This window comes from Haliotis rubra, unplaced genomic scaffold (genome assembly GCF_003918875.1).
Source record: "Haliotis rubra isolate DU_JTF1 unplaced genomic scaffold, ASM391887v1 Scf342, whole genome shotgun sequence".
In the NCBI taxonomy this organism is placed as follows: domain Eukaryota; kingdom Metazoa; phylum Mollusca; class Gastropoda; order Lepetellida; family Haliotidae; genus Haliotis; species Haliotis rubra.
In genome coordinates, this window is record NW_025767016.1 from 99363 (window position 1) to 160310 (window position 60948).

A 60948-nucleotide genomic window follows, 5' to 3' on the forward strand; every position below is an offset into this window, starting at 1 on the left:
AATGAGCATTTTGATGAAACCTTGTGTGAATAAGAAACGTTGATTTATTGTCCGACAATGTCGATTCTTACGAGCATGGTAAGCAGGGGAGAATATAGAATGTTGTTTCACTCGGGCGCTTAATTAATGCTCACGTGTATAGTTCAATATATTTTGTTATTTTTCATATATAACTACCCGTTTCATAATTGCAAGTATGGTGCCACGTCGAGATGGATATGTTGCTGTACAGGCGAGGTAAAGGTTGTGAGTATTGTCAGATTAATGGAGAATGCAATGGACGCCAATCACAGACGCTTTCTGTGTTTTTATGGTGCTGAAAAGCATAAATGAGGGTACCGATTGGAATTATTATGAGAATGGCGTTCCTGTGATGTCACGCACTGACATCTGATGTTTGACTTGGATACTTACCTTTCTGTTTCTAGAACATTTGTAGACTATCTCAAGAGATGTGCAACACACGAAAGTTCACTAGAACTCTCATCTCACATCATGATTTCCGATGATCTTGCTAATAGAGTTAATGATACCGTGAACAGTTTCAAGTTCATAAAAACTGAACATGTTGAAGTTATTGATGATGTACATGTGTCGTCCAAAACTGAAGAAGCTTCCGTTTGTTCTTGAAGGAGCAGACACTCACGAAGTTCAAGTCGTTGTTCAACCAGCTCAAGTGTTCTTCTCGCTAAGAGTAAGGCTAAGGCAGAAGGTGCTCGAACTCGTTTACAGTTTGCTGAAAGGGAATTTCAGTTGAAATTGAAACAAGCAGAATGTGTGGCAGACTTAGAGTTACTTACACACAAGAAAGACCTTGCTGTAGCAGAGGCAGAGCTTTCAGTGGTGCAAGAGGAGATTGGGGAGCAAACGTTTGTCAAAGATCGTAACGTCACTACGGTTACGGAGAAATTAATTCCTACTGAGCCAAGCCATACAATTCTAGCTGAAAACCAACAGTCATTAAGTGGAAATCATATTCCTCCAGGACATGTGAACCATGAAACAGTTAGATCTAGGAGCTTGGACGATGACCTCTCATTCAATGTAAATGCTCCGGAATTCGTCCCAGTTCGACAACATCCGATGCCAACACAAGCTTCAGATCTCACAAGTTACCTTTTAAAAAGGGATCTTCTCAATCTCAGGCTTACTAAATTCAGCGAAAATCCTGCTGAATACCAAATGTGGAAAACAGGGTTTAGGAACATAGGAAGTGAACTGAACTTGTCTCAAGAAGAAATGGAACTTCTCGTTAGGTGGTTAGGTGTAGAATCTGGAAGGTATGCAAGTAGTATACGATCGTCCAACCCTCATGATCAAGTCACAGGACTCAAGCGAATATGGGCACGACTGGATGAACGCTACGGCAGTCCTGAAGCCGTGGAAGCCACGGTCAAGAAGAAATTGTTCAAGTTTGAAAGGGTCACAAGCAAAGACTATCAGAAACTGTATGATTTGTGTGACATCTTATGTGAAATAGAGTCCCTAAAAGAAGATGAACACTTCAAGAATGTATTTGCTTATTTCGATTCAACCCATATTGCAAAAGTTACCACCCTTCATTCAAGGCAAATGGACTGACAGGGCCTCACACCACAAGAGACAGAACAAGGTTACGTTTCAAGTTTCAAGTTTGAGGTTCAGGATAAAGTTTTTCCCCAGAAAGATTTCAGGTTCAGAACTCCAGTGTCAGTGAAAAAGACAGATGTTGAACAAAATGGAAATCCCTCTCTCCAACAAGCACGGCCACAAGCCAAGGATGTACCATATTGTCCCATTCATAAGGCGCATCACACACTGGGAAAGTGTCGCACCTTCAGGGCTTTTCCGTATGATGAAAAGAAACAGTTTCTTAGCAAGCACCGCCTGTGCTTCAGGTGTTGTGAATCTGACAAACTTTTTAGCAAACAGCTGTACCCAGTTTATAAGGTGTGATGAATGTAACAGTGATAAACATTGCACTGCGATGCATGTTTCCTGCTCCTTGTGTGAAAAGACCTCTCAAGGTACGGATTCTCACGGCGGGGAGACACAGGTGAAGGTTGCCTCCAAATGCTCACAAGTTTGTGGTGGCAGATTTCAGGGGAAATCTTGCGCAAAAACAATATTGGCTAAAATCTTCCCTCAAGGGCATAAGATGAATCCCATCCATGCCTATGTGATCATTGATGACCAAAGTAATAGAACTCTAGCAAAGCCCAAGTTATTGGACAGGTTAGATGTGACATCTCAGACTCTAGCATATCTTTCATCTTCGTGCAATGGAAGCACTACAACTTATGGAAGACAAGCTTCAGGATTGGTGATGGATTGGATGACAAGCTTTCAACTTCCTCCTGTTCTGGAATGTAAGCATATTCCAGACATGAAAGACGAGATACCGTCACCAGATGTCGTCGCACATCATTCTCATCTTGAACATCTCACAGGCTTCTTCCTTCCAGTAAACAAGGATGTTCCCATTCTCCTCCTCATAGGAAGAGACCTCCCAGAAGCACATCATGTCCTTGAACAGTGCACAGGACCATGGGGCTCACCTTTTGCTCAGCGTCTTCCTTTGGGATGGGTTGTTATAGGCGATGTCTGTTTGGGACAGACACATTCGCCTCAGACCGTAACTGTGAATAAGACATCGGTACTGACCAATGGACGTCCGTCATATTTGGAATCATGTCCAAATAACTTCAAAGTAGAGAAAGAGATAATTGAAGATGATATCTTCACTCAAGACACTATTGGTGACGAAGTGTTTGAAAGAACTAAGGATGACAATAAGATTGGACAGTCAATAGAAGACCGTCTGTTCCTTGAAATGATGGATGCTGAAATGAAAAAGGGTAACAATGGAAACTGGACAGCTCCATTACCGTTCAAACCTGGCAGAACCAGATTGCCAAACAACAGGTCTCAAGCCGAAAAGAGAGCATTTCTTTTGGATAAGAATCTGAAGAAAAATCCTCAGAAATTAAAAGATTTCGTGGAATTCATGGGAGACATATTGGATAAAGGCCATGCAGAGAAGGCACCGCACCTTCGACCTGATGAAGAATGTTGGTATCTTCCACTTTTCGGGGTGTACCACCCAAAGAATCTGACCCAACTCAGAGGGGTCTTCGATTCCTCAGCTACATTTGATGGAGTATCACTAAACAATGTCCTGATGACTGGACCAGACTTTACTAACAGTCTGTTAGGTGTGTTATTACGATTCAGGAAAGATTAAGTTGCAGTTACAGCAGACATTCAGAAAATGTTTTACAGTTTCTTCGTGAATATGGACTATCGCAACTTTTTGAGGTTCTTCTGGTATGAAGACAACAACCCTGATGCCGAAATCATTGAGTATCGAATGTGTGTACATGTGTTTGGCAACAGTACATCACCCGCAGTCGCTACATATGGTCTTCGCAAAACTGTCAGTGACTATGTGGTTCAGTGTGATGAAGATGTCAGGAGCTTCGTTGAAAAGGATTTCTATGTCGATGACGCTCTCACCTCTGTAGAAACCTGTAGAAAGGCTGTAAGTCTCTTGAAAAGAACACAAAATGTCCTCCAGTCTGAAGGTCAACTACGCCTCCACAAAATTGCTTCCAACAGAACAGAGGTCATGAAAGCTTTCCCCAAGGAAGATCTCGCCAAACATCTAAAGACCGTGGATCTCAGCAAGGAACTCCTCCCTTTATGTCACAGTCTTGGATTAGCATGGGATTTAAACAGAGATGTCTTTAGGTTTCTCATTCAAGAAGATCAACTAGACAAGCCATACACCAGAAGAGGTCTTCTATCGGTTATAAACAGCCTATTTGACCCTCTCGGCTTCCTAGCGCCATTCACAGTTAAGGGCAAAATTCTTCTTCGGGAACTTGCACGTAAAGGCACAGACTGGGACGAAATACTTCCTCCTGATCGTCAGTGTGAGTGGAACCTGTGGAGACAGTCTCTTAAGGCTGTAGAAGAGTTGAGTGTTTCATGTGCCTTTGTACCCATATCACCATCTGAGTCAGATTCAAGACAAGTTCACATTTATTGTGATGCCTCTGAAAAGGCAATTGCTTCAGTTGCCTATCTAATGGCTATGAAGGATGGACAAACTCATGTAGGTTTTGTGCTGGGTAAGGCTAAAGTAGCCCCTCTGCACTGCAACACCATTCCCAGATTAGAGTTGTGTGCTGCCGTGTTGTCCGCTGAAATTGCAGAGTTCATCAGTGAACACCTGAACATATCACTCAAGAATATGAAATTCTACACAGACAGCAAGGTAGTGCTCGGGTATATTGGCAATGATACAAGGCGCTTCTTCATTTACGTGAGCAACCGTGTTCACAAGATCAGACAAGTATCTACTCCAAGCCAGTGGAGTTACGTTCACACTTCATCAAACCCTGCAGATGCTGCTACGCGATGTGTACAAGATATGAACTTTACAGCCAACAAGTGGTTGTCTGGACCGCAACAGTCACACAGGGACAATCCTGAATCAAAAGAAGTTGTGTATCCACTTGTGAATCCTCAATCGGACAAAGAAGTGAAGCCTAAAGTAGTTACAGTCAAGACAGAAGTCAACAGATCTCTTGGTGTTAAGAATTTCGAGAAATTCTCTTCATGGACCAGACTAGTAAATGCCATCGCATTACTTAAGGATCTCGTTCAAAGGAAAAAAGGGAAGGTCGTCTCTCGGCAACAAGACTCTGTTCAGAACTTTCTATCTTCACAGATATTTATTCTCCTAGAACTTCAACGAGAAGTGTATGGTGCTGAAATCTCTTGTCTTTACAATGGTAAACCTGTTCAAAGACAAAGCCCCATCCGCGACTTATGTCCATTCCTTGATCAACATAGCCTACTCAGAGTAGGTGGACGACTCTCTAGGTCTAATCTCTCATCAGAGGAAAAGCATCCTATCATCATACCTGGTGGCAGTCATATAGCACAGTTGCTTGCTAAACACTTTCATGAACATGTCCAACATCAAGGAAGGCATCTCACAGAGGGCGCAATCAGAAATGGTGGATTCTGGATTGTTGGCGCCAAAAGACTGATTTCGTCTCTTTTACACAAGTGTGTTCTGTGTCGAAAGCTGCGTAGACCTCTGGAACATCAGAAAATGGCAGACCTGCCATCAGATCGGCTCACACCAGGAGTTCCATTTTCATCAGTAGGTGTTGACACTTTCGGTCCATGGCAAGTTGTGACAAGAAGAACCAGAGGAGGCAGCGCCAATAGTAAGCGTTGGGCAGTTCTGTTTACTTGCTTAACCATCAGGGCAATACACATTGAAGTTATAGAGGATCTAAGCAGCTCATCCTTTATCAACGCTCTCAAAAGGTTCCAATCCATCAGAGGTAAAGTGACATTATTCCGCTCCGATAGAGGCACTAATTTTGTCGGAGCCACAGATGATCTCAAGATTGATACTATTAATATGGAAGAAGGCCCAGTCCAGCGATACTTGTACAAGTCAGGATGTCAGTGGATCTTCAACGCCCCACACTCTTCTCCCATGGGTGGAGTGTGGGAGAGAATGATCGGTGTGGTGAGGAGGATTTTGGACTCTCTTCTCGCCCAGAACCCAAATCATCTTACGCACGAAGTGCTTGTAACATTTATGGCAGAAACATGTGCTATTGTGAATTCAAGACCCATCACCCCTGTTTCATCGGATCCGGATTGTGCAACAGTGTTATCTCCATCAATGATTCTGACACAGAAATCTGATTCTGTAGCTATCCCATCAGGTGAATTCACTCTGCCAATCATGTATAAACACCAACGGGCACGTGTCCAGCAGTTGGCTGATATGTTCTGGGAACGTTGGAAGAGAATATCTTCAGTTGCTACAGTTCCGCAGGAAGTGGACTGATGTGAAACAAAACTTGAAGGTCAATGACATTGTTTTGCTCAGGGACAAATCGACACACAGAAATGAGTGGCCAATGGGACGTGTTGTAAACGTGTACCCAAGTGATGATGACATTGTTCGGAAGATTGGAGTTAAAGTGTTCAAAGACAATAAGTTTGTTGTGTTCACAAGACCAGTGGCAGAAGTAGTTTTGCTAATTTCTGAGTGACTTTTTGACATTGTTTAATGTAGTAGTTCAGATCTGATACCAGTGAATTTTAGATAACTATGTGTTATATTAGTGTTAATTGGTTATGTTAGAGTAGTCGGTAGTGATATTTCATTAAATATCAGACGGGGAGTGTGATGTCACGCACTGACATCTGAGGTTTGATGTAAGCTTCACTAGAGTTGCTTCCCTTAGTTTGAGGTTGATTACCTCCCTTGGCCAGCCATGTTGTACCATGCGCTCATCAGCGACAAGTGTCGTTCTCAAGTTTGGAAGTGTTTTCTTTGCATTAAGCCTCGCACCAAGACGTAAGTTGATTTACAGTGTTATAGGATTCATTCCTCGTGTTCTTGTGATAATTATTCCATGGTATCTTCTGTATTTTATGCATTTAGAAGAAACATGCATCTCCGTAATTTGTGAGGCTCTACATAGGTAGGGTAATGCTACGCAGTAAAAACGTACATCTCTGTACTTTCGTGAGGCTCTATACAAGTGGGCTTGACATTCGTATTATATATTTTATGAAACAACTTAGAACTGTCATGGCATTTTGATATCGCAAAAATGTTTTAATTGAACCAGTAAATTAGGCTCAATGTCTGGTATTGGTGTTGTTTACACAATTAAGTATAATTTAGCTAAAGGTGTGATTACACTCATCCAATGTACAGGAATATCACACTTATAGTTCCTTTGTTATTTTACAGCTTTTACCACGTCACACGTGATTGACCTCATCATGCATAGTCTTCATGATCGTACTTTTGGTACAAATAAAGGCAGTCAAGGTTAAACTAGCTGTTGAAGACTCTTCTTTATAGTTGGAGAACAGCATAGTGATGGTCCTGCGGCAACTGGGGATCTGCACGATGAGCTAGCAAGCGATGATGACTGAACGTTCTCTGGTGGTACATAAAAGTGGCCCACCCTTATAGCTGAGGCTGCGTTTTGGTTGTAGATCCCATGACTCTCTTGGAGTGAGTGAGTATAGTGTTACGCCGCGTTTAGCAGTATTCCAGCAATATCCCGGCGGGGACACCAGAAATGGGCTTCACACATTGTACCGTGTGGGGAATCGAACCCGAGTCTTCGGCGTGACGAGAGAACGCTTTAACCACTACGCTACCCCACCGCCCCAGGATCTCATGGAGAACGAGCAGAAACGTGGATCATCTAACTCGTGTGTTTCTGCTAACTGTAGTTCATTTGTTGTTTATAGTCATATTCCAGCTATTTGGCCTGCGGTCCATAATCGGACGATATGATGACTAGAACCCCGAGTATTAATCTACGCCAAAGAGATATGATAACTTGCAACAACCAAGTCCGCGACCCTGACAGATAGAACCTGTGTCCCATCTCTTATGACAGAAATGGGTCTCTACAGATCAGTTCTAACCAGGATCTACACTTACTTTTGTTAATCCCAAGCGGTTTGTGAAAATTGTTTTATCCTCCGAAACAATTTGAACTTCAAATCCTATATAAAGAAACGTGTGCTTACCTGTTGTGTTACAATCGCGGATTGAAGAGATTAAGTAGAAGTTACTCAAATAAGCTCATTCAGGACATAAATCGTTACCTCGAAAACATGACTCAGGTACGCGTGACATGCTTCTCAAACATGTAGTGTTATTCTATATGTGTATGCTGTAGATCGTATCCATAGTAAAGCATCGCTTTTGTGCATTGCAACATTTCATGTCACGACCACGAGCACAAAAATAAGTAAATCACACATGTTGAATGTTTTCTGATGGAGCCCCAATCTTTGCTAGGGAAACAGAAGTAGTCTATAATCTTACGGCTTGAAGGAACGTCTCATGTAGATGTTTATGAAATATAAGAAAACTCGTCTGGTCGGTTTTTCAAAGGGAAATTTCCAATTGAAAATGTTTGAAATTGTTTTAAATGTAGACAGTAAATGTTATCCTGGTACATATAAAACGATGTAGATCTCGGAACTGACGTTATCTTGAGAACGCCACAATTGGTGTGAGAGTGGTAATATAGCAGGCATAATGCTGACTGCTCCGTTTAACACATCTCTCGATCTGTGCAGTGCCCACAGGAACGAGTTGAACTATTCAAGTTGACTTTTAAGAAAGATAATCGTCCGGCAATATCACTTTTAATTTCAAACGTCGAAATTGACAGTTGCAATCGATTCGAAATCGAATACTTTGTAATAAGTGACCAACCACATATACAAGGTGCCAGAGGGATTTGTTTTGTTTAACTTTTTATCTTGGGCAGTCATTTTAAGACATAGGCGGGGGATAGTGTGATGGCTAAATCGTTCGATTCCCAACAAGTGTAAAATGTGTGAAGCCCATTTCTGGGGTTCCACTGCCAGCATTTTGCTGGAATATTGTAAAAACAGCCTGCAAACATGCTCTGACACTCACGTATGCAAGGGGAGTACGTGTCACTCAGGTTGTGTTAATTTCAGGTAGTCCACTGGTTCTCTCGGCGCACCAAAGCTTCGGGTTCGCTTTTTATCATGGTTGAAATGTACGAGTGAGTGAGTTTAGTTTTACGCCGCTTTTAGCAATATTCCAGCAATATCACGACGGGGGACACTGAAATGTACGAGTCCGTTTCGGATATCCATCGGCGTGATGTCGTCGGAGTTTTGCTTAAGGCAGTGTAACACCATTCTCACTCACTCTTGTTAGATTTGTATCAGTAAATACGCAAGTTCATGTATATACTGAGGGAAACAAATAAGGGAACATCACTTCATGGCAGTGTACCTTTATTTATTCTCAGATTTCTTCCCACAGCGCTATTCAAAGCCTGTGTTGAAACCTGGAAAATATTAAAGGCACGCTTGAATTTTCCTGTGTTCCTTTATTTGCTACTCTCAGTATATTTTCAATCGGTAAATTTGAACAAGTTTGGACAAATCTTGCCGCCAAATTTAAGGAAGTAAAGTTTTGACATCAACGTATTCTGTGACACAAACACACCTGAACTATGTTGTACTTACTGTACTGGATACAGAATGTACCTGGTGTTTCAAGTAAAGGATTACTTGTCACCACGTTAAAAAAACAAAATCTTTTGTAATTCTTCTTTATTGTCGAATTACCATGATGTGTCAAAGTTTTAACGAATGAAAATTTCTCATTTACATGTGATTACGATATGTGATTGAATAAAAAGCAGTAAATAATCTGGCATCACTGAAACGGCTAGGATTTCTATATTCTAAACAAAGCATAAATGAAACAGAATTTGACAATATAACCATGAAATAAAACTGTTGAAACATTTTTTTCACTTCAGTCAAATTGACGAAGAAGGTAAGTTAACATAATCAATGTACCATTGTTTGGGCAAAAGGGGTTCTTGCACATATACAGTCCAATATTTACAGCAAGCCTTGGCAGCAGGAAGAATTACCCAAGGAGCATGAGTAGCCGTAAGCTTACAATGCACGATGTATTCCAAAGTAAATATTGCACCATCACATCTACAGGTAACATAACGTTCCGTTATAAATGCTTACAGTTACGACTGCTTTGGGTGTTTCGTTTTGTCCATAGCTACTATGATAATCTTGACAAGGAAAAAGCTTATCTCCATCCCCAGGGGAATTAAAGTTAAGATTGTGTTCAGGTTAGTCCGTCCGATGTTTTCGTCTACTATTGAAACAATAATTATAAGCTTTGCTATATATGTACTAAACGTATACTCAGTAAACTTCCTGATTACAAAAATATCGGTACTGTCAAGCGTTGTTACGAGTCCGATAAGAAACGCCAGTGCTACACTTCCACCTACGACTGGACCTAGTGGCGTGCTGGATCGGGCGCTCATCACCATAGCCAGGGTTAACAGTGTATTGCCAAGGATCCAGGTCGCAAAGGCAGCAATAGCATTCTCAACGAATAGTATGAACAGCAAGTTGTCAACGTTACGGCCTTGCTTCTGCAGCTCTATCTTATTTTCGAACCTGGTTCAGTAGCTGAGGGTAAGGCATACAAAGTAACAGATCGTCGACCCAAGAAGGGATACGAAGGCCAGTTCCAGGGCTTCTCTGTCGAGGAGGAAGAGCCAGCTGATGTAGAGAAGATCACCCAGGATGTGTACCCAGAAGAATGCGGGTTTGAAGAGGACGGGATGGAGGTAGAGAGGACCATCCGGTCCCTTCCTACAGAACAGGGTCAGCGAAAAGATGAGCCAGAGAGGTTGAAGAGCATATATGCTGATGAAGCCATAGATAGACCATCGGGCCTTCCTCAAAACGTTGTTATAAAGGTTAAACACATCGACTGTTGTAGTCAGGAATATATCTGAAATTTGATATCAAATATTTCAGTTTTGTTAATCAAAAATGCAAATCATGTATGGGGATCTGAAACATAGTCATAACAATTCCTAACAGAGATATATTCTGAAACGTGCTTCTCCTTTTGCAAGAGTGCACTCACCTGATCCTCCAAGCTCGGCAAAGAAGGTAAGTATGACTGACAGCACAAACACCAGCAGGGTCGACACGTTGAGTGGTAGAAGCAGGGACTTGCCTGAACACTTCATGTTAAAGAGGGGTCACTGAATAACAGAAAAGAAAATGAGTAGTAATGAAACCCACAGAGTGAGGGATTGGATGTTTTCTAAACGTCTCATCGTCATCATATCAGTTGCTTTGCGATTAGAATACCAACGTCATATAAATACATCAAAATTAGATTTAAAGAGCAATGTATATAAAAAAACACACACGCACACGCACGCACACGCACACGCGCACACGCGCGCACGCACACACGCACACGCACACACACGCACGCACGCACGCACACACACACATACACACACACACACACCAATGTCCACAATCATCTAGAAACGGACTACAAGCCTTCGCAACAGCCCGATAACATTACAGAGAGAAACGTGTACTGCCCTGATCTTTGGAATAAATATGTTATGGTATAAATTGCAAAAACATAACCGATAATCTAATTGGTACTTTTCACGTGTCGACAGCACAATTGTAACTGCAATATGATGTTAAAGCAGTGCCCTCAGCAATAAATACAGTGAAGCAAAAATTCACCTTGCTGAACCAGTTGTCAAGGAACATAACACTATGTTCTTATTGTTTAACATCGGTGCCAAAGGTATTTTCATTAAAGAATGTATGCACTGGTATAAAGATGTGAGCGTGCCACATTGATGGTTGCTGTCAACATGCTCTGTTAGTCAAAGGCTTGAAATTATCCAAACATGACGTGGAGGATCTCAAGGGAAAAAGATTGAACGTGAACTTTATTCAGACTGTGAGTTTTCAGGTATGGATGAATCGGATTAGGGAATTTGATGTATGCAAATTGAAACTGAGAGTTTTTCTTGAGTACTAACATTAAACTGTAATATCCATATGTTTATTCGTTATCCCAGACAATTCAGCACTGGCAACATTTTAATTTGATTTGGTAACTTTGCTAAGTTGTCTGACTGAAGACATTCTGGTTTGTCTGACTGAAGAATTGTCTAAGGGAATTTTTACACTTTCTGTAAGCCAACAGCGGTCCAAACTGGGCCACCTCGCCGTACAGGAATTTCGTCATCTCTTTGGTCACTGTTGGTTGTGTATAATACAAGCCAAAACGTAGTTATATCGTATAAACAGCTTGGAAAAGTTGTAGGATTTAGAGTAGGAACACGCATTTGGAATCCGGAACTATTAAAACATGTGTAAAAGTGCTGATTTCAATCCTTAAATGTTAATATGATAATCTGCCTTGCAATGCATACATTTTGGATATTTTCGATAATTCCAATATTACCTTATGGTTGAGAAATATGGGAAATATTACAGAATATAAAACTTTCATATTTGTGCTGTCCTTTAAGAGTCATGAATATACATGTGTTTACAAATGCACTGTCGCAGTGGCTAGAAACTCCCCAATTACGAATAAAAACAAACAGTATACCCGGTATAACCTTCATTAACATTAACGAAAATGTTTCAACATAATCGTATTAAATGGTAGAAATGTCAGGAACTCACGTGCACTGTGTTCTTGAAGTGGGTGGGCTGAAGAATTTCCATGAAATACGTTCGTGAAGTGAGTGAGCGTGCGAACGTACATTTAACGTGTGCAATGCGGGCGGACTGACAGATGCGTACCAAACACATGTTCACAAAGTGAGTGAAATTAAATACAACGTGTTCATAATGTGTGTACACTGAAGAACCATGTTGGTAAAGTGAGTGGACATATAACTTTCGTAAAGTGTTGTTACAGGCCAGATACCAGCACTGCGCCATGTGTCCGCAACTCACGCAAACGAACAGGTACAATAACACATCTGTAATAATAAACATGCGTCATTTGTGTTTGTACTTTCTTGTATATTATTCAGGAGAACAAATGTGTATTTGTATGTATTTAACACCTTACATCATCACTATTTATATTGAATTATTAACGCATGAATCGTACTTTGGACTTTCGTACTTTCCTTTGACATTTAATCTGATAACAGAAATCATTCTTGTCGAGTAATATAAACTGGGGCTCCAAACCTAAATGGAAAACACCCTATTGCTATTATTCTAATAACTATTATATTTTTTCTGGTTCAGCGTTTCAAGGTCCATCAAAGTATTTCTATCAAGATACCATTGGCTTTTTGTCAGGGTCTGCCTGTAGAGAATGCCATAAACCAGGGCATATTATTTCTGAGTTTCATAAATGAATGTTTTATTGTTGGTCATTAAATGAGGCATTACCTTTTGTAAACCAGTTCTTAAAGTATGTCGTTGTGATAGTGGAGAACCTACCTTTTGTCAGTATAGGTTTTGTCCTAGTTCCAAAGTGTAATCTATAGCCATCTTTGCTTTTCGAGCTCCAGCCTGGATTTGTTTGCTGTCTGTTCAGTCATCAGCTGATTCTGAGGTGTTGTTGGACGGTTTATATGTGGACATATTTCGTGTCATTTGGTTAGTTAAGATGAGGGTTGTCGAAACTGTTAAATGTATATACTCTTTCCATTAGAAATAACTTGGGAAGGAAAAATGTTTGGTTGATTCGGATGGTTGCCTTGAGCCTAGCCCTTTGGAAAACCCCAAGTATTTTCACTTTGTGTGTTGGTACTCATACTATGTCACAGAAAAAGTCTCCGAGAACGATTCCGATTTGGCGCAACTTTGTGCTTCGTTCTGTTGACCTGTCTAAATTTGCAACTCAAACCTCTGACACTTTGGCTGTTATGGAAAAGTTCGAATGAGGAAAGTCAGGCCACCTGATGGAAAGATTTAATAGAAATGTCCTTCCTTGTACTTATTGAGATAACAACAAAACCGAATTCAGACTAGATCAACTCCCAGCTACGTTTATGAATCACTATCAAATAAAAATGATTCTGGGAATCTCCCACGTATCTATGTGAATAATGTTCGAAAGCTTTACTGGGTCCTTGATTGGTCAACTTGATTGGTTGAACCATTTCTGAAGTTGTGAAATATGAACATCAAAGGCTGCAGCTGGATAGTTCTCGCATGAAGGGAAAGTTGAAGTCACCCCTCTTGCTATACAGCCGTACATAATGTCAATGAGGAAGTCCGACTTTTCACATATTGCTTTCTCGGTAAACTTCGAATAAACTTGGCTTTCATTTTTGACAAAATGTCCTGAGAGGTATGTAACTATATATATCCAGGTTGGTTAACAAGTGCCCAAGTTAACAAGTGCCCCATGGATCAACGAATGACGTTTTTCCTTAAGTGCGTCATTTGGGATAGCGATGTATTTAGTTGAAAAGTCAAATGTTTTGACAGAACTGATCTCGGTCCGCTTGGTAATTATAATGATGCAAGCAAGTGCTTTTAGTTCTTGAGAATCCATATAGCAATATTAATAGCAATGGTCTCAGATACTGCTTGTGAATTTCAAGAAAGTCCATCACTCTTTATACGAATTTTATGTAGCTTTGGAATCAAGTACAAAACAGAAATTGACATGTCTTCAGGTTTAAGAGTCAAGCCAAAAGCTGAGAGTACTGGTGGATGGTTTGGGCAGATTTGATTGTGGTCGTCCTTTACCTCAACCTTGGTAAGGCAAACAGTACAACGTCATGCTTACAATGATGGGTGTCCCGCAGATGCTTCTTTACAGAAAAATAGGGCTCAAGTTGCTGACAATTCCTTGGTAAAGTTATTTTGAGAGGCATTTTAAAAGTTGTTTAGAACTTCTTTATTGGAATGAGTGCGATGTTTCGGTGTAGGTACTTGCTTGATAACGGTGTCAGTATCTACACCGATACGTCGACTCATTGCAATAAAGAAGTTGACTATCTATAGACCATGGTTTTCCTTGAAAAAGTCCCTTACCGTGTTTGCTTAGGCTGTGACTATTCGGTCATCAAACTATACATCAGCTAGGTACAACTGTCCTACCAGTGAAGATCCAGGTTAGAATTGATCTTCAGCGCCCCATGCTTGTCGTAAGAGGCAACTAACGGGATCGGGTGGTCGTACCCAATTGTGATGCTCATGATGTCAGTCACTGGATTGTCTGGTCCAGACTCGATTATTTACCGACCGCCGTCATATACCTGGAATATTGCTGGGTGCGGCGTTAAAACAAACAAAAGTGGCTTGGCCAGTTCCCGGTCCACTATAACGTGTAAGGTACCATGGCAATATGTTAATATTGAGAAAATCAGTAATACAATGCTGTTTAAACACTTGCCGATCATGGCAAATGATTAGAAGGTATCATGAATGATACGACAACGTGCCTACTCAGTGTTGCCACTGTTTTTTCCTGTAGATACAGAAGCGAATTAAGGTATTGATCTAGAAATTTTGAATTTGAGTTTCGAATTGAAATTAATAACTGACTTGCATTGCCAATATATAACGGTAACATGTCCAAAATATAATGGCTGAAGACATCAGGATATGATATTTGAATTTGGCGAACTCACCCTTCTGCTTGTCGTCCCACCGTCCGGCGTCAATGTTGTTAGTGCTTGTGAAGGGGGATTATCGTGTGCGGTGTCGTGTGAATAAATAATGATTACTGATCGGATTCAGTTCACCGAACACGTAACGTGTGCTCATTTTTCTTTTCTGATACGCATTGAAGGCGAACTTGAAACAGGGCTGGAAATAGATGAACAAAATCTGTGTGTTTTATATCCATGTCTATAGACCATCCTAGTTAGCTAGTACACCGAAAAAGAACCTGCCCTGCCCTGCCCTGCCCTGCCCTGAACAAAGCGATATTAGCGCTTAGGTGACAGTAACTCCCATACCCCAACAATGACTCATGGCAGTCATAGCGTTAAGGTGTCACACATATACAACGGCACCCTGGATGGCAGCAACGTCTTCAGGAAGGCTACGCAGATAAAACCTGTACAGGTACTTTACAGAGATGTACCAACAAGTGGTAGCTTACAGAAATTTTATATGATCTACAGGTCGTTTACAGATATGAAACATCAATGACATTAATGAATCCATAAAGACTATAAACAAAAAGGAAAAAAAGAAAGAATCATTGCTTACCTCACGCATGGAATACTATACAAGTTGCATCGGTTGAAGTGTTAAAGCATTATGAAGTGATGAACGCGGCTATGGCGTTCTGCACTTGGTTAACAAAACTGTCACGAATATCTTGCTTGAATTTAACCATACTATTATTGATGCAGTTATTAGGGGTCCAAGGATTCAATATCAATTCTGAACATGTATTCTTCAGTCCGTCTGTTTCCAAATGAGAAAAGTGAACTGCAAACCAATTCAAAAATGGGAATAGTCTATGAAAAATGCCAATACGCTTCACGGCAAGGAATACCCTGTACCTAACAATGTCTCTGGTTGTTATTGTTTAATCCACCGCTGAAAACAGATGTTTAAGAAGGTATATTTTGACATCTACAACGGACGGGCAAAACAATAGGAGGAACAGCGCAAAAACGTCCTGAACGTGCTGTTTATCATAAACCGTTGTTGACTGACAAGTTATGCCACTCATCTGATGTAAAACAGTCTATTTAAAGGTGGCTGATTTGTTTCAATGTCAGTTAGAAACAGGATATCATTTTATGCCACAAATAAATACTTGAAACAAACTTCTAAAGCTGTAAGTATGTCTCCAAACAAGGTGTAAGATGTGAACTGAACGTTGATAAATGCCTCTCTCACAGCAGCAGTCAGTGAAAACTAGTGCTGGTTGTAGGGAATCTGCGCCTAGTGGTTGTCTATGCTGACCGTAGGGAGTCTAGGAGACACCTCCTATGGTTGTCAATCCTGACGGAAGTCTGAGAGACAATTACCAGTGGTTGTCCATGCTTACTATAGGGAGCCTGGGAGACACGTACCAGTGGTTAGCCATGCTGACTGTGGTCTGGAGACTATGCTGACTGTAGGGAGTCTGGGAGACACGTACCTTGTTGTCCACCTATGGTTGTCCATGCTGACTGAAGGGAGTCTGGGAGACACTTACCAGTGGTTGTCCATGCTGACTGTAGGGAGTCTGGGAGACACGTACCAGTGGTTGTCCATGCTGACTGTAGGGGAGTCTGGGAGACACTTACCAGTGGTTGTCCACGTTGACTGTCCATGCTGACTGAAGGGAGTCTGGGAGACACTTGCTACCAGTGGTTGTCCAGTGACTGGGGAGTACACACGTACCAGTGGTTGTCCATGCTGACTGTAGGGAGTCTGGGAGACACGTACCAGTGGTTGTCCATGCTGACTGTAGGGAGTCTGGGAGTCTGGTTGTCCATGACACAGTCTACCGGTGGTTGTCCATGCTGACTGTAGGGAGTCTGGGAGACACTTACCAGTGGTTGTCCATGCTGACCGTTGGGGAGACACTCTGGTTGTCCAGACACTGGGAGACCAGTGGTTGTCCATGCTGACAGTAAGGAGTCTGGGAGACACTTACCAGTGGTTGTCCATGCTGACTGTAGGGAGTCTGGGAGACACATACCAGTGGTTGTCCATGCTGACTGTTGGGAGTCTGGGAGACACTTACCAGTGGTTGTCCATGCTGACTGTAGGGAGTCTGGGAGACACTTACCAGTGGTTGTCCATGCTGACTGTAGGGAGTCTGGGAGACACTTACCAGTGGTTGTCCATGCTGACTGTAGGGAGTCTGGGAGACACTTACCAGTGGTTGTCCATGCTGACTGTAGGGAGTCTGGGAGACACCAGTGGTTGTCCAGTGGTTGTCCAGACACTTACTGTAGAGAGTCTGGGAGACACTTACCAGTGGTTGTCCATGCTGACTGTAGGGAGTCTGGGAGACACTTACCAGGTGGTTGTCCATGCTGACTGTAGAGAGTCTGGGAGACACTTACCGGTGGTTGTCCATGCTGACTGTCTGGGAGACACTTACCAGTGACTGTCCATGGACTGTAGGGAGTCTGGGAGACACTTACCAGTGGTTGTCCATGCTGACTGTAGGGAGTCTGGGAGACACTTACCAGTGGTTGTCCATGCTGACTGTAGAGAGTCTGGGAGAGACACCAGTGGTTATCCATGTGGTCTGGGAGACACTTACCAGTGGTTGACTGTTGACTGGGGAGTCTGGGAGACACATACCAGTGGTTGTTCATGCTGATTGGTGGGAGTCTGGGAGACACGTACCGGTGGTTGTCCACGCTCACTGTAGGGAGTCTGGGAGACACTTACCAGTGGTTATCCATGCTGACAGTAAGGAGTCTGGGAGACACTTACCAGTGGTTGCCCATGTTGACTGTGAGGAGTCTAAGAGACACATACCAGTGGTTGTCCATGCTGATTGGTGGGGTCTGGGAGACACGTACCTGTGGTTGTCCACGCTGACTGTAGGGAGTCTGGGAGACACTTCCCAGTGGTTGTCCATGCTGACTGTTGGGAGTCTGGGAGACACGTACCGGTGGTTGTCCATGATGATTGGTGGGAGTCTGGGAGACACTTACCGGTGGTTGTCCATGCTGACCGTAGGGAGTCTAGGAGACACTTACCAGTGGTTGTCCATGCTGACTATAGGGAGTCTGGGAGACACTTACCAGTGGTTTTCCATGCTGACTGTAGGGAGTCTGGGAGACCCTTACCAGTGTTTGTACACGTTGACCGTTAGGAGTCTGGGAGACACTTACCCACATCAGCAGTGACACATTCAATTCCGACGGCTGTGAGGAAATCATATTGCGTTTATATTTATCATGAGACGACCCCTCATATCTAATATTTAGTACAACAGGTGTTTGTTAAGACAATTCCCATGTTTGAATCCCGTTAATCATGTCGTGGGTGTTGTGTATTGCGCGCAAACGCATCCCCAAATGTGTTTGTAAACGTTTGTCATAAAAAATGAAAAAGTGCATGCAGAAAACATATTCCACGTAATGTACTTGCAGTGTGTCGGAAACATGAGTAGAGACAAAGGCAAGTTTATTAAGGCCAAACCAAATTTTACAACGCAAAAAATTTTGCCAAGATTGAATGCTACTGGCCGTAATTTATAAACTGATTTTAGTTTTGTATAAAGTACGAGAAATCACTCATGCGTACTTTGAAATGACATCAAGATACTGAGTCAAGCAGTCAGTGTCCATGGCATCATAAATTCGAGATTTCTGTGGTGAGATTTACAAAAAACAAATTTAATGTCTAAAACAACGATTTAGATATTCACTCCATCATCATTAGTACACGTGATGCAGGGCACGTGGGATATGTATCCAGGTCACGTGATGGCTGGAGATGTGCCTTGCATGCGACACCCATGTGCTTTGTGCTCGGTAAGTTATGTTCGTGCTTGTCATAAACACATATGGACTATTAAGCAATTACGCAAGAGTTTTATTAAAGTTCCATGTTGTAGTGTCATAATGCTGCAAAATGATCGAACACTTGGGTTACCCTGAGCAATAATAGTGCCCCATCTCCCCAAAACCACACCTCTAATAAAACATTCTACATGTCTGATGTATTGAGGATGGTGGTGGTCACATGAAGGTTTGTCATATACAGGGCGATGTTTTATATTGGATACTAACTACAGCATACAAATATACCACAGTTTCGAAACATGTCACGTATACTGACTGCCTGGGTCTGGGTTTCGACGAAGAGGTATCTCAGTCAGGTTAACTGACACTACAGATTCCCTTCAATGCTTGATTGCAACACAATAGGTAAGCATTTGTGAATTTCTGTTGAATATTACAGATTTGTATATAGAACTGAAAGGTAGCGGAATTCGTTCAAGCACACAAACTATCGTATGTATACGGTATGACCTGGTCACGGAGTAGCAATAGACCCTTTGCGTGGATGAAGTAAGCTGGTCTTAAAAGCGAAAGACATTTCTTTCTTTTTGCTATCTAGGACCTGCTATAGCCAAAATGTGATTCGAAGAGATAATGTAAATATGAAATGTTGGCTGTGTAATGAATTCGCTGAGATCGTTCAACACCTTGTCAGTGTATGTCCTTCTTTAGCACAGTCAGCATATCTTAAACGACCCAGTGGCATGATTCGTTGTTTCTATTACTGACTTCACCATGCCTGTGGCTTTGACCCCGAGATCCACCCATGGTACGACCCTGAACATGTCCAGGTTGTCATGGAAAATGGTGCTCTTAAATAGGCCAACATACAGCCAAAGAAACATTCCTGTCAACAAACCTGCAGCTGATCTTGTCCTTTTTGATAATGAATTTATTTAGGTTATTGAATTGTCTGTCCCTTTTGACAACTATGTGATTGGCAGGATTCAGATTCTCGCTTGCATCCAAAGGAACACTGTCGTCACGTTCCCCATTATTCTCGGTGCCCTTGGCTAGGTACCTGCTGATTTCTTGACACAGATCTGTAGTGTGCGCGGGTTCTCCACCGGGAGCAAAGCCCTTATGACTCTCTGCGTAATGCAGCTGGCGTCACAGGGGCATGTAACGCTAAAAACTGCCATCAAGGTATGTACTGTCATTAACGGAGTCTTAGCACTATATAAAAGGAAAGGGGTGTAACGAAGTCAACCGTTTCAGGGCGAATTCAACAATGCTCACTGTATTTATCCCATTAAAAGTATGCACACATTTCAATCCAATAGATTTGCCTACAAAATTAGACATACAGCACAAAATTTGAAGCAGTACTTTGGGACCTAGGGTATTCGGAAGTTGGAATAATCGAGATTTCTTGATACCGAGCCAAAATCCCTGCTCAGAATTTGTAGCGGTAACTCACCGATTTTCTTGTTTATTTCACAGTATACACAAACGACATGCACCAAAACATGTTGAATTGATGGAACCTGACAGCGCGCTAGTCACCATTCTTTCAGAGACACTTACACCTTACTGTCATAATGAGTTTATGAATATAAAATTTTGTTCATCGCAAACAGGTCTGTGTCCTGCCCGTTCGCCATTAACGACATTGGCCTTTACCTGCCCCGCGCTAAAAAGAGGGTGCGACCTGATGGCATATATTTTATTTATAACCAGTGAGCTCCCTGGCTCTTTTTAGTGCGGGACAGGTTAAGGCCAAGGTCGCTATTCCGCGTCCTATGCAATATATTTGGTGTAAAATACAACGGACACGTTGTTCAAGACTGGTGCACATTGGCGCGCATTTTTATCGTCATTGTGCTGTCTGAGAAGAGCAGCGTTTGCTGTGTCGATTTTGAAAGTTTGTAATAAGGACAAAGTAGATTAGTGGATATACGGATGGAACAAAGTCACAGATATTGATGACAATAAATCCTTTGTTTCAACCTTTGTAAAGATATTTTCCTTATGTCTGGTTCAGATAGATTCAAATGTTCCCGATTTCGTTCACATTATGCTTTGAATAAATCTGTGTTTGAACCTGGGAACGCTTTAACATTAGAAGCTGTATACATGACTGAATGTAAGTTTAGACATTGGTAAAAAATACCAGTTAATATGAAGCAGAAACTGACAGACCATTCAAATATACAAATGTACACAAAGAACTTAGTTAAGCACCCCCTGATTGAATGAGCCCCGATCTCAACCCTTTGGAGCATACCTGGGACATGATTGGTCGTCGTGTGCAACAAAGGGATCTTCCTGTACAGAACCAGGCCCAGTTGGAAGCTGCTTTACACGAGGAATGGCGTAGACTGCCCCTTCAGAGGATCAGGAGGCTGACAGGGGGTATGAGGAGGAGAGTGCTGGCTGACATACAGTCAGATGGAGGTTACACTCGGTATTGACCTTGAATCGTATAAGACACGCAAAATGACATTTTGATTGTTCATATTCACCAATAAATTCAACATTAAACATTCCAGGGACATACTTGTACAGACATGGTTTTGTATGAAAATCATTTTGTCGTTTTCTGTGAGTCAAAGGATCATGTTTTCCATCGTGGTCACCACGAAATGTTGTATGTCCGTGTAGAAAACCAATCATTGCAAAAATACAGGGGTGCTTAATTAAGTTCTTTGTGTATATTATGTAAATCTAAGTCTATAAAAGGAGGGTTTATGTGCTGAAAACAGCGGTTTCTTTGCTTCATGTAAAATCCACACTTGCTTCATTTACGTTGATTGGCAAGTAATGTACAATAAACTTCACTTTAATGATGTAGAGACTCTCAAGTCAGCAGCTAACTTTATTTTAATAACTCATTTTTCAGGATTTCAGGAGAGTTGTTAATGAAATAGAAACTAATGCCAGACACGTGCCTACAATGTTTTGCTCATTCAGTTGCACTGATTGGTCACTAGGCGGCCTGTATACGGAATAAATATGTCTGTCTGTCTGCGACGACGCAAGAAACGGAGTTACTTCCCTTTCATGTGTCTACTCAACACCTCAGCGCAGATTTTGCCGAGGATCAGATGAAATTGAAGCTTTGAACTGGGTGTTCAAGATGAAAATGAATAAAATGTAAACTGAATGGGGTTTTTTATGAACACGAATAAGGACCATTTAGATTAATTCACACATGGAAATACATGGCTTCTGAAAAAAAATAGCACAAGAGTGTTTCTGTAGGTATTTGTAGTGTATGTGATACTCTGTGTTGTACAGCAAGCCGAAGATGGTGAACAAAACTGCTCTCCTACAGGCCTTTGCCATCCTGGTCCTTCCAGTGTATGTGGTGACAGTGAGCTTCAACATACTCGCCGGCCTCCCAGACACAGGTAAGTACTCATGAGGCATACATTCAACATAATATGTCAGCCGCGTACAGAGTTGCCTCCCATGTCTGGCAGGATCCGATGTTCCAATTCCAATTTCAGTGCTATTATGACCTATGATCTATAAAATCCACAACCGTGCGTGTGGGTCATCAAGTGGGTAACATCTATGAGTGAGTGAGTGAGTGAGTGATTGGGTTTTACGCTGATTTTAGCAATATTCCAGCAATATCATTGCGGAGGACACCATCAATAGATACATACATACATACATGCTCATGCTGTTGATCACTGGATTGTCTGGATTATTTACAGACCGCCGCCATATTGCAGACATATTTCTGAGAGCGGGTAAAACAACAGAGGAAAACACAATCCAGCAGACTGTTTCTGCCCATTGTACCCTGCTGTACTCAACAGCAACAAAAATTGAAAATGGATATACTATCTATATACAATTCAATTCACAGTGTTGTGTAATTTAGTACATTGTCAATGAAACAAAATAAATAATTTGGTTGTGATTGTTAACAAAATACTTCTTTTGCAGGTTCATTCGTATTTCTGAGCACAACTGCCGCACTCTCAGACAAGTTCATCACACAAATAACCCCAGTTGGCTTTACATTCAGCATCTGGGGCCTGATATACGTCTGGCAACTCTTGTGGATCATCTATGAATTGACCCTCCTCTGTCGGAAGACGGAATCGGGGGACCCTCTCTTCCTGAATCCAATCCTCCTGACGGCAGCATTCTTCGGCGTCTATATACTCAATCTCGTCCTCAACGTCTTCTGGTTGTTCATGTTCGACCGAGAGTTGATCGGACTTTCATTCGTGGCTCTAGCTGGTATTTCGGTTACTCTCTACATCTGCCTCGGCCTGTCCTACCGAGCTGTGTACAGGAACAGGTTCCTCCTGTCCAACCAAAGGCGGACGGTAGATATTGTCCTCATCTCTATATTTGTCCACAATGGCCTGGCCCTGTATGCAGCATGGACAACTGTGGCCACCGTCATCAACATGGCCATCGTCATCACCTACCAATCTCTGCCTCCTATTGGCCAGGGTACTTCCTCAACCATTGCTCTCGGCTTCTTGGCAGCTGTTATCATCGTCTATGTGTCTGTCGACCTCTCCGTATTTGACAAGTATACCCGCTACACCTTCTCTCCCTATCCAGTAGTCATCTGGGCGTTAGTGGGCATTGTTGTGGGAAGCTCCAATTTGCTTAATGTTAATACTATCTTCACCTTTGTCCTGCTGGCACTGACTGCGATGTCATTCCTTCTGAAGATCGCACTTGCCATATACAGGTCACTGAATCAGCCGCTGTTTCCTCCTCCTGGATCTGAGCCCGATGAGACAAAGGGAGAAGAGGGGACAGCGAAGGAAGAGTTGGAGAAGGTGACCACTGCTGCAGAAGCTCCGCCCACGGAAAATGGGGCTGGTCATGAGTAGATTGAACATGGAATTGATGGCTTGAACTTTCTTCCAAAATTATGCATAATAGTTTCTGCTCACTCGGTTTAGACAATATCAATGTCTCACGATTCGGGTATCTAAAATGCTAATGCTAGCTAATGACGGATGGTGGTACTGACCAAGTCATCGTCATTGAAAATGGGTATTCTTTTTCAATCGGTTGCTATCATGAGGGGTCACAGCTCACTTGAATTAACCTTATATTTTAACTTACACATTTTTCTGTGATATGTCTTTGCATAATAGTCATTGTAGTGTTGATTGTATTCTTATATTTGCCAAAATCTTCCAAACCATTTTCAGTTACCTGTGATTTTTTAATATCTTTATAAATAAATAAATATGAAATATATTAATGAACATGTCGCTATGATAATTTATCGGTATTCTCAAGCAGTAATAATGCAATGTATAAGTGTAGTATTGTTAGAAATGCAATACCATTTTAGATGAATAATGTTTTGCTGCTGATGCAGTAGGTAACGCGGTTAAGTAACATTCCATGGTGTTATTTTTACACAGATTTGAAGACAGACAGTTGAACAATGTAGACAACCAGGTGAACAATACAGATAGTCAGATCAGCAATACAGACAGTCAGGTCAACAATACATCTAACCAGGTCAGCAATACAGAGAGTCATGTGAATAATACAAACAGCCAGGTCAAAAACACAGACAGCCATGTCAGCAACACAGACAGCCATGTCAACAATACAGACAGGCAGGTCAGCAATACAGACACTCAGGTCAACAATACAGACACTCAGGTGAACAATACAGACATTCAGGTGAACAATACAGACAGGCAGGTCAGCAATACAGACATTCAGGTGAACAATACAGACAGCCAGGTTAACAATACAGACATTCAGGTCAACAATACAGACATTCAGGTCAACAATACAGACAGCCAGGTCAACAATACAGAGAGCCAGGTCAACAATACAGACAGTCAGATCAGCAATACAGACACTCAAGTCAACAATACAGACAATCAGGTCAACAATACAGACAGCCAGGTCAGAAAAACATAGTCATGTGAACAACACACACAAATCAACAATACAGAAAGTCATGTGAACAATACAGACAGCAAGGTCAACAATACAGACAGACAGGCCAGCAATACAGACAGGCAGGTAAGCAATACAGAGAGTCATGTGAACAATACAGACAGCCAGGTGGACAATACAGACAGTCAGGTCAACAATACAGACAGTCAGGTCAACAATACAGACAGCCATGTAAACAATACCGATAGCCAGGTCAACAATACCGACTGCCAGGTTAACAATACCGACAGCCAGGTCAGCAATACCGAGAGCCAGGTCAACAATACAGACAGCTAGGTGAACAATACAGAAAGTCAGGACAACAATACAGACAGTCAGGTCAACAATACAGAGAGTCAGGTCAACAATACAGAGAGTCAGGTCAACTATACAGACAGTCAGGGACAGTCAGGTCAACAATACAGACAGTCAGGTCAACAATACAGACAGTCAGGTCAACAATACAGACAGTCAGGTCAACAATACAGACAGTCAGGTCAACAATACAGACAGTCAGGTCAACAATACAGACAGTCAGGTCAACAATACAGACAGTCAGGTCAACAATACAGACAGTCAGGTCAACAATCAACAATAACAGACAGTCAGTCAGGTCAACAATATAGACAGCAAGGTCAACAATACATACAATCATGTGAAAAATACAGACAGTCAGGTCAACAATACAGAGAGTCAGGTCAACAATACAGAGAGTCAGGTCAACTATACAGACAGTCAGGTCAACAATACAGACAGTCAGGTCAACAATATAGACAGTCAGGTCAACAATACAGACAGTCAGGTCAACAATACAGACAGTCAGGTCAACAATATAGACAGCAAGGTCAACAATACATACAATCATGTGAAAAATACAGACAGTCAGGTCAACAATACAGACAGTCAGGTCAACAATACAGACAGTCAGGTCAACAATACAGACAGTAAGGTCAACAATACAGACAGCCAGGTCAACAATACAGACAGTCAGGTCATCAATACATACAGTCATGTGAACAATACATAGAGAGAGGTGAACAATGCAGACAGTCATGTGCACCCGACCTAACCACACACCACCACCATCACCCAATACACCCCAACCCCACCACACACACCCACTACCACCCAATACACACCAGCCCAACCACAAACCCACTACCACCCAATACACACCAGCCCAACCACACACCCCTGCCATCCAATACACACCAGCCTAACCACACACCCACTACCACCCAATACACACCAGCCCAACCACACGCCCCTACAACCCAATATACACCAGCCCAACGACACACACCCACCCAATACAGACCAACCCTACCACTCACCAACATCCCTACCCAATACACACCAGCCCTACCACACACCAGCACCACCACCCAATACACACCAACCCAACCACACACCACCACCACCCAATACACACCAACCCAACCACACACTCCCACCACCACCCAATACACACCAACCCAATACACACCAAACCACCCACACCACCCAATACACACCAACCCAACCACACACCACCACCACCCAATACACACCAGCCCAACCACACAACCACCACCACCCAATACACACCAGCCCAACCACACACACCCACCACCACCCAATACACACCAACCCAACCACACACCCACCACCACCCAATACACACCAACCCAACCACACACCACCACCACCCAGTACACACCAACCCTATCACACACCCACCCGACACACACCGAACCCATAGCACCCATACACCCTACGTTGGTAAGCATGTAATTATATTGTGTTCATATACAGTTAATAAATATCAAGTCATTAAGCAGAAGGATTCCCATACAACTGAGTACATTCCTTGACACGACTTCTGTGATCCCAAGACAACATAAAATGAATGTTAAAACTGACCTTTACATCACAGGGGCGTTCCAAGATACTGTTTTCAATACAAGTCTTTGTATCACAATTCATTTGTTGATTGTTGAATCCTGAACTATAGAAATCAGTGATTGATATTATGAGCCAAGTCAATGTCCGCAGACTACATTTACATGCAAGTGAATGAGTGAGTTTAGTTCAGCAATATTCCAGCAATATCACCAGCAATATCACACATTGTACCCATGTAGGGAATCGAACCCGGGTCATCGGTGCGACGGGCGAACGCTCCTTCCACTAGGCTAGCCTACCACCACCCAATTTACATGCAATCAACCAAGCCCCCGACTCTAACTCGTCTATCTGTACCGCCACCACTCATACACAGCTTGGTCATTTGAGACCATTTGTAACCCGAAATCTCTGTACGGCCATTGTTAATATTTGGAAATACAAAGATTATTAGATTTTACGTGCCCTTTAATCGTTTAGAATTGCACAAAAAAGTATGTGATGAGTAAATAAATGTTCACACATGGTCTTGCCCAGGATGTTCACAATCGTCAAACGCTGGACGGCAGTGTGAGACATGCCCTTCCTCGGGGACACTTGCTCAGGGATGTCGTCTGCCCGCTACTTGGTAGTTGCTCGATCACTGATAAACAACCATCGCAAGATAGATTGTCACAGTCACAATCGTGCGACCTTAACAAGATAGAAATCTGGAGAACACGCTGTACTAGGTTTTCACCAAGATTATTTCAGAGAATGTTCTACATGTACGTGCAAATGGGATCGTTATGACATTGCCCCACGACATCCGGGTACACTGGACAGCTATGAAGCAAGAATACAAGACTGCTGACGTTTTTATATAATTCCAAAAAATATCTGTCGTGGGTACAGTTTTTAGAAAATATAACCCTTGAAATATCTGACTAATTGTAATTGCATAGATGATTTCGTCGGTATTTGTCTGAAACAGTTCTGGTGCCATGTTAGAGTTTAACTCACTCACTCACCCACATATTGTAGGTGGATGCTCAAGACTTGCACACACATCATAGAGTAGACATCTAACACAAGTGTCACTTTCCTTGGCAATTTGCCATCTGCGCTATCGGATCTCGTTCAGTATGACTATACTGCACTGCACGATGCATATATGTAACATATGCAGTCAAGTCGGCATTATAATGGTTTATGCTTTCAAACCATGCTTTACCTCTCATCGTGTCGTTTAGGACAACATTCAAAGCACGTGTCATTTATGAAGTAAGGTTTAACCCTATGTGTAGAATAAAGAAAAGGGTTTTGACCTGAATTCTCATAGTTCACAATTACACTTTATTACAACTTGAATACAGATTGAGGTTAAGCAGAATTTCACTTTTCTAAGATGTCATATCTATGACTCACCTTGTTAGGATATTTTGTTATTGGAGATAGCCATTAAATCAAATCTGTATTAAGTGGTGCCATGAAGTGAACATCCTCGGCTAACTGACGAGCCGCCGTCTTCCTGCCTGCACCCTTACGTTGAGAGACAAAGTAGCTTTTATATACATAACATTCCATTGCATAGTCTATGGGTAGCTAAGGCACATTATATTACCTCAATGTTGTGTAAGTATCAATAGCCTCATTAAGCAATAAATAGCATTTAAATCTAGGTTTTCATATCAATATAATCATTTCACTCCAACTTGGCCATTGTGAGACGTAAGATGGTTCCCGGCTCCTAGTCTGTCTCACAGTCCCTGAACCACATTAATTTCCCAACTGCCAAGCCCTCTCTGCAGTGCTAAAGCCCTAAATAAAGCAACTCTAGATTACCTCAGGTTCTGAATCTCTGGTCTCCCTAGGGCTCCTTTTCAATTTAAATGGGCTTGTTTGTTACTATCAAAATTATATATATTCAGAGACTAAGCCTTAGTCTACCCGGCTCCATGTGCGCGTCGTTAAGTATATTGGGATGTGAGGGAAGGGGCCCAGCCTATTTCGATAGCGGGCTAACTAGCCGAAGTAGAGCTGATTATTGTCAGTTGAGGTGTTTTCTTTGGCTACGCCACTTTCAGCTCTAATGTTAGCAGACAGCATGTAATGGTGTTCTTCCTGTAAATACAGGTTTCTACGTCACTTCCACACCAACTTGTAATGGTGTGCTCCATAAGTTGGTTGCTGTAAATGGTACAGTAAAACGCACTCGACTGAACTGCCTGTGAGGTTATACGACGTCGCGACCAACATGAGACGAACATGGCGCTGGGAAAGCAACACTGGTCGTTGTATGACTGCAGTATGCTTCTAAATGCCGAACACTGAGCAAATGGTATGTGTGGTAGTAGACCCATCAAGGTCCATGCTTGTCGACAAGGGGCAACTTTCAGGAACTGGCAGTCGGGTTCGATGACGTTGATGCATGTATTTGTATTCCAGTGTCACTGATCGATGTTCATGATATCGATCACTGGATTGCCTTGTCCTAACCCGATTGTTTATAGACCACTGTCATGACATCACTGAATGCAGTGTGAGACAACAACGAGACAATGTAAACAACGGGAAATATTGCAAAACAAAAGCATGTCCTCTGAAACTTGTAAAAGAATCCTGATTTTTGTCCCCAGAGAATACAGAGAATTGTGTGGCTGTTGTGGTTTGAATAAGTTGCAACATGATTGATATTTTGTTTGAAGTATTTTCTTCCCAGGTTATAAAATACAATAATACAACTAAAACTCTCTAAACAGTAATTGATCTGGTGTTTGTTCGTTTGTGAGGTGAGGTGAGGTGAAATTGGGTTTAACGTCGTGCTTGAGAATATTTCGCTCATATGACGACGTGCATGCGTGTGTATGTGTATGTGCGGCTGCTTGTACTAGCCCAGACTGAAGCTGGTTTTATAGTGTTAGCTCACTGAGATACCATGCCACAGTGAAGCATGAATACCCCACTTAGACACATTATACTGACCCCGAGCCGACAAGTCCTTGTTGTACCCATTAATGCCGAGCGCCAGGCTTGTTCGTTTGTCGGGGCTGTGGGTGGAGTATATTGAACAGCACTAGGTTCATTACGTCAACCCATGCGTGTGGGAAGAGGTGGGGTGTGCTGCATGTGAAGGACGGATGGTGAGGCCGAAAGCTCTGATTGAGTCGTGTCATCGTGACCCCACGACGCTGGCCGTTGCAGATGTCTTCACTCACTCACTTATTAACAGACAGAAGATAAATAGCTAGCATGACATTGCTTTTATGTGTCCATACATAAGTATAATTCGTATACTTCGAAAATATACTGCCCGTGTCTAGCCTGGTCTGGGGTTGGCGGTGAACATCGACGTTGAGCAGCAATTACCCTGTTGGGGAGGGTGACGCATTTGCTGTGACGAGTCGCCTCCCTTAATTCATCGTTCTACCAAATCAGCTGTTTATCACCAAAATGTTAATTCCGCCAGAGATAACGTCTTCGTGTGTGTTTCGGTTCCATATAATGCTATAATGTAGGGATATTTAATTTATGTTTAAACTCAAATACTCTTAATCTGATACACGAAACTTTAGATAAAGAAAGCACTCAAAATGAAGATAAAATATAGTCGAAGAGTTTATTCTGATTGTTACAGGTTCAAACATGTCATGATTCATATATATTAACACGTCCCCATCATGACAACAATAAATTACAACATACAAAATAAGGCAAGAAAATAAATCAGACAAGATAATCATCTCAGGATTATGGGCTGAACACCTGGATACCAACAATTCCAGGTATATCAACAACAACATTCCAGCTATATGACCGGGGTCTGAAAGTACTCTAGTCTGGACAAGAGGATCCAGTCATTGACATCATGAGCGTGAATCGACGCAAATGGGACTATGTCATGCATCAGTTAAGTCAGCGAGCCCCGCTGACTGGTCCCGTTAATCGTCTCTCACCCAAGCATTGTTTTGTTTAAGAATAATACTAACCAGGATCCTCACGGGTTTCTTTAGTCAATGAAACGTGCCCATCAAATCAGGCCATGTTCACATTGTCTTGCTTCTCAGGCGCCGTAATGTTTGTGGATGAAGTAAACACTGGCCTTGACTTGCTTCTGATGATGACGAGGACTATCTTGGCAATTAGGGCTAACACGGCTAGCACTATGAGTACAATGGTGAAGATGGAATTTCCACGAGCAGCGTCATAGTTTTTGTCTAGACTGCCAGACAGAGCCCATATGACGACGCAATAGGGAGTGATGGTGTACCGGCTGTATTTGTCGAATAGGAAGAGGTCGGTGAGGACGAAGAGAAGCAAAGCGGTGGTGATAAAGCCGAGAGAGATTGAGGAAGCAGTGCTCTGGTCAATAGGAGGGTTAGCTCTGTAGGCAATCACAAAGCCCATGTTGAGGAAGGTAGCAGTGGTGGTCCACGCCGCATACATACCAAGCCCGTTGTGGACAAATACACGCATCAACGTATCTTCAATCTTCAGATTCAGTTTAGCAAGAACCTCCATGTTATCATTCAATGTTTTGTAGGAGATATACAAGCAGATGTACAGGGTGAACGCAATGGCGAACAGGAAGCTGAAGGACAGTTCGATGAGTTGGCGGTCAAAAAGAAGGAGCCAGCTGATGTTGAGGAACATGTTCAGGATGTACATTCCGAAGAAGGCCGGAGTAAGAAGAATGGGGTTGAGGTATAGGGGTCCTTCTTGGGTCTTCCTGCAAATACGGACCAAGGAGTAGATGATCCAGGCGGCCTGCCACGCATAGATCAGGCCCCAGATGCTGAAGGTCCAGCCGGCGGGGGTGATCTCCACGTAGAATGCGTCCGAGATGTCCCCGGTGGAATTCAGGAAGATACCTACGACAAACACAATGTGAAATGTAATACCACAGTTTAATTAATCACTGTGGTATTACATTTCGAACAAAATCACATTACATTACGTAAAAGGGTTATTATGACGTATTTTTAAAGTTTGTGGTGCTGTATTCTAAAGGTAGGCAAACACAATGTGAAATACAATTACATTAGTTATTCAATAGTCACAGAAGCGGACATAGTGTTACCAATGTTACCCTCGTCGAATCATTGTAAGTATAAAATCGTAAATAACGTTTAATCAAAAGATAAAAAAACAACACTCTTAACAAATTTTCAAATGCATATATTTCATATGCAAGTGCCTAAAATTCAAAACTGTAACCACAAAAGACAGTAAGAACTTTCAACAGTCCAACTCGAACTGGCCATTACCGTCTTCGATCTGTCACAAACCCGGCATGCCTTGCGCCCAAGCTCGCCCCTGACTTACCTAAGCTGGTATCTGCCGCCAATCCGTTGAAGATGGCGGTGAGTATGAAGGCGAGCAGAGCCCCCACATTGAGGGCCTGCAACAACATTGGCGGGGGCGACTTCATCATGAGCGATCGCAACCAAACCTGAAACCAAACACCTACAGGTTATTAATTGACTTAGCGAATGATTTGCGTTAACCCCTGGATGCCGAATTCTTTTTCAGGCGCACATTTTCATACTGTTTGAAAAGTGAACGTTGTGCGAGAATTACGCTCGCGTGGTCCTGGATCTACGTACGGCTATAAAATTACACAGAAATGTAGAATATTAAATTCTCCGCTTTTTTTGCGCACCGATAAAAGCACTGTGCTACGAATTTTTTAATTTGGCATCTTTACGGAAAGTGTGAGCGAAGAAAATGCAGCCTGATATCTGAACGACATAAGTGTATATGAATTGGGTTTATTTGCTCATACATAACGTTATACGCTCAACATTAAAAATGACTTGGAATACATGTCAAAAATGGATTTTCTTCTATGACGTCAAACGACGACAGAGAGGTCATACACCACTCTCCTACCCAGAGTTCCATGCGGCAAGCCAGCATAGTACCTCTGCCACAGGCCAGAAAAATGTGACGATTCGTCACATCTTGCACCGTCCATTCAATATAATGTACAGATTTCTTTTACTCTTTTATTTTTGACAAGTCTACATATCTAACTAAACATCTTTAATAGAATGGTTTAGTTTCACTGAGAAAATATCCAAAACATGTAACACTATTTCGATTTGCGTAGCGATCCTTTGTTTACATAGGTTGTACGGCTCCACGTGCTGTCATCGAAGCCGACGGAGAGCAAACGATGCAGCCAGTTTGATATCTAAATATGTACTGTCATAGACGTAACTGTCGCAGTTGTGGAAGAATATATATGTAACAATGTAAAACATTGTGAAGAGAGCGCCGAAACGCTCTCGTGAGTCCAGTCTCTTCTTATAATGAATATGCGCGTTTGATTACAAACAAGAGAAAAGTCCGGTCACGTGATATGCAAATTAGCCTGTGGCAGTGATGTTATGTTAAGTCATCGCTGTGCCGGAGTGTGGTCATACACGTATAATGATAAAGGGGCATAACTCCGTTATGCTTAACACTAGGTCAGTGTAACTCAGATCACATGGAGAGAGAATTTGTTGTGGATACGGACGCTATAATTTACTTATTTTTTGTTCAAGGTGAACCAAACTATTCCAATTCAAAGTTCCCCAATGTGAGCGGATACGCTTTGATAGTTTCACAATTTATAAGAAAAGATGACAACGTACTACATGTGAAAGGACGTAATAGCGATTTGGATGGCCCTATCCGATATATAAGTTAGTTCTTAGATTCCCATATACATGTATTGTCCTGTTTGTGTAGATGTAATTTGACTAATTTTGCATCGTTATTACCAGAGTACTAGCCATATCTTCAAATGTAATGAAATTGCTGAAAATAATACAACATTTTAGTTGACGTCATTTCTTGTTTTATGCATTTTGCGACGTCGGAAAAAGACGACATTGGTATGCTGATTAGTATACATCTCACCTAATTTCCATTAATTGTGTGAAAGGTCTCGGCTTCTATGTCAGAATTTAACACTCTTTAGACAAAACATAAAAATGACTGATTTTCCCATTTAAATAGTGTCCTGAATATATCAACAATTAGACAGTTGGACTGTGTATCTAATTGTGAGCAACACGCGCACCTGTTTGGCATCAATTTAACGTAAATGAAAAATAACATTTCACAACACCCGAATATTTTGTTTAGGATAAGAATTTTCTTTGTTAATGATTATGTAGCTATTTCTCTTCATAGGTATGCAATGGAAGGTGCAAAAAGATAGATTTTTATATATGGAACTAGTACGTACTATATATTAGAATACGGATGTAAGATTTGTCCGAATTAAGACGACATGGTTCATATATTTTTAAACAATTTTCGTATAAATATAGTAAGAGTTTGATATCCTGTCATCACAATATTTCTAAATCGAATATGAATTGATTATATAACGAAAACAATGATAGTGAATCATAAAACATTTCCGACAAACGCGCACCTGGCCAATCAATATACATCATTAATTTCTCTATGAAACGACACAAAAAGGTGCAATGAACAAGACAATTCCTTTAAATAAGTGTGCATATATATTTCATAACATATATAAATCATTTTCATTAAATATTATCAGTTTTACTTATAAGGTTGAATTAATTCGACGTTCATTAACCTGTTCATGTGAAACTGCAATATTAGTCCAAATGCATTGAATATTGTACATCATAGGAACTAAAGTAATTGCAGTTATGGCTACGTTTGATCTTCTAACACTTGTGTAAAGGTTTAGAATATTGTGTACTGCACTAAATGTGTCAATTTCCTATGTAAATATTATTCAAACAATCAAAAACTTTCAAAGAATAAAACACCGTAAACCATATATGCACGTAAGATATATTGGACAAGGCTAAATGTAGATACTGAAGTCAGTTTCATGAAAAAGTATCTGAACTATACGCAAAATATACATCATAACACAGACAGTGTAATCGGAAGGATTGGGCGATTGTGTTTACTCTTGTTCAACCGACCTTCACCTCAAAGAAATTGCCTAATATGTACAACAATGTTGACGTATGACATCACTACTGATGACCTATTTCTTACAAAATGGCGGCTTTGCTGACAAGAATACACAGGATTTTGCAAGGACCCTTCCATTGATTCAGGGATCGTTTGTACATAAATATATATGACATGTAAGTAATCAGAATGATTCTGACTATCTGTGTATTGTTATATGTTTTTAGCATTTTCACTGTAAGTAAGGGAAGAAGCCAAAAATGCTGATAATTACAGTTGTCGTTCTGCGTGATTTTGCGTCAGTCATGGCCTCACGCCGCACGGAAGCTTTGACAATTTCTTATGAATTATAAAATCATTGCATTGTATCTATTTATAATTTCCTATTTCTTGCTACGATACTCTTTCCATGCATATTCCAAAGGTATTGAGCCATTGCAAGCAATGAATAGACGGATGAATGTTGAAAAATTTCAGAAAATGCTACGCAGTGTAAAATCGGAATTTGTCTTTGTTTACATTTCGAACCAGCGCAGTCTTTGGAGCACAGCGTTCGTTTTCACACCCAATTTGTTTCGTCTCATTTTATCTAGACAGTTGGTATTGGTGACAAAGACCAGTTGCAATTTATGGGTAATTCAGTGATGCATTTTTCGTAGCTGAATATGAAATATACGTGATGTAATAGGCGTCTCAATACCGGCCTTCGCGAAACGTGATTTTGTAAACACTATCCAATATGGCGGAAAGCGCTCTACGGCGTTCGTGTAAGTGTATTTTCGAAAACATCCCAACCGATTCTAGATTCATCGGTAACGTTTCAGAATTATCATTAGCGATTTCATGTAAAACTGATATCAGTGATCATGAATATGTTATTTTTGAAGTTCAATACACCCAGTAATTATCCGATTTTCACATTTCAAAACATACAGCAAATAACGCTGTGATTGCGATTTCGTACTGTGTCAAAAATGGCGACATCTTCGATGAAGCCTATTTTGAAAGGTCATTTTCAGCACTTGAGCTTCGTCTAAAATACAAGTGGATGGTATCAAGAAACATGGGAGATTTCCCGCAGAATTCGAAACTGTGAAGTGTATTTGTGTGCGTGGGATATTTTGATTTTTTGGGGACTTCAAATTGAGGGTTGAAGAAGAAGGACATATTATTATATGTCCCTGTGGCACCCAGGGGGTTAACAGAGCAGTTCGTAAAATCCCGTTCACCTATCTGTAACAAGAGCTATATTACTACATTGATATTATGACAAATCCAGAGGAATAATTAAAAAATGATCTCGGAAAGGTGTAGTGCGAAACCAACACAGTGTGCCAAGTGCAAACCTTACCTTCGGGGAATCATCACAGTTACAGATTATACTGTGACGTGGCATGACGTCACAATGCAACGTTCACAAACACTTTGTGACCCGACGTTGCCATGCGTTACAATAGCGGCTTACAATGGCAATGGTAAATACAATGATCAAATACATGTTTGGGTGGCACACTCAAATATTTATACTTATTACCTAAGAGGTCGAAAATATCGGGGTTCATTTTTTTCATACGATGCCCTAGGGCAAAATATCACTTTGTCATGGTGACGTGACGTCATGAACAATGCTATGACGTTGCGTTCTACATACGGCGACGGCGGGTAGCCAGCCTGTTTGAAAGTAGATTTGGGTTATTTTCCTCAATTTGACGACTTCGGTGATAAACAGAATATTATATGAGTGCCCATATCATACCATGTTTACGACACTCGTGCCTAAATATCCGTATATCCCAACATTTTGGCACTCGTGTCGTAAACATAGTATGACATGGGCACTCATATAATATCCTCAATATATGTATATAGATGTGGGCAAGGGCCCCGTTTCACTAAGCTCTCGTAGGCCTAAGATCGTACCTCCTATGTTACAGTATAGCAGGTACCAATGCTACGAGAAAAGTTACGAGATCTTAGGCCTACGAGAGCTTTGTGAAACTGGGCCCAGCAGTCCCTGGTACAGCATTGGTACCGTTGGTCCATTACACGTAAGTATATAGGTTTAGGTGTTGCAGAGATGTATACATGAGGTAGGTCACGTTGCTAAAATTAGGATTAGGTAGATTTTTAGGTAGATTATATTAAACAGTAAGGTGTATGACAATATTTCTATTTGATTACTTGTACACCTATATTTTACGATGAGAACACTAGTTACAATATTACTAATTAATATGGTAGAATATGCTTTATATGTTAACATTTTATGCCGAAAACATTCAATCCACAGAAAGCTTTACCCTCAGTTTAACCTCCACTAAATGCCACACTGGATGCTCTGCATGATCCTATATGAAAAGTGTTTAAAATAAGTGGTCAGCATGTCATTGCCTATTTACCTGAACAATAGATCTCCTGTAAAAGCCATAACTATCAGCTACTGAATTTTCATACCCATTTTGATTAGACACCATGTGTATTGAACTATATGAACTATCCATTTATTGTAAAACGTACCGGTGAAAAGAAATAAAGTTATACAAAATGTGTTTAAAATATATGAACTTAATATATATAAATTGCCCAAAATGTGTATGAAATGTATAAAAGGTGCTCTTGAATGATAAGTTGTATGAATAAATGAACGAACAAATGTACATGTTTGTGTTATGAAATAATGAAAATATAGACTAGAAATCATTTTGCCAGGACCAAATAACTTTTCCCAAACTATGTTTTTGACATGTGCCCTAGGTTTAATCCCCAACTTCCATTGTTTCGCTAATCCTTTATAAACTGACAAGGGTAAAATGTTGCGCCAGGCCCACTTGCCTGAAGGGGCTATAATGAGCAAATTAACACGATTGTCGGCCTGGCGCTACCTCCTCGCTTACACTACTCCTTGCTCTATTGTTCCACTGATTGGCCAAGCTGGCCGCAGCACTTCAATGTTCACAAAAAGGCACAAAGTTTCTTCAGCTTCAGGCTGTATCAGCTGTTTCATGTTGCACCTTGTTCTGTTGTCATTTATTTGTTGTTTCCTCCGTGTTCCTTGTAACGCCCTTGGCATATTACACCACAAATACTATTTTATTGCGGAGCAGTCCAGGTTTGAGTGTAAATCGAAACTTCTTTCCTGTTTTTTGTTTGTTTGTTTTTGTAAAAATTGTAATCATGAATTTTCAACTACACAATTACAGGTTCTACAATTTGTCCAGTTAAAGTTTGATACCCTGAACTCTATAGACTTAATGATACACGAGTTGAATTTATGTTTCGAGTTACGACTCGTTTACTTTTCATCATTGTACACTGGTCACAATTCGATTCATTTAAACATCAGCATTAAGAATTGGAACATTTATAATGTTATGGAAAAGTTTCTGATTCTTGGTTTAATGTGACAATCTAGATTGATAGTGTTATTGTTTTTCTTATCACACACTGATCGTCTTTCTGTCTATCTCTGTTGCTGGATTTATTCCATATTTCTAAAAAAATGAGTCGGGGATCCATGGAATTGTAGAGAAGATTTCAATTCCATAGTTTCATTGACTGCAAAACATGTTCACGTGTGTTGTAAACAGTTCTTTTGTGAACAGTGTTGAAATGAAAATACGCTACGTCTTTTACGGGATCCGTTGTAGGTACCCCTTTAAAATATAAAATCAGGTATATAATATAAATGATGGGTGGTTAACATTACTGGAAACATTATTACACAAACTTAATACCACTATATCATTACATTGATCTCCCCTGTAAAGTAGCACTGGAACAGACCACTTACCTTCTACACACTATTCAGTGTTGTATAGAGTTACGTTGAACTATAGGGTCGACCTGAGGCGTCTCGCAGTTTTCAAATCAGCGCTTATACAACCCTTTCGATGAACTGACCCGCGAACGGTGCATACCTAACTCACACGTGGTACAACGTGACTTCGCGTTTGATCCGCCCCTGTTAAATAAGCATCCTCATGTGTATGTCGCAGCTAATCAGGTTAGAATGCGGCGTCTATGGGCTGCGTTTGAGCGAGGCGTTCGCTCGTTGCCAATCAATCATTGATACGAGAGACGTATAAATAGTAAAATTCTCAAACATTTCAAGAGTATGATTAAAAAGATAAACAGGTGATAAGACATTAAAAGATACACATAATAAATGGGGTACCAATAAGAATAACAGTCCAGGTATATAAAAATACTCCTTCGTTTAAAAAGTATAGTATGGCAGGTTCTGGAGGTGTGAAAGACTAAATCTGGGTGTCCTAAAATATTACCCAAAAAGCTGTCTGGTTGACAGGTAATCAAGGTCTGGCCATTTTTCCTTGCTAGCATTGATGAGATCCTTTCGTTTTTCGTTGTAAAGCGGACAGGTTACAATCACATGTATCTCGTCCTCTATACAGTCTATATGTAGAAACAGAGTCTCTCATCTAGGGGAATATTTTCGTAACGTCCTGTTTCCACTCTCAGCGGCGCTACTCCACATCTAAACATAGACATGGCACTTCTATGAGCTCTGGGTATAGGACATCTGACATAAGGTTCCGTTGTGTTTGAACATTCTGTAAGTTCTGAGTTTATTTCAGCTGGCACCATTGGTTCCCGTATCACACACACACACACACACACACACACACACGATGCTGTATACCTCTGTAACGTAGCTCTAAGGACTAGTTTGGTTAAAAGCTTCTTCTCCGCAAGGATTATGTCCAAAGTTCAAGTCTCGAAGATGTGTTCTTATTCTAACATTCCAGTTCTTTTTCGTTGTTGTAAACACTCTCTTGTTAATTTTTCTTGAACTTGTGTTGTTCATTCTTGCCCAGTGTCCAGCCGCGCTTGTCCACTGTCGTACTTCGGGGGGGGAATCCATCCGGAGTCACCATTTACAGCAAGATTTGGCGCCTACTTCCCCAATCCGAGATGGAACCTAATAGCTCTGTGGTGTACAGCGTTGACCGGTGAATGGTTTGAGGTACCCCATATAGCGGATCCATAGCCCATGATCCAGTAGCCAATAGCCAACGTAAGTACCATACCAGGAAACAGTAAGAGGAGCGGACGATGTATATTACCTGTGGGGTACACTGTAAAAACGGCGTTTAGCATCTAAACACTACCGTTACATGTTTAATGTTAAACGCGTTTAGGATAGTGTTTAATATCTAAGCAGGACGGTGATATTACGCCTGATATCTAAACGTGTTTAGATTTTAAACACATTTCTAAACATGTTTTGATAAATTTCCATGTTCTCATATGTTGTACATTTTACTTCTATTTCCACCTATTTCATATCAATATTGATTTGAGACAAACTAAATTTAAATATGCGTAGCTTGACTCTTTGTTCAAAAGAACTGTTTTGTTATACTTTGTGACAGGCATGACTAATCATTATAGTGCAGACTTGTTATAACGGTGTCTAAAATAACTGTCACTCATGTACTAGTTTGCGAATGTAGATTGCAAACACATTACTTGAATCGTGTTCCTGTTTTTTGTTTGTTTGTTTTTTAATTGCATAAATGTTTTTTTACAACAAAAAACAAATCATTCCGATTGCTATGGATATCATTACATGGAACATTCAAGTAAACAATATGTTCCTGTTTCGATCATCTCATTAATTGTCTCAAATCATCTGAATATATTGTAAAGAATGATAAAAATTTGTATTGATTTTAATCCAAATATATATTCGTAGTAAATGCCTTTTATTTTTAAATATCAAGTCACATCTAGATCTAATTAATCTATTTTGTAAGGGTCGTTGAAAATAATATCACAAAACATCAATGATCTAGATCTAATGAGTATACAGTTATTTAGATTTAAAATGTTGAACTACAAGGTTTTAAAATATTCTGATAGTGTTCAAATAGTTCAACAGTCATGATAGTTGATGAGTATAAAAAAACGTTCAATTGCGAGTATCTGTGAGAGACTTGAACACCCTTTCGCCGTTCCCGAACAGAACAAAGAGTGGACTCAGAGTGGTTCAGAGTAATCTCCCTTGCGATGTTTCGCCATTTTTGCCTCCATATTTCCCTAAACAGGTTTTAATGATCATTTGTATGTCTCTTATCCACAATGGATGAAAGGGCAACGGTAAAATATGTTTCTGAGTTCCTCAAACAAAACAACGTGTCAGAAGAAAATATCAAGGTGTTTGAAGGTAAGTTGAGACTATACAAGAAGCTTGCATGGTTCGGTCCACGTGGCCCGCCTTTTTTCAAACTAAAGCATTGCAAACCTGTAAGCTCATGAGCACAAAACCTTTCGAAATTTAGAAATACTTTTTTAAATTATGTCATTTACAGTGAAAGCGTAATGTAAATTGTCTTTAGCACTATAGTATATTCACCCCGTAGCTTGGGAAAACAGAATGTAGGCCTACGGTCGTTGGTTTCACGTTAATTTTCGACTCGCTGTGCGCATGCGTAGAGCGTGTAAAAATATCAACTGGTCAACTTCCGGTTTGGTCGTATTACCTATAGTGTAAACACACTCAAAATAAAAGCGCTATGAAGATTAATTACGTGTGACAACTGTTCATAGTTGAGTACATACATCCATTTGCCTATGCTTTTCAATAATTCATGTCCTATTTTGGTGGCAACTGCATCAGAGATGTGTTTTTTTAGTTGTGAGAAGGGGATGTGCAGGAAGGACGGTTGACGGGTGGTGGTGAGATGCGTTTATACAAGAGCTTGTTAACAAACGTAAGCTATTTATTTAACTAACCCCGGTCCTTTCCATTCATAAATGAATTGAGATCAGTTAAATTCGACATAAACCATATATCTGTTTTGATTTTTCCTTACTTTAGAGTGTGTTTACACTATCGGTAAAGCATACGACCAAACCGGAAGTTATCCAGTGGATAGTTTTTACACGCTCTGCGCATGCGCACTGCCAGTCGAAAAATAATGTGAAACCAACGAATGAGACAGGCACAGTTACTCAACACCCCTTTTTTCTGTGAAAGGGATAGATTTATATATCGTCTATATTACGTAAATACAGATAATTTTGGACCCATGAGAGATAGACCTTTTATAGTTGGCATCTCCACTGGCGTAGGAACGATACAAGCATGACAATTGGGGTTATTGTGTGTGAGGGGGGGAGGAGCTCAGACTGCTAAGTGAAGAGAAGAGGGGCCACGGATTGTTGTGAGAAGTGTAAGGGTGGGGGTTGGACCAGAGAAGATGACCAGTTATGGTATATCCAATATGGGAAACTACAATTTGTGTTACTTGTTTTTGATATATTTAGCATCTTTAATCAGAGATGCATCATTATGTGCTATAATCAATATTATATGTTATATACTAGCCTATACTTTGGCAAAACATACGACTTCAAGACAGAGCCTGAATGAGGATGACCTTATGACCTTATTTATTGGTGCCAAATTTATCAAATCTGATATGTGATCATAACTACTAGTAATTGTTGGGATCGGGGCTCGCAAACACTTCTCTAGTTTAAAATACAATTTACAATTTATGCATAATGAATGCATGTCAGCAAGAATTTTAGATGAGATTGATTACTAAAAAATTACTTTTGTTTCAGCTTAACCATCCCACTATTAACAAGGCTAGTAACACCTTGAGACATTACAACATACAGATTAATACAAACTTTGAAGATGAATCAACAGTGCAGCATGTGCCCGTTTTTTCTAACAGTAGACAGGAACTAACATATCATCTGCTGTCTCATCAACCTAATGCATCTAACTTCATAATACACTGTAGTGGAGCAGGGTGTGGAGCAAGTTTTAGGAAGTTAGATTCATTTAGAAGGCACTGTGAAAGGAAACAGGGAAAATGAAATGATAATTCAGATCTTCGTATTTTATGTTATTGTTCAGAATTTTAGTATCCCATAATTGCCACTAATTTTGCCATGCAATAATACATGTTAATTTAGGGGTCATTATTTTACAGCTACTTCTGAGATGGACCTGACAGAAGCTAAACAAGCTTTAGACATCGAGCTGAAAAAAACTCAGACTGAACAGGATAGGGCAAAGATCCTTAAACTACAAAGAGTCACATTTAAAGATAGGAGAAATTTTGTTGCACGAGTTAGGGAAGATGGCAGCATTAGAGCTATAACAAATGAATATCCAAGTCTTGCAAAGAGTCTTTTGTAAGTGATCCAATATCATCCTGATTAAAAAACTACAGGAGAAACATTTACCATGTCTACACAATTACTCCTAGGCCAAATGTAGAGATAACATTATTATCAGGTAATATGATACACCCAGCTGTATCACCCTTACTGCATATCCTGATCATGTTGAACATCAGTGCTTGTCACCGTCCATTAAACCATGCAGTTAATACTCATGAAGTTGGTCTATGAACATGTGGACACTGTTTCAACAGCGGGGTAAACCTTGTTTGTTTTCAGCAACCTGATACATTCTTTGTCTAGTTCCACATTGACAATAATCTCTGGAGGATGGGAGTTGTCATACCAATTACTGGATAACACTTTTACTGCTGGTGAAAGATCCTAAAAGACAGGGACTTTTCTAACATTTGGCCTAGGACTACAGTTCCCATAAAAGTTCTAGTACAACAGCATTTTTGCCATACCCGAGAACATAATGTTCTATATTTGTCAGAAAATATTAGCTTTTTTATGCATAAATGTTTGTTTTACAGGTGGAGAAGGAATTTTCTTGATGAAATCAAACCTTGGTAAAAAAAAAAGGGGCATGATGGAAAAATTCAACGAGCTGCTTTCCGACATTAAAAAACTTATTGGTGTTAATGCAGTTGTGGTGAATAAATAAAATCTTTATTTAAGGCCAAATAGAAAAAAATTCTTGGTTCTCAGGCACCGCCGCATCAACCTGGAAGCTCCCAAGATCTTTTTTTATTTTCATTTTGAGCAGAACAAAGATTTTGACCCCTGGGTAGCCCATATTTTCTAATTTAAAAAAAAATAGACATGCAAATGTGTTGGACTTAGGAAAAAGGCAGGGGTAGGCTTTGTTTCCGGAGCACAACTCGAAAACCGTTCAATATCTTTCAACAAAACTTGGCAGTTATATGAGTCAGATGTCAAAGTGGTGCCTTTTGCTATTTGCAGCTTTTCCAATTTTTTGTTTTCGGTTTCCATGGAAACGTTTTGGACTTAAGTCTCAAAAGGAAGGTGTGGCTAAAAATATCAAGTTGGACTTCAAGTAACTGTCAGATGATTTGTTCTTTCAACTTTGTGGGGGCCAGGGGGGATTTGTCATCGTCTGATGACTTGTTTTGAAAACCCATTGCCTGAGAACAATCAACAGTGCAGGTGTTGAAGTTATTGGAGACAACAATTAAGATCGTGTCAAAATCGAAGAAAGCATTGCCAGATTTAATTACACGAATGGATGTAAGTTAACTATCTACAACAAGCTTTTGTCATTGCCTGAAGAATTGTTGTAGTGTATATATTCAGTCAAAGATTATTTGTAGAAGTTATTTCAGAGAAATGAATGTTTTCATTTAATGTTTTAATATCTGCCATGTGGTATGTCTACTGATACATTCAACTTTCCTTCATTTGAATTTCAGGTGAAAGGTGCCGACTTCTCCTCACGAAGGAACGAAGCACCCAGACTGGTGCTAATAAATGGCACTAACACAAGCGCCTACATTGTAGGAGACAACATACAGATGAAGGTCAGCAACACTGTACAGATGAAGGTCAGCAACAGGTTCAGGAGACAACATACAGATGAAGGTCAGCAACAGTGTGTAGGAGACAACATACAGATGAAGGTCAGCAACAGTGTGTAGGAGACAACATACAGATGAAGGTCAGCAACAGTGTGTAGGAGACAACATACAGATGAAGGTCAGCAACAGTGTGTAGGAGACAACATACAGATGAAGGTCAGCAACAGTGTGTAGGAGACAACATACAGATGAAGGTCAGCAACAGTGTGTAGGAGACAACATACAGATGAAGGTCAGCAACAGTGTGTAGGAGACAACATACAGATGAAGGTCAGCAACAGTGTGTAGGAGACAACATACAGATGAAGGTCAGCAACAGTGTGTAGGAGACAACATACAGATGAAGGTCAGCAACAGTGTGCAGGAGACAACATACAGATGAAGGTCAGCAACAGTGTGCAGGAGACAACATACAGATGAAGGTCAGCAACAGTGTGTAGGAGACAACATACAGATGAAGGTCAGCAACAGTGTGTAGGAGACAACATACAGATGAAGGTCAGCAACAGTGTGTAGGAGACAACATACAGATGAAGGTCAGCAACAGTGTGTAGGAGACAACATACAGATGAAGGTCAGCAACAGTGTGTAGGAGACAACATACAGATGAAGGTCAGCAACAGTGTGTAGGAGACAACATACAGATGAAGGTCAGCAACAGTGTGTAGGAGACAACATACAGATGAAGGTCAGCAACAGTGTGTGCAGGAGACAACATACAGATGAAGGTCAGCAACAGTGTGCAGGAGACAACATACAGATGAAGGTCAGCAACAGTGTGCAGGAGACAACATACAGATGAAGGTCAGCAACAGTGTGCAGGAGACAACATACAGATGAAGGTCAGCAACAGTGTGCAGGAGACAACATACAGATGAAGGTCAGCAACAGTGTGTAGGAGACAACATACAGATGAAGGTCAGCAACAGTGTGCAGGAGGCAATGCTGACACTCATGTTTTCCTACTACGCTTGGGATCTAAGTTATCCCAAACGTGTTCGACTACTTAGACTACTCCAATCTTATGTTCTTGGAGACAGTGCACCTTTTTTCAAGGGATCAAACTACCAGAAGTTTATGAAAGAATTGGAGGATAGTTTAAGTCAGTAAACACTTTCCAGTGACAATTACCAGTACCAACCAGACATGAACAATATAAAGTCCAGTTTTTATTGTGTTTACAGTATTTTGCAAATATTGAAATGATTAAAATAATTCAGTTTACTGTGATGTTCATTTCATTTCAGTGCATTTTGTTTGCAAGGAAAATGTCCTGCACAGAAAAGATACATAATGGGTTAAGTTAATGTCTTGCTAAAGACCATAGGGTTCTGCATCATTGTTTGGGTAGATCTCATAATTTTGTAAATATTTTTCTTAAAACGTTTTAAAGAAAGATTGATTGCCGTTTCTAACTTTGATGCGGGTTGGACCTAATCTCAATATGCTGTTTTTATTGTTTGAATTAGAATTTATTTTACCAAAACCATTTGGATTGTTTCTGCATTCTCCAAAAAAGTTTAGCTTTCCCCTATTCATTGCTATGTGTGTTTTATAGTACTTGATGAAATACTTCTGACCTTTTTAAAATTAAAACTACGGCAAGAGATTTGGAAAGTTTGTGCTTGTATTTTGAACATCAATCATTGTTTTCTAGGAAGGCTTCTTTGAGTTCTTTATTTGTGATTTTATCAAAGGTGTTAACCAAATCAAATTAATTATGGGTACTGTATACACTCAGTGATTTCTTTAAACACTGGGCATGCATATACAGCCTGTAACATTTCACTGTTTTTCCATAACCTATATATCAAGTTTCGTAAAACTATAAATAAAATTGGTTTCTATGAACTTAATGCTCTCGCATTTTCAGGTGATAATCAGGATTATTTCGGTACAACTATGTACTGATATGCTAAACACAATCCTAAACGCGTACCTATTCTGTTTTTTTACATGTTAAGGTAGCTAAACATGTTTAAGCATCTAAACATGTTTAGATGCTAAACTCATTTCTTAACATGTTTAGGTAACTAAACATGTAAAGGGAGTGTACACAATATCACATATTCGGTGTTTTTTTCTTCCCGAATAATGCGACCCCTTAAACGGTCAATATTGTTTCATTAAGTAAAAGATATATACATTGTTCACTGTCTGATTTTCTGACAAGATTTATAGTGATCCCCTGATTTATCCTGGGTATTTAAGCTGAGCTTAAGGTGATGGTAAAATACGGATCAGCTTACTTATACAGCGACATGTATACACGTGTGTGTGGCACCATTGCCAGTATTGATTGCAACCCGCGTCGTACAGCTGTACCTGTACTGAATGCAGCGTCAAGCAAACACATAAACATATAGCCCAGATTGTAAATAGACTCTGCTTGTAGCAGAGATTTCTTATGAAGGTGTAAAGGGCTTTGTCGTTTCTATTTACGCCAGTTTTGTGCGCACAGAATCCAACCGTGGTGAATACCCCAACAGTCAAACAGTCTTATCCCCTTAATTGCGGAATTTAGGTCGGGTAATAACTCTTACCATCCAATGAAATTTACTATTAATCGATAACAACTTCTATGATACACTATTATGGCGACGGTTTGGGCAGGAGGGTGGGGATTTCTACCGAAACGTGGCTGTAATAGGGTATTAAATAAGTTGCTGTGTCTACTTTCTCTTCCGTCAACTTCCATGAAATAAGTATCAAAGAATTTAGCCTTTGATAAACATTTTGAAGTTAGAAGGACACGAATACGTGACACTTTTATATAGACAACACCTTCTTTTATTCTTTATCACGATGTTTCAGAGCTACTTCTTGCTCGCGGCATCATCGGGTGAATGCTGCATGTATACTTGTTTCATAGCCTGACATGATAGACCAGGAAGTTGGATGCAGGTTGAAAGAGAACACACTGTTTTACCTCTGATAACGCGTAAGATGACAATCCTTTGTTCTGGGATGATGGTAAGTTGAGGAATCTGACTTAAGTACCTACGTCAACAGCTGAGGTATTTTGACTAACGGTTAATGTCAAAATATGAAATCAACATACCACAAAATGCAGTTCTTGAGAAAATGTGCAACTAGTGCATCAGTATCATTAGGAACCGTTAATGATTTAAGGCTAGGGGGTGGGATGATGTTGATTTAAAGTGGGCGTCACCCATTTTGTTCTGGGATGGCAAGGGGGGAGGGGGAAATAAATTTTGTTCACATGTATTAGGGGGTCAGCAATTCTGTACATAGAAATATTAAAACATTACGCTTTAAAAATATGGGAAGGGAGGGGGCATTGATTTTGTACATGACAGGGCGGGGTCACTTACTTTGTACATATATTTTAGGGGTCATTCACATTTACATGCTTCTCCATGAAAATCATCAACCACCCCACCCCCCACTCCCACCCCCTAGCCATATATTATGAACGGTGCCTTACCCCATACATAAGCACTGTGATTATCAAAGGGCGAGGTTACACATGATTAACGTTGGACGCTTGAATGTTCAACAACAACTAGTCATCAAGTAAATCATTTCAAGATAATCCTAATTTATCGTGATCAATCTTTGTCTCCATGAGGCCAGAGAATAAACTTACTCTTTTCCACATTTCGAGGCTAGGTTAAGGTTATTAATGAAGTCGTTCATCCTGAGCGATAAAGGATGTTCGTGATCATCAGACGGAGTTGGGTAGTTGAGGCTTGCACTGTTCTTTCGTTGTTCGCGGTTCGTGTGCAGATCGCCCAAACGCATAAGTGTGGGTTACCCTCACTTGTCCAGTCACAGCAAGAGTCTTTATGTTGTATTTACTTTGGAGATTCGAGGTCACATTATCAGGTCACGGTGTCCGATAAGGGTACGAGTCCCTACTGGTTGAATGTGTGGAGTAAACAGTTTCAAGATCATGTCTATGAAAATGCAAACATCCTTGGCAGTAAACAATGTATCATAAATCCAAATATATGTGTCTCTTTATGACTAAAGACAACAAAACCGTTAAGTATCTGTATATTTCTTGATTATATGTGATAATATAGAAGTAGTACTTTATCTTTAACAAAGGATACATGATTTTTTTTCCATTTCTGGTCAATGAAAGGTTGGCTTGATTTCATAAACATTTCCTTTGTGAACTGTTAGTGTGCCGTATTTACCCGAGGTGTCACACAATTGTCATATGCCTCGTGTGGAAAGATCACAGCAACGTTACATGGGCCCCGAAAAAGTTTCAAAACGTGTATGCATGGTAGACATGTGGGGGACATTTCCAAATTTACGAATCAGGGCCTAGATTTTCGAAGCACTCTTAGCGCCAAGATAGTCGTAAGTTAATGTTAATGTATGGCACTTATCTTTCTGCCTTCAGTAGAAATTTGGAAAGGGCATTTTCGCTTTTATTTGTGTGTTATTCATTATGTATGACCGGTAATGATACTGCCCTTGCTACCCCCTCCCCGACAGTTGTACATACTGTTGCCAGGAGGGGTTGTTGGTTCCTGTAATTACATCAGAATAAGTAGAACATGAAGTTTTAAACATGGGTTCATATGATATCAGTAATAATTATATATGATACTACAACATGTTAAAACTAACCAACAAACCATCAGTAATAATTATATATGATACTACAACATGTTAAAACTAACCAACAGACCATCAGTAATAATTATATATGATACTACAACATGTTAAAACTAACCAACAGACCATCAGTAATAATTATATATGATACTACAACATGTTAAAACTAACCAACAAACCATCAGTAATAATTATATATGATGCTACAACATGTTAAAACTAACCAACAGACCATCAGTAATAATTATATATGATACTACAACATGTTAAAACTAACCAACAGACCATCAGTAATAATTATATATGATACTACAACATGTTAAAACTAACCAACAAACCATCAGTAATAATTATATATGATGCTACAACATGTTAAAACTAACCAACAGACCATCAGTGATAATTATATATGATACTACAACATGTTAAAACTAACCAACAAACAACGATAACAAAACAATACAGAAGCCAATACGAAAATCGTCAAATTATAAATGAACCATATATTACTCAATATACACAATATATACTGGATTACAATATATATATATATATATATATATATATATATATATATATATATATATATATATATATATACGTGCATTCCTAGTAAGCAGTTATAAAATCGTTCTTATATAACCGAACACATTGACCTATAAAATTGATGTTGTATAACCGAACACATTGACCTACATAGCGGGGCTGATACACACAAGCAAACGTTCACGTGGCCACGTGGTCAGCGAGCCGTGTTAACTCACGAAGCATGGTCTGCTTGCCTGACAGACTGCGTTCACACAAAGCAATGCAAGCATTAGTCACGGTGATAAACGGTACCCCAACCTCTTTCAGCACAAACTGACTGATTGTCCACAAGGACATTAACGACCTATTCTGATAACCAGGTGATCGCCTATTGTTACCTTCAAGAAACTGGATAACAACTTCAGTGATAACTGACATACATACGTTAAACACTCACTGGGATGCCAGTGCGCATGAAACATATTCACAATACACATTTTATTGCTGGCAGACCCCAGGCTTATGAAGCGAGTTTTGGTCATTCTTGATGTGGCTTACACCAGAGACCATATAATAGAGGGACGGCCCTCCCCAACAGTTTATCACTAACCATCAGCGCTACGGCCTGACATGTAACTGATACACATCGACACCCTGCTGCTAACTTCCCTCTACCGGTACACATGCGCAACAAATTCTCAAATGAGCACACTGGTATGGTCTCTGCTTACACCGAGCACGGGGTGGTGGGGTAGTCTGTCTCACAGTCCCTGAACCACATTAATTTCCCTACTGCCAAGCCCTCTCTGCTGTGCTAAAGCCCTAAATAAAGCAAGTCTAGATTTCCTCTGAATCTCTGGTCTCCCTAGGGCTCCTTTTCAATATAAATGGGCTTGTTTGTTACTATCAAAATTAAATATATTCAGAGACTAAGCCTTAGTCTAGGTGGTGGGGCAATATGGTACTTTGAGCGTTTACTCTTTACACGGTTTGATTTCCCACGGGTACAACGTTTAAAGGCGATTTCCACGAGTGCATTGTTTAAAGACGATTTCTTTTATTCCCTGTTTGAAATTCCTGGAATATACCTGCATGAATATGTACATGAAACTAGAGTTGTTGTGTTGATGTGTTTCGTGTTCTATAACTCAGTCCTCAGTTGAGTTTAAGTATATTTCAGTGATTGATATCATGGTCAACATCAATCAGGTACAACCCTCAATCAACCAAGGCACAGAGCCTGTCCACCCGATTAACAAGTCTCCACTTGTAACCACTAGGTTACCCCAACGCCCCACTGATGTAACCACTGGGCCACCCAACCGCCCTACTGATGTAACCAAGAGGTTACCCCAACGCCCCACTGATGTAACCAATAGGTTACCCCACCGCCCCACTGATGTAACCACTAGGTTACCCCACCGCCCCACTGATGTAACCACTGGGTTACCCCACCGCCCCACTGATGTAACCACTAGGTTACCCCACCGCCCCACTGATGTAACCACTAGGTTACCCCACCGTCCCACTGATGTAACCTCTAGGTTACCCCACCGCCCCACTGATGTAACCTCTAGGTTACCCCCACCGCCCCACTGATGTAACCACTAGGTTACCCCACCCCGCCACTGATGTAACCACTAGGTTACCCCACCGCCCCACTGATGTAACCGATAGGTTACCCCACCGCCCCACTGATGTAACCACTAGGTTACCCCACCGCCCACTGATGTAACCACTAGGTTACCCCACCGCCCCACTGATGTAACCACTAGGTTACCCCACCGCCCACTGATGTAACCACTGGGTTACCCCACCGCCCCACTGATGTAACCACTAGGTTACCCCACCGCCCCACTGATGTAACCACTAGGTTACCCCACCGCCCCACTGATGTAACCACTGGGTTACCCCACCGCCCCACTGATGTAACCACTGGGTTACCCCACCGCCCCACTGATGTAACCACTGGGTTACCCCACCGCCCCACTGATGTAACCACTAGGTTACCCCACCGCCCCACTGATGTAACCACTAGGTTACCCCCACCGCCCCACTGATGTAACCACTAGGTTACCCCACCGCCCCACTGATGTAACCACTGGGTTACCCCACCGCCCACTGATGTAACCACTGGGTTACCCCACCGCCCCACTGATGTAACCACTAGGTTACCCCACCGCCCACTGATGTAACCACTGGGTTACCCCACCGCCCCACTGATGTAACCACTAGGTTACCCCACCGCCCCACTGATGTAACCACTGGGTTACCCCACCGCCCCACTGATGTAACCACTAGGGTTACCCCACCGCCCCACTGATGTAACCACTAGGTTACCCCACCGCCCACTGATGTAACCACTAGGTTACCCCACCGCCCCACTGATGTAACCACTAGGTTACCCCACCGCCCCACTGATGTAACCACTGGGTTACCCCACCGCCCCACTGATGTAACCACTAGGTTACCCCACCGCCCCACTGATGTAACCACTAGGTTACCCCACCGCCCCACTGATGTAACCACTAGGTTACCCCACCGCCCCACTGATGTAACCACTGGGTTACCCCCCGCCCCACTGATGTAACCACTGGGTTACCCCACCGCCCCACTGATGTAACCACTGGGTTACCCCACCGCCCCACTGATGTAACCACTAGGTTACCCCACCGCCCCACTGATGTAACCACTAGGTTACCCCACCGCCCCACTGATGTAACCACTAGGTTACCCCACCGCCCCACTGATGTAACCACTAGGTTACCCCACCGCCCCACTGATGTAACCACTAGGTTGCACCCCACCGCCCCACTGATGTAACCACTAGGTTACCCCACCGCCCCACTGATGTAACCACTAGGTTACCCCACCGCCCCCCACTGATGTAACCACTGGGTTACCCCACCGCCCCACTGATGTAACCACTAGGTTACCCCACCGCCCCACTGATGTAACCACTAGGTTACCCCCCTGCCCCACTGATGTAACCACTGGGTTACCCCACCGCCCCACTGATGTAACCACTAGGTTACCCCACCGCCCCACTGATGTAACCACTAGGTTACCCCACCGCCCCACTGATGTAACCACTAGGTTACCCCACCGCCCACTGATGTAACCTCTAGGTTACCCCACCGCCCCACTGATGTAACCACTGGGTTACCCCACCGCCCACTGATGTAACCACTGATGTAACCACTGGGTTACCCCACCGCCCCACTGATGTAACCACTAGGTTACCCCACCGCCCCACTGATGTAACCACTAGGTTACCCCACCGCCCCACTGATGTAACCACTGGGTTACCCCACCGCCCCACTGATGTAACCACTAGGTTGCCCCACCGCCCCACTGATGTAACCACTGGTTACCCCACCGCCCCACTGATGTAACCACTAGGTTACCCCACCGCCCCACTGATGTAACCACTAGGTTACCCCACCGCCCCACTGATGTAACCACTAGGTTACCCCACCGCCCCACTGATGTAACCACTAGGTTACCCCACCGCCCCACTGATGTAACCCACTAGGTTACCCCACCGCCCCACTGATGTAACCACTAGGTTGATGTAACCCCACCGCCCCACTGATGTAACCACTAGGGTTACCCCACTGCCCCACTGATGTAACCACTGGGTTACCCCACCGCCCCACTGATGTAACCACTGGGTTACCCCACCGCCCCACTGATGTAACCACTAGGTTACCCCACCGCCCCACTGATGTAACCACTAGGTTACCCCACCGCCCCACTGATGTAACCACTGGGTTACCCCACCGCCCCACTGATGTAACCTCTAGGTTACCCCACCGCCCCACTGATGTAACCTCTAGGTTACCCCACCGCCCCACTGATGTAACCACTGGGTTACCCCACCGCCCCACTGATGTAACCACTGGGTTACCCCACCGCCGCCCACTGATGTAACCCTGGGTTACCCACCGCCCCACTGATGTAACCACTAGGTTACCCCACCGCCCACTGATGTAACCACTGGGTTACCCCACCGCCCCACTGATGTAACCTCTGGGTTACCCCACCGCCCACTGATGTAACCACTAGGTTACCCCACCGCCCCACTGATGTAACAACTGGGTTACCCCACCCGCCCCACTGATGTAACAACTGGGTTACCCCACCGCCCCACTGATGTAACCTCTAGGTTACCCCACCGCCCCACTGATGTAACCCTCTAGGTTACCCCACCGCCCCACTGATGTAACCACTGGGTTACCCCACCGCCCCACTGATGTAACCACTAGGTTACCCCACCGCCCCACTGATGTAACCACTAAGTTGCCCCACTGTTACCCTACCGCCCCACTGATGTAACCAGCTGGGTTACCCCACCGCCCCACTGATGTAACCTCTAGGTAACCCCACCGCCCCACTGATGTAACCACTAGGTTACCCCACCGCCCACTGATGTAACAACGAGGTTACCCCACCGCCCCACTGATGAGCAAAAAAGTGTTTGAGAACCAAGTGTACGTCGTATATTTAACATTAAATAATTCACCAACTACGTGAGGAACAACAAACTGTACCTTTCAGGGGAATCGTATGTTTGAATTTAATTGACAACGACCGATACCCTCTCCATGACAAGTGTAATAGTTGACAACGACCGATACCCTCTCCATGACAAGTGTAATAGTTGACAACGACCGATACCCTCTCCATGACAAGTGTAATAGTTGACAACGACCGATACCCTCTCTATAACAAGTGTAATAGTTGACAGTGACCGATACCCTCTCTATGACAAGTGTAATAGTTGACAACGACCGATACCTCTCTCTATAATAAGTTGACAGTGACCGATACCCTCTCTATAACAAGTTTGACAATGGCCGATACGAAATGTATGATTAATTTCAAGCATGGTCACGTTTTCCTTTGTGCTGTCGGTCTCTCGAGTGTGTCGGAAATACACGAGTACAAGTTTGACCACAAATGCGATGACGGACACGACAAGCAACACAACGGTGAATGTAGAGTTAACTGCCCCTGGTTGCCAGTTCTGGGCAATGCTACCAGAGAGCGCCACTATCAACACAAGGTATGGTGTGACGGTGTAGCGGGAATATTTGTCCAGGAACGTCCAGTCAGAGATAGAAAACAACACAAGCTCACCAGCAAGTATGCCAAGTGAAATAGTTGAGCTCGTTCTAGGTGTGATGGTAAAGTCTCTTTCATAGGCGAGAGCTGCTGCTAGGTTTAACAATGTGGCAATGGTGCACCACGTTGCATACGTGGCCAGGCCATTCTGAACGAACACTCGCACCAGCCAGACATCTACCGTCCTGCCTTGTTCGACGAGGGTGGGTTCGTGATAGGCCATGTCGCGGTAGGACAGACCCAGGCAGATGTACGTGGACAGGTATGTGAGCAGCAGGAAGACCATGGACAACCATAGGTACTCCCGGTCAAACAGGAAGCTCCATCCCAGGACCACGCCCCAGTTGAGAGCGGACGTCAGGAACAACAACGGACTCAGCAAGGTCGGACTGACGTACACCGGGCCATTTGGGGCTTTCCTGATAAAAATAAAACTTTGGTTTAATTCGAACAGAACTGAGCAGAAGCTGCAAACATCTTACAATATTTGATTGTTATTTTGTTGATTGATAGTTGTGAATAAGCTCGCATGTTACTTCCATGGTTGAGTGAATGAGAGAGGGAAACAAACAATCATGAGACAAGTTTACAAATTGATCCCTTATTATAACATATTTAACATAGACGCCGTGTCAGACAGTGGTATTTATTGCCAAAAAGTTTTCCTGAACATCGATGGTTGGTGAATTAAATTTAACCACATGTAAATTTGAAATGCATTGTGCGATCCTATTGTGAAGGAGTACTGCTTGTCTGAATAGCTGGGCAAGCCTTCCCTGAACATACTTGCTAACACAAAGCCGTGATTTTGCACACAAGTTGCACAGTTCAAAGTGGTTTTTATCAACGAATTTGAGTGAGTGAGCTGGGTTTTACGCAGCTTTTAGCAATATTCCAGCAATATCGCGGCGGGGGACACCAGAAATGGGCTTAACATATTGCACCCATGTGGGAAATCGAACCCGGGTTTTCGGCGTGACGAGCGAACGCTTAAACTGCCCCAGGGATTTGAAGATATAGGGCTCTATAGCAATCGAAATAACGCCCAGGTGATGTATTGCAACCCATCACCAGGCGGTGTGAAGCACATAAGTCATCACTTATGCAATACATGGTCAAAGCACTGCCCACCAGCATTTCGTTATGAATGTTGTTATTTTTTATGGTATCTAGTCTGTACCTAATGTACGTGAGAGCGACGTACGAGGAGATTTCCGACTGCACATAGGCCATCGCTAAGTGTTGATTGGATACACATAAAAAACACCGAATTCTATCAGCTTACACAGACAGCTAATCTGTATTTAACAACTCACATCCGTGAACGGTTTTGTTATATACTGGCCCATTGTGTTGATTTCCTGTATTGTCAACCTAAAACCGTGGGTTAATTATCCATTGATCCTATGCGGGCATTAACCAATATCTCAATTCAGTCATGCACGTATCAGGATATCATCTGTTTCCAAGAGCCCCTCTATTAACACAGGGTAGCACGCCAGTCGGGTTCAACTAAGGCAGCTTTATTTCAGTTCTACTACGGAGTCAGTTAAATGTGTCCAAAATTATGTCAATCTCATTAAAATCAGCTAGTTATAACCAGCGCTAAACAACGATCCGAGGACATCCCATTACGAGGCTCATCAGAACGACCTTTCATCCGACCAATTAGAACGTCGCTTCTCTTTATCCGAAAGTGACGGTTGGAATGTGTTTACTAAGCATGCAAACTCGGAAGGAATAACATTGGAGAATCTAAACGTCAATTGGAGGCTGTACGACAGGTTCTGCCATATTATACTATCCGTCGCACAACTGAAAATCAAGAGAAGTCACTTTTCCAAAGCCTTTGAGGAGTGATGAAACATCTTGGCCATCTAGAATTCAAGAATTTTTGGGGGGTCAGAATTTCAAATTTTACAAATTTTCGATACTTTGGTAAAGTTATATTCTTAAACGTAATGTTCAATAGAAGTCGTCAGTTTGAAAGATGATTTCGAAATGCTTGATGAAGCCGCTTTCTGATTGGTTGATGTCGACGTCTTGATCGTCATGTCGTTCTTGAGTCAAAATTCTCAAAAGTCGTTCAGACAAGACTTGTCATGGGAAATCCTTTGATGTTTGCTTTGCGGTAGCGGCAACTAAGATTTGAGATCAAAACGATAGAATATAGCTAGGGCGGATCTGGATCAGCGGATGGGATGACGTACCTGCAGATGTTGATGATGCCGTACAGCATCCACAGAGCTTGCCACACGAAGATGACACCCCAGATACTGAACGTCGGACTGGCGGGGGTGATCTCTATGGCATACTTGTCAGATATGTCTTTGACCTCGTTAATGATAATTTCTGTAATGGAACATCGTCTAAGATTATTAATATTGTCTTTTATGAATGAACAGTGGGTGCAATCCTGCTCTCTGGAAGAATAAGTAGTCTGGGGCGGTGCTGTAGCAGGGTCATCAAGTAAGAGAGTCACACAGAAGGCCCGGCATCGATTCCCCACATGTGGGAAGCCCATTTCTGGTACCCCTCCCCATTACTGACCACAACTGAACTCACTTTCCCAGAAACATCTAATGTGGCTCGGTGTCAAACACAGACAAACATTCCCCTATAGCAAACCTTAGGTCGAGGAGAATTGGACAAAACAAGAGTGAGAAGACATCAGTGACGGTCGTGGGTGCATTACCATCTTAATAGCAACCCGTGGAAACTCCTTATGGTCTTGAGTTCCGGGTGATGCTTGATCAGAACGAGTGATGGGATGGCCGCTGTAGGCAATGGAGGTGTGACTCGAGGGTGGGTTCAACTGTATCTGCAATGCTAGGAGTAGATGGCTGTGTGGAAGTACATACTACAGGCAGTGGTATCGGGAAGGTGCGATTCATGTGTGTGTGTGTGTGTGTGTGTGTGTATGTGTGATCAGATAGTGTATGCATTCACACTTCAGAGAGTAGGGATTCACATATGTTCAGATAGTGTATGCATTAACACTCAGAGGGTAGGACTTCACATGTGCATTCATTTAGAATATGCATTAATTACACAATGTCATTTAGAAAGTGGTCAAATGTAACATATGTTATATTTGGGATTACACTTTCTTAGTAAAGTACAGATTCTAGTACGTTTTGGGTTGAGTCCCATCCGGGATTCGAACCCACACCCTCAGAGTCAGGCACCAATCGCCAACACACAAAGCTAGCGGCACTAACCCGCTCAGCCACCAGAGGGATACACAAAGTCCTCAGTCTAGACTACCAGTTGTCCGATTTCCATTTTTGTGGAAGTCGCGGTAGGTGAGCGGGTTAGGCGGATGGGACTCAACCCCCCAAAATACTAGAATCTGTACTTTACTAAGAAAATGTAATCCCAAATATAAGACTCAGACAGGTGAGATTCACATGAGTGTTTACTTTAAGTTAGTTTAATGCATTAACACTCAGACAGGTGGCATTCGCATGTGTGTTCGGTAAGTGCATGCATTAACACTGAGAGAGGTGAGATTCACGTGTGTTCGGATAGTGCATGCATTAACGCTCCGACAGGTGGGATTCGCATGTGGGTTCCTTCAGTATATACATTAACACTTAGACAGGTGATATTCAAATGTGTTTTTCTTTAGGATTGCATTTAGGATAGGATATGCATGTCCGTCATTTCCTTGTAAGTGTGTTCTTTATAAAAGTAGGTACTTTATATGCATTGACGCTCAGACATTGTGTGCACGTAGCACCTACACAGGTGGACTTCCACAACGTGATTTAGGCGCTGTTAACCTGGACAGAATGGGGTGTTTACTTACTATAGGAACCGCCCACTAGTTGTGGCATCCGTCCAAGGTAGATAGTCAACAAGTTGACAATGAACATTGCCCAGTTGACTAGCATGCTAATAACGAGGAAAGGAGAGTGTCCCCGCGTCATGGTAACCATGGTTACTGGATACCCTGAAAGGTAACAATAGCATATTAAATCATTGCCTTAGATTCAAATAACTTGCTACGTAGTAGCTAGTAGGGCTAATTATGAAGGAAAGCTAATATGGCATTATATGCATCCGAGGCTTGTGTGTATGACAACCTTGAGGTAATATAGAAAGCCTGCATTTAAACATGTATGCGTCACATCCATCCTTGATTATATGGTGTATGGGGAACTTGGGCGGTACCAACTTAAAATTCAGGTGAAAGTTTCTTGGAGTATAACTGTAACTGGATCAGCTATTGTATACCACTGAGTTATATAATGATGGCAGGAGTAAAACTATAACTGGATCAGCTATTGTATACCACTGCGTTATATAATGATGGCAGGAGTATAACTATAACTGGATCAGCTATTGTATACCACTGAGTTATATAATGATGGCAGGAGTATAACTATAACTGGATCAGCTATTGTATACCACTGCGTTATATACTGATAGAAAGGAGTATAACTATAACTGGATCAGCTATTGTATACCACTGCGTTATATAATGATGGCAGGAGTATAACTATAACTGGATCAGCTATTGTATACCACTGAGTTATATAATGATGGCAGGAGTATAACTGTAACTGGATCAGCTATTGTATACCACTGAGTTATATAATGATGACAGGAGTATAACTATAACTGGATCAGCTATTGCATACCACTGAGTTATATAATGATGGCAGGAGTATAACTGTAACACGATCAGCTATTGTATACCACTGCGTTATATAATGATGGCAGGAGTATAACTATAACTGGATCAGCTATTGTATACCACTGCGTTATATAATGATGGCAGGACTATAACTGTAACTGGATCAGCTATTGTATACCACTGAGTTATATAATGATGGCAGGAGTATAACTGTAACTGGATCAGCTATTGTATACCACTGCGTTATATAATGATGGCAGCGCATGTGTGTTATTACCACCTGTTGAATTATATTGCATGAAACATGTTTGAACTGGTTGTGGATCTCGCAGTCGTTTCCTGGCATACCAATTGGTTAAAATGCCCTGTTCTGTTCTAAAATAGAGCTACCTTTCGACTTAGGAACAAGGCGTGTAACTAGTTACCTGAGGGCTCTGGTTGTCCATATGTCCTCAGCCAGTGCCTTAAAATGACTCTTACCACTAACGAAGCATCATAGCGTTAACACATTAACACTGTTTTGTTAAGGTATGCCAAATTTAACTGTATTGTAATATGTATTGTCACTTGGGTTGGCGTCGACTTTGTTGTACTAGATGCTTTTACTTCCTTGTCAGTTGGTTCATTGTGTAGCAAACAATTGTCTGTAGCAACAATAACTAATTAAAAGCCTGTGGCTGTCGATCCGTATCCGTAATCCTCTTAACGGGCACCTGTTAGATAAACACCTGAATTGTTTCTATACACGTGTTGTCTTTGTCAGACTGACAATTTTCTGTGTTTTAAGTGGCCCTCAGGCCAATAGTACATGTGCAAAGTTTTAACAGTGCATTTATGCGCAACCTGCAAATTTGCGAATTATAGGGACATCAATAAATCAATAGATGCCCATCAACAATTTACATTTTTTCTCAACCTCAATATGTGGTACAACACTAGGGCCACCTTAAACAATACGTCAACTTTTTCTGTGCGAAGCAGCATGCGGATTTTATGTCTTGCCGGCTGGTTGTAGAAAAAAATAAGACTAGTGTTGTGTTTGTGTCTCTGTAAAAGCTGCAACATCAGGTACAAACTTTCGGCTTGGACTCCGAACCGTTGTGGCCGCTATGTTACAGGTGTAGCTTCTACCATACGGATGTAGCAGCCTGTATAGCATTGCAAAATTATGTAAATACATTAAGTTATGCATGTGAGTACCAAAATATTTTGTCCAGCCTCCTTTTGTAAATGTAAAACTTATGTATATTTCGATGGATAACCATATTATATCCTGCATACAGTGTAAAAGGATGACGAGGGGGATATAGCCCAAGTCTTTACTGAATAAAGAATCGAATCGAATCTCACTCATTCCGGTCTTTGTTATCATTACTTATCTGGACTATAATAAAATTATGGGAACTCACTGCTTTAATAATTGTAGCATCATTAGCGAATAAATTATATAAACATCGAAGCAAAAGAACATATTAACTCGAAAATTGGATTTTCCTAAAATCACAAACGTTCCAAACGTTACTGGGCAAAAACAGTCACTGGAAGCTTAATGTTGGAAAACACAAAAATGTTGCATCAAACACATTACCATCGAATAGGCATTTCTGTTTGTTTTCGATCCACCGTCAAACATCCCCGTTGGATGCAACGTTCCTTTAACCATCAACTGTCTCATCGGCAGTAGGTGGATTTTACCTGGTTACCATGGATATAT

The 60948-nt window shown here is 41.6% G+C and overlaps 4 protein-coding genes and 1 long non-coding RNA gene across 5 annotated transcripts; 2 read left to right on the forward strand and 3 right to left on the reverse strand.

Annotated features, from left to right (window-relative positions):
* Positions 1 to 3274: 3274 nt before the first annotated feature.
* LOC124284679 lies at positions 3275 to 5860 on the forward strand. The gene has a single exon (XM_046720780.1). It carries the CDS (start codon positions 3275 to 3277, stop codon positions 5858 to 5860), a length of 2586 nt encoding a protein of 861 aa, XP_046576736.1.
* Positions 5861 to 9543: 3683 nt separating this feature from the next.
* On the reverse strand, positions 9544 to 10616 carry LOC124284680. The gene is made up of 4 exons (XM_046720781.1): positions 10511 to 10616; positions 10081 to 10372; positions 9861 to 10032; positions 9544 to 9549 (listed from the first exon to the last, which is right to left on the reverse strand). Exons 1-4 carry the CDS (start codon positions 10614 to 10616, stop codon positions 9544 to 9546), a joined length of 576 nt encoding a protein of 191 aa, XP_046576737.1.
* Positions 10617 to 30236: 19620 nt separating this feature from the next.
* Positions 30237 to 35986, reverse strand: LOC124284690. The gene is made up of 3 exons (XM_046720791.1): positions 35932 to 35986; positions 31947 to 32073; positions 30237 to 31492 (listed from the first exon to the last, which is right to left on the reverse strand). Exons 1-3 carry the CDS (start codon positions 35974 to 35976, stop codon positions 30657 to 30659), a joined length of 1008 nt encoding a protein of 335 aa, XP_046576747.1. The 5' UTR covers positions 35977 to 35986; the 3' UTR covers positions 30237 to 30656.
* A 7921-nt stretch (positions 35987 to 43907) lies between these two features.
* LOC124284687 lies at positions 43908 to 45039 on the forward strand. The gene is made up of 3 exons (XR_006900618.1): positions 43908 to 43994; positions 44177 to 44284; positions 44346 to 45039. It is a non-coding gene; the product is annotated as an uncharacterized LOC124284687 (long non-coding RNA).
* Positions 45040 to 48765: 3726 nt separating this feature from the next.
* LOC124284681 lies at positions 48766 to 58488 on the reverse strand. Its single transcript, XM_046720782.1, has 4 exons — positions 58404 to 58488; positions 56803 to 56944; positions 54363 to 55011; positions 48766 to 48849 (listed from the first exon to the last, which is right to left on the reverse strand). The coding sequence occupies exons 1-4, from the start codon at positions 58486 to 58488 to the stop codon at positions 48766 to 48768; spliced, it is 960 nt and encodes a 319-aa protein (XP_046576738.1).
* Positions 58489 to 60948: the final 2460 nt, after the last annotated feature.

Bases quoted from the DNA above. Each gene is read 5' to 3' on its own strand.
- LOC124284690 (XM_046720791.1), bottom strand. From the start codon at position 35,976: ATGCCACGTCACAGTATAATCTGTAACTGTGATGATTCCCCGAAG. The intron at 32,074-35,931 runs GTAAGGTTTGCA...GTTTGGTTTCAG, and splicing joins ACTGTGATGATTCCCCGAAG to GTTTGGTTGCGATCGCTCAT. The intron at 31,493-31,946 runs GTAAGTCAGGGG...TGTTTGTCGTAG, and splicing joins GGCGGCAGATACCAGCTTAG to GTATCTTCCTGAATTCCACC.
- LOC124284679 (XM_046720780.1), top strand. From the start codon at position 3,275: ATGGACTATCGCAACTTTTTGAGGTTCTTCTGGTATGAAGACAACAAC.
- LOC124284681 (XM_046720782.1), bottom strand. From the start codon at position 58,488: ATGCTAGTCAACTGGGCAATGTTCATTGTCAACTTGTTGACTATCTAC. The intron at 56,945-58,403 runs GTAAGTAAACAC...GTTCCATTACAG, and splicing joins ACTAGTGGGCGGTTCCTATA to AAATTATCATTAACGAGGTC. The intron at 48,850-54,362 runs GTGACCATGCTT...ATGTAATTACAG, and splicing joins CCGACAGCACAAAGGAAAAC to GAACCAACAACCCCTCCTGG.
- LOC124284680 (XM_046720781.1), bottom strand. From the start codon at position 10,616: ATGAAGTGTTCAGGCAAGTCCCTGCTTCTACCACTCAACGTGTCGACC. The intron at 10,373-10,510 runs GTGAGTGCACTC...ATCAAATTTCAG, and splicing joins TGCCGAGCTTGGAGGATCAG to ATATATTCCTGACTACAACA. The intron at 10,033-10,080 runs GTCGACGATCTG...CTACTGAACCAG, and splicing joins GCCTTCGTATCCCTTCTTGG to GTTCGAAAATAAGATAGAGC.